Source organism: Loxodonta africana, chromosome 7 (genome assembly GCF_030014295.1).
Source record: "Loxodonta africana isolate mLoxAfr1 chromosome 7, mLoxAfr1.hap2, whole genome shotgun sequence".
NCBI lineage: Eukaryota > Metazoa > Chordata > Mammalia > Proboscidea > Elephantidae > Loxodonta > Loxodonta africana.
Window position 1 is genome coordinate 30,016,066 of NC_087348.1, and position 66,685 is coordinate 30,082,750.

Below are 66,685 nucleotides of genomic sequence, written 5' to 3' on the forward strand. Positions count from 1 at the left end.
GCATTTTACTTCTAATAGTCCAAATTCTCAGATTATTTGCTCAGCATACAGACTAAATAAGAATGGTAAAGGATACAACCCTGAAGCACACCTTTCCTGACTTTAAACTATGCCCCTTGTTCTGTCCAAATGATTGCCTCTTGTTCTATGCACAGATTCCTCATGAGCACGGTTAATGCTTCCGGAATTCCTATTCTTTGCAAAGATATCCATAATTTGTTATGATCCACTCAGTAGAAGGCCTTTGCATACTCAATAAAACAGAGGTAAACATCTTTCTCGTATTCTCTGCTTTCAGTCAGGGTACGCCTGACATCAGTAGTGATATCTCTGGTTCCATGTCCACATCTGAATGCAGCTTGAATTTCTGGCAGTTTCCTGTCGAGGCACTACTGTAGCTGCTTTTGAACTATCTTCAGAAAGGTTTTACTTTTTTTTATTAATGATAATGTTTGATAATTTGCACATTTTTAGGATCACCTTTCTTTGGAATAGGCATAAAAATGGATCTCTTCCAGTTAGTTGTCCAGATAGCTGTTTTCCAAATTTCTTGTCATCGAAGAGTGAGCACGTCCAATGCGGCTTCTGTTTGTTGAAACATCTCAAATGGTATTCCATCATTTCCTGATGACTTGTTTTTTTACCAGTGACTTCAGTGCAGCTTGGACCTCTTCCTTCAGTACCATCAGTTCTTGATCGTATGCTACCTCCTGGAATGTTTGAAGATTGACCAGTGTTTTTGGTATAGTTACTCCACATATTCCTTCCAATTTCTTTTGATGCTTACTGGTTTGTTTAATATTTTCTCCATAGAATCCTTCATATTGCAACTGAAGTCTTGAATTTTTTTCTTCAGTTATTTCAATTTGAAAAAATGCAAGCATAGTCTTCTTTTTCGGTTTTCTAACTCCAGGTCTTGTACATGTCATAATAATACTTTAGTCTTCTGTAGACAGCCTTTGAGATCTTTTGTTCAGCTCTTTTACTTCATCATTTCCTCCACTTGCATTAGCTACTAGAAGGTCAAGGGCAAGTTTTCCAGTCTATTCAGACATCCATTTAGGTCTTTTCTTTCTCTCCTGTCTTTTCAATGACCTTTGGCTTTCTTCATGCATTATGTCCCTGATGCAATTCCATAAGTTGTTGGTCTTAGGTCACTAGTGTTCAACATGTCAAATCTATTCTTGAGATGTTCTCTAAACTGGGGTGGGATATGCTCAAGATCATACTTCAGCTCTCATGGACTTGTAACTTTCTTCAGCTTTAACTTGAACTTGCATAGGAGCAATTGATGGTCTATTCTGAAGTCTGTTCTGACCTTGCTCTGACTGATGATATTGGGCTTTCTCATCATCATATTCCACAGATGTAGTTGATTTGATTACTGTGTATTCCATCTTGGGAGGTCCACATGTATAATCACTGTTTTTGTTGTTGGAAAAAGGTATTTGCAATGAAGAGGTTGCTGGACTTGCAAAATTCTATCATGTGATCTCTGGCATTCTTTCTATCCCTGAGGCTGTGTTTGCCAAGTACCAAATCTTCTTCTTTGTTTTCAACTTTCTAATTCCAATTACCAATAATTTTCAATGCATCCTGATTGTATGTTCCATCAATTTCAGACTACTGGCTAATTCTTTCAGGAGTAGTTCGCTGAGTCCTTCATCCTAGTCTGGCTTAGTCAGGAAAATCAGTTGAAACCCATCCACCAAGGGTAACTCTGTTGGTATTTGAACACCAGTGGCATAGCTTCCAACATCACAACAACACACAAGACCCCACTGTTCAGCAAAGTGACATACACATGGGGGAATATCTGAATAGAACAGACAGTGTAGAAGAGTAGAAGCTGGTTGATGTGAGTGTCAGAACAGGAGATAGAAAGGAGTGGAGAGATACCACAAAAGACATGTCTAATTTCATTGGATGCACAGAATGAGAAGTTACAAGTCACTACTGCGTGTAAAGTAGCATGCAAAATATCACCAACATATGAAGCAGTCATGAGTGACACATAGACTGTGGGTGACATATTAACTGAATACAGAAGTGGGTTGTAGAGTCCGACATATTGATCATATGCCATTGCCACCAAGACAACCATTCTGCGGTTCCAAAAGGGACAACGAGCAGAATCTTTGTTGCACATCCAAGGAATGAAATGGCTTTATCCTCTGACAGAAAATTAACCAACAGTTTGGGGGCAAAAACTGAAGAATAGTAGGCATCCAAGAACAATATCACACTGAGAAATAGTGCATGGGGTTGGGGATCAGGAACCCATCATGACTAATAAAACCAGTCCCATATTTCCCACCAGGCAATTACAAAAAATAGTAAAAAGAGATAAACTTGTAGCTGAAAGTCATCTGTGATGACCAGGAATATAAACACAGTGACTTCAGTGATGTCGTTCAAATGAATCTTGTATGGATCCTGTCACGATGACAGCACTGACATTTTGGTTGATGTTTATAGGTTCTGAATACAATTGGATTCTCTCGTTGGTGCAAAGAATTAACATAGTTGCCGCTAACTGAAAATCCGGTGGTTCATTTCTACCCAGAGACAAGTCAAAAGAAAGAACTGACAAACTAAAAAATCAACCTTTGAAAACCCTATGGAGCACAATTCTACTCTGACACACCTGGAATCGCCTTGAATTGGAATCTACTAGGCAACCAGATGACAACTGGTAATTGCAATGCTCTCTTGAGCAGAGTACACCTGATTACATCTTCATGTTTGTTTCTTAGAAGGCCATAATAATATTCTAGGCAAAGGAGGGATTAAAAACCAAAAACCAAATCCATTACCTTCGGTCAATTCTGACCCCTAGTGAGCCTGTAGGACAGAGTAGAACTGCCTCATAGGGTTTCCATCTCTGGCACCGCATCTGCCTTTGGGCTACTCATGAAAATAATAGTGTCTTTGCTTAAATTATGTGGATACTCTTGGTGATATAATTTTCAGGCACCCTTTATGATCTGCTCTTGCTTGTAGAGCAAGAATGTGATCTAATGAATGAAAGAATATTTTATACCAAATCTGGTTCTGTTAGAGCAATGGTCTACTTCACTACAGGGAAACAGAATTGATAGAGGGGGAAAGCGTCTTCAAACAGACATTTCTGTTAGCTAATCTTTAAGGATATCAGAACTGTTAGTGTTTATGCCAGAGTCCATGAGTGATGCAAATGGTTAAGGCACTCAGCTGCTAATAGAAAGTTTAGAGGTTGGAGTCTACCCAGAGGTGCCTCAGAAGAAAGGCCCGGTGATCTGCTTCTGAAAAATCAGCCACTGAAATCTTATGGAACAGAGTACTCTTCTGACACATATGACATTGCCTTGAGACAGAGTAGACAAGATGACAAATGGTTGGTTGTTTTTATGGCCAATTGATTTAATTTAAAGACTCTATAGAGGCTAAGCCAAAACAACAATCACAAAAACAGAAAACATTGCCTTCTAGTCGATTCTGACTCATAGTGACCCTATAGGATTGAGTAGAACTGCTCCACAGAGTTTCCAAGGAGTTGTTGGTGGATTCAAACTGCTGACCCTTAACTGTCAAGCTTTTAACCACTGTGCCATCAGTGCTCCTTATAGAGGCTAAAACCAAAATATCAAACCCATTGTCATTGAGTTGATTCTGAATCATAAAGACCGTATAGAACTGAGTGGAACTGACCCATAGGGTTTCTAAGGGAGGCTGGTGTATTTGAACTTCCAAACTTTGGTTAACAGCTGAACTCTTAACCAGTGTGCCACCAGGGCTATCTGTAGAGGCTAGGAACACGGAAACATAGATTCTAATTTTTTTTTAACAAAACATATCCAACTGTAAGACTAAAAATATATCAGTTCCTCAACTCTCATACAGTCACAAAGCCAGAAAACTTAAAGTACCAGGTGTCCATCAGAACAGTACTACAAACACTAGGCTTCAGAAGAAAGAAAGCATGAGAGAAGCTACCACATATTATTAAGTGGATTCAAGGGGCCAGAAATTTTGTATGCATTACTGTACTGTCTTAGTAATCTACAGCTGCTATAACAGAAATACTACAAGTGGATGACTTTAACAAAAAGAAATTTATTTTCTCACAGTCTAGTAGGCTAGAAGTCCAAATTTAGGGCATCAGCTCCAGGGGAAAGCTTTCTCTCTCTGTCAGCTCTGGAGGGAGGTCCTTCTTGTCTATCTTCCCCTGGAGTAGAAACTTCTCTGCACAGGAAATGCCAGTCCAAAGAATGTATTCTGCTCCCAGTGCTTATTTCTTGATGGTATGAGCAGCTCAGCTTCCTGTGTTCCTTGCCCTCTCGGTCCTTGGGCCTCATACTTGCATCTCACCTGCAGGGGCAAGTGTTCCAAAGCTCAGTAACTCTACCAATATATACTTGGAGGCACCCCACTCCACCAAGAAGCCTCCCACGCACAGGCATTCAGCTCTCTCGGTCTGTTGCTGCCAGTTCACTCTTGCTGCCAGTCCTCTGCTGCTGTTTATCACCATCTGAGCCTTCTCTGCTGTGAACAGTTCTCTGGACTTCCTTCTGAGTCTTCTATTCATTCACGGTTTCAAAACTGGTTCCACATTTTATGTATCTGTTAGAGCAGCACCCCACTCTCAGGGTCCCAAATTCTGTCTTAGCTATCTAGTGCTGGTATTACAGAAATAACCCAAGGGAATGGCTTTAAGATAGAGAAATTTATTTTCTCACAGTCTGGTAGGCTAGAAAGAAGTTCAAATTCAGGACATGAGCTCCAAGAGAGGCTTTCTCTCTCTGTTGGCTGTGGAGGAAGGCCCTTCTTGTCAATCTTCCCCTGGGCTAGGAATTTCTCTGCACAGAAATCCCCATCCAAAGGATGCACTTTGCCCCTCGTGCTTCTTTCTTGATGGTGTAAGGTCCCCACTTCTCTGATTGCTTCACTTTTCTTTTATCTTTTATAAGATAAAAGGTGGTAAAGCCCACAATTCAGGGAAACTTCCTCTTCATTGAATCAGGGATGTGACCTTAGTAAGGGTATTACAATCCCAACCGTAATCCTCTTTAGCATAAAATTGCAATCACAAAATGGAGAACAACCACACAACACTGGGAATCATGGCCAAACCAATCTGTTACATATTTTTGGGTGACACAATTCAAGCCATGACATGTATATAATCTACACAGCAAGCTCAGAGCTAAATTATTTAGTGTTGTTTTATAGATAAGAGAAAGAACTGAAGCCTACCTAGACATAAAACTTGGCCAATGTCGCACAGATAGTTACTAGTCAAGCAAGGATTCACCCAGATTTCTCCAATTCCGCTTGACCATATTGCAATCCCGTGGTGCCATGTCATTATCTGGGATTATCGGCCATTAAAGTAATACAAAAAAAAAAAAAAATTCTCACTTATTTCAATTATTTTTTAACATCATCCACCTTAAATAGACATGAAATTGGAAAATGTATATGTATCAAAAATAGCTCCGAGAGAAAAATAAGTTTTAAAATAGTTTATATCCCAAAAAGAAAAAAAATTATCATCACAAATTAAGCATATAACCAAACGCTGGTTGAAGTTTCATTTTTTTCCATTTAATAATTTCCCAAATACTTTAATTTATTGCTCTTTTTAGGTGTCAGGAGTTAATTTCGACTCATAGTGACCCTAAGTACAGTAGAACAAAACACCGCCCAGTCCTGGGCCATCCTCATAATCATGTTTTAATTTTTAAATGTATCTACTTAATTTTACTACGCCTATTCTTTTTTTTTTTTATTCTAATTATCATCTGTAAGGAAAATCAAAGCAAATTTCTGATTTACACCTTTATTGACTTGTATATGTAAAGGATCCTTTCTGTTTTCTATGTGCTCAGGAAACGTTTAGTTTTTAGTACAAGTCTGAATTATCTAGGATCACCTAATTCAGGAAATTAATGGTTCAAACTTCTAAAATATTTTGTATGTGATGAAGTTTTTTTTCCTCCTACCTGTATAACTGAACTGCTCTCTCAAAGTATGCTATGATTGTTTAGATTCTTAAACCTGTCTTTTGAGCTCTTGTTGTAGTCCACAGGGAATGCACCAAGGAGAAAAATTGCAAATTCTCTTTTGGGACAGAAAAGAAACAACAAGTAGATAGGTAGATTATAGATAGATTAGATAGACAGACGGACAGATTAGATAGATAGAGAGACAGACAGGCAGGCAGGCAGGCAGGCAGGAAGGCAGGTAGGTAGGTAGGTAGATAGATGATAGATAGATAGGTAGATAGATAGATAGATAGATAGATAGATAGATAGATAGATAGATAGATAGATAGATAGATAGATAGATAGATAGATGATAGATAGATTGATAGACAGATAGATAGATAGATGGTAGGTAGGTAGATAGGTTGTTAGATAGTTGGATAATTTCCTGCAGTAACAAGAGAACAGCTCTGGAAAAATGAACTAGATTAAAAAGATTAAATGCATCACTTTGGCCTGTATGAAACTGATCTCTTAGTGGAAAAGATTAAGGTTTAGGATTGGAAAATAAATCTAATAATAGAGAACATATTCTTAGCTCTGATGTTAATTAGCTATGTGTCATTGGTTAATAAATTAAATCCCCTGATATTCAGCTTGCTCCTTCTGGAAATATAACCATCTTAATTCTCCCTCAATCCTGTGAACACGTATATTATTAAATAATGTGAAAGCAAAACATATGTCAGAATTTGTGATTGTTTAATAAAAATAACTCCATTTCTCATCTTAATTATAAGGTCTTAGATTTCTAAGTTCTTTGAGTTTTAGATGCAAGCACATTGGAAGTTTAATATAAGAGATAAGACATTAGTACACATAATTACACTGTAAACAGGTGGCTAAGAAGTTATAAGAATAGAGAATGTTTCATAGAGATAACTATTAATATTCTATGAGATAGAACATTAGAATATCAGAAGTCTGGCAGAATAAAGATCAAACTTTGATTTGCAGAGGGTCTTTCTTGTCTTTGTAATCTCATGTACTAATCTATAGATCAGAAACAATGCTGTGTGGAGTCCAATCATAGTAGAGTTAGGCATTCTGTAGCTCCCTGGATAGCAGTTTTTGTAGAAGCACTGTGCATAGGAAAAGCAAATCCATATCTAAGGGAAATGTCTAGCCCAATAAGAACAACATTGCCTTTTCCACGACAGAAGCTGTCCAATGTAATAAATTCACCATCAGGTAGCTAGCTGGCTGATCACTCAGGGGGATGGCATCATACTGGGTATTGAGTGTTGATCTCTGCTGCTTGCAGATTGTGCACTCAGCAGTAGCCATAGCCGGGTTGTCTTTGGTGAGTGGAAATTCATGTCGCTGAACTCATGTACAACCTCCATCACTTCAAACATGACCACTTTGTCCAAGAACCCACTGGGAGTGGCAGGGCAAAAAAAAAAAAAAAAAAAACACCAAACCCATTGCCATTGTGTCGATTCTGACACATAGCAACCCTATAGGACAGAGTAGAGCTGCCCCATAGAGTTACCAGGGAACACCTGGTGGATTCCAGCTGCCGACCTTTTGGTTAGCCGCTGTAGCACTTAACTACTACGCCACAAGGATTTCCAAAGAAGCTGAGTTTTATACACAGAACAGATCATCCTACTAACTTGACTGTAAAAATCTTCCTTTGCTAAGATCACTCACTGGTGAGTATTCACGTGGGACACAAATTGTTGTTGTTGTTGTTGTTAGTTGCCATTGAGTCAGTTCCAACTCATAGCGACCCTATGCACAACGGTGCAAAACACTGCCCAGTCCTACACCATCCTTACAATCGTTGTTATGCTTGAACTCATTGTTGCAGCCACGGTGCCAATCAACCTCCTTGAGGGTCTTCCTCTTTTCCACTGACCCTGTACTCAGCCAAGCAAGATGTCCTTCTCCAGGGACTGGCCCCTCCTGACAACATGTCCAAAGTATGGAAGACGCAGTCTCGCCATCCTTGCCCTTAAGGAGCATTCTGGCCGCACTTCATCCAAGACAGATTTGTTTGTTCTTTTGGCAATCCATGGTATAGTCAATATTCTTCACCAACACCACAATTCAAAAAAAAAAAAAAAAAATTTTTTTTTTTTAAGGCGTCAAATATTCTTTTGGTCTTCCTTATTCATTGTCCAGCTTTCACATGCATATGATGTGACTGAAAATATCATGGCTTGGGTCAGGCACACCTTAGTCTTCAAGGTGACATCTTTGTTCTTCAAAACTTTGAAGAGGTCCTTTGCAGCAGATTTGCCCAATGGAATGCATCTTTTGATTTCTTGACTGCTGCTTCCATGGCTGTTGATTGTGGATCCAAGCAAAATGAAATCCTTGACAACTTCAATCTTTTCCCCGTTTATCTTGATGTTACTCATTGGTCCAGTAGTGAGGATTTTTGTTTTCTTTATGTTGAGGTGCAGTACATACTGAAAGCTGTGATCTTTGATCTTCATTAGTAAGTGCTTCAAGTCCTCTCCACTTTCAGCAAGCAAGGTTGTGTCATCTGCATAACACAGGTTGTTAATGAGTCTTCCTCCAATCCTGATGTCCTGTTCTTCTTCATATAGTCCAGCTTCTCAGATTATTTGTCCAGCATACAGATTAAATAGGTATGGTGAAAGAATACAACCCTGACGCACACCTTTCCTGGCTTTAAACCAATCAGTATCCCCTTGTTCTGTCCGAAAAACTGCCTCTTGGTCTATGTAAAGGTTCCTCACGAGCACAATTAAGTGTTCTGGAGTTCCCATTCTTCACAATGTTATCTATAGTTTGTTATGATCCACACAGTCGAATGCCTTTGCATAGTCAAGAAAACACAGGTAAACATCCTTCTGGTATTCTCTGCTTCCAACCAGGATCCATCTGACATCTGCAATGATATCCCTGTTTCCATGTTCTCTTCTGAAACCGGCCTGAGTTTCAGGCAGTTCCCTGTTGATATACTGCTGCACCTGTTTTTGAATGATCTTCAGCCAAATTTTGCTTGCGTGTGATATTAATGATATTGTTCTATAATTTCCACATTTGGTTGGATCACCTTTCTTGGGAATAGGCATAAATGTGCATCTCTTTCAGTCAGTTGGTCAGGAAGCTGTCTTCCATATTTCTTGGCATAGACGATTGAGCACCTCTAGCATTGCATCTGTTTGTTCAAACATCTCAACTGGTATTCCATCAATTCCTGGGGCCTTGTTTTTCACCAATGCCTCCAGAGCAACTTGGACTTCTTCCTTCAGTACCTTTGGTTCCTGATCATATGCCACCTCTTGAAATAGTTGAATATCGACTACTTCTTTTTGGCATAATGACTCTGTGTTTTCCTTCCATCTTCTTTTGATACTTCCTGCGTCATTTAACATTTTCCACATGGAATCCTTCACTATTGCAACTCAAGGCTTGAGTTTTTTCTTTAGTTCTTTCAGCTTTAGAAACATCGAGCATGTTCTTCCCTTTTGGTTTTCCATCTCCAGTTCTTTGCACATGTCATTATAATATTTTACTTTGTCTTCTTGAGAGGCCCTTTGAAATCTTCTGTTCAGTTTTTTTTTTTCTTTTTTTGCTTCATCAATTCTTCCTTTTGCTTTAGCTGCTCGACCCTCAAGAGCAAGTTTCGGAGTCTCCTCTGACATCCATCTTGGTCTTTTCTTTCTTTTCTATCTTTTCAGTGACCTCTTGCTTTCTTCATGGATGATGTCCATGATGTCATTCCACAGCTCATCTGGTCTTTAGTCACTAGTGTTCAATGTGTCAAATCTATTCTTGAGATGGCCTCTAAATTCAGGTGGGATATACTCAAGGTCATATTTTGGCTCTCGTGGACTTGCTCTGATGTTCTTCAGTTTCAGCTTGAACTTGCATATGAGCAATTGATGGTCTGTTTCACAGTTGGCCCCTGGCCTTGTTCTGACAGATGATTTTGAGCTTTTCCATCGTCTCTTTCCACAAAAGTAGTGAATTTGATTTCTGTTTGTTCCGTATGGTGAGGTCCATGTGTGTAATTTCCGTTTATGTTGGTGAAAGAAGGTATTTGCAATGAAGAAGTTGTTGGTCTTGCAAAATTCTATCGTTCTATATCTGGCATTGTTTCTATCACCAAGGCCATACTTTTGAAGTATTGATCCTTCTTCTTTTTTTCCACCCACGGAAGACAGGTTTCTGCTAAGCTTCCAGACTAAGACAGACTAGGAAGAAGGACACTGCAGTTTACTTCCAAAAAGCATTAGCCAGTGAAATCCTTATGAATAGCAGCGGAACCTTGTCTGATACAGTGCTGGAAGATGAGCACCCCAGGTTGGAAGGCAGTCAAAAAGTGCCTAGGGAAGAGCTGCCTCCTCAAAGTAGAGTCAAACTTAGTGACGTGGATGGAGTAAAGCTTTCAGAACCTTCATTTGCTGATGTGGCATGACTCAAAAGGAGAAGAAATAGCTGCAAAACAGACATTAATAACCGGAACCTAGAATGTACAAAGTATGAGTCTAGGAAAATTGGAAATTGGAAAAAATGAAATGGAACTCATAAACATTGATATCCCAGGTATTAGTGAGCTGAAATGGACTGGTATTGGCCATTTTGAAACAGACAATCATATAGTCTACTATTGGGGGAATGACAACTTGAAGAGGAATGGTGTTGCATTCATCATCAAAAACAATGTTTCAAGATCTATCGTGAAGTACAATGCTGTCAGTGATAGGATAATATCCATACGCCCACAAGGAAGGCCAGTTAATCCAACTATTATTCAAATTTACGCACCAACCGCCAGGGCCAAAGTTGAAGAAAAAGATTTTTATCAGCTGCTGCAGTTTGAAATTGATCAAACATGCAATCTAGATGCATTGATAATTACTGGTATTTGGAATGAGAAAGTTGGAAACAAAGTTGGGACACAAATACCTTCACATTTTTTGCCCACTCAGAAAGGTCTATTCCCATATTTCTTCTCCAGACATCCCTTTCATCAATTTTCCAATTAGGTTCCTTCCAAGTACCCGACCAACCAAACCATTGGCCACAATTGCTACTTTGTCTATTTTTTTTTGAAGCAAAGTAAACTACCTGGTCCCTATATGTATGGTGGATTTTCTGTATTTATATTAAAAATCTATAGCCTTGACTTTAAAAACTAACTGTTAAATAAATTAATCTTTTCTTCAGAGCAGGTGTTACTTTTACATAGTAGATAGTGACAAGAAGACAGCATGAGAGAGGCTTCTGGGTTACTGAGTTCCATAGATCTAGAACAACATGGGTTGACACAGTGGCTGCAATATTGGGCTCAAGCATTGTAACAATTGTAAGGATGGCACAGTATTAGGCAGTGTTTCGTTCTATTGTGCATAGGGTCGCTATGAGTCGGAACCGACTGGATGGTACCTAACAACAACACAATAGATCTACAAGTCTTGGCTGCCAAAGGGATATTTTGCACTTTAGAAAGCATATGTTGTTGTAGCTGTCTTTTCTGAGGCTTATGTCTTCGAGAACACCCCCCTCTCTTCTTTGAAAAGTTCCTTTCCTGTCTTTCCTGCCTATTCAACTTAAATTCTCCTCTCAGTTTTTTTTTTTTTTTTCCCTCATGGTGAAGCCTTATCCTTTTTGAAGGAATTGTGTGATGCTTATTTCTGAGATCCTCAATGTCCCAGAGAACCACTTGACTGTCCAGAAATCATTTTGTGATTCTTTGCTGTGGGTTTGGGTGAGGATGGAGGAGTAGACATCCACCTGCAGTTGGGAGCCCGAACGCTTTTCCCATTTTCCCTGGTTGATATTGCTGAGATCCCCACTCTACTTTCAGAGTCCCGTTATGAAGTTTCCAGAGTTAATACCAACCCGAAACCAAACCTGTTGCTGTCAAGTCAGTTCCAGCTGGTCCTATTACTACTTTCCTTTTTGATTACCCTGTGGCTGCTGTTGTGGGTGCCTTAATACCTGAAATTTCTTAAGCCAGGGTTAACGGGATTCTTTTGTGGTTTAATTTTGTTAAAGAAAGTCTTCTTTTTTTTTTCTTTCACTTCCCTCTTTGCTCTTTGTATGCAATTTTTTAAGGAAGTGTTCTGGAGGAGATTCTGGGTTTCTTAATGAGAAATTTCTTTAATTACCTTCTGCTTAGTAAAAATTTCCGTTTAGTATTTTATTTATTTATCTATTTTTTGCTGTTGTTGATGACTCATTTTATGGCAAAGGATTTACTCAAATATAATCTCTATTGTCTGTGCATTCTTAAAAGTGAAAGGAATTCTCAGTGTCATGTTCCATCGTTTTATTCAGATTTTTGTTCCTGTGTCCTCTAATCATAGAAGCTCATACTACATCCTTTGAAAAATATATCTGGGTCCCACAATGCCTTACTTTATTCCTTGGCTTGGCTTTGCTTCTCTTCATAGTGTTTATAGTCTGTCCTTCTTTATTTGTTGTGTTTTTCTGCCACATAGAAATCTCTCAAAGAGAAGTTCAAATAAACACGTGAATGGTTATACAAGTTAGTTCACTACTCCAGACGTCAGCTTTCACTAGATTTCTTGCTTTCAACGTGGCTGCCCACCCAAATCATCTGGAGAATTGTAGACAATTAAAGACTCTATTGGCCATTGCGCATCTCTCAGTGCTAAATTTCTCTTTCGTCCTGCACATGGGTGCATGTGAGCATGTATGTGCCTATTCATTTAGTGTGCATTGTACTAGTGTTTAGGGTTTGTGTGTGAATGTTTGTGTGTGATTGTATTGGAAGGAATTGTTATTTCTTTAATGAGGCATTGCTTTAATTTTATTCTGCTTACTTTGTATCAGAGTCATTTAGTTCTTTTTTAGTATTTATTTTGTTTCCTCTTTCATTATAGAGTGTTTACTCAAGTGTCGTAATCTCTGTTGTCTGCGCTATTTCTATTTCGTCTGAGTAAACCATAGATAAGTTTTTGCTGTTTAGGAATCAAAAAACTGTTTGATTTATGAAGTATTCCAGATCATTAAATATTTAATGTCTCCTTCTCTATGTAACTATTACATTTTTGTACTTTCTTATCTCTTGAAATGTATGCTTTTTAATAAACTCAAAATCTATACCTTATTTATTTCAAAGGCTTTATAATTTGAACAGTGTAGAAGTATAATGAATACGGATGACCATAAACCCTTGTGCTAGATTCAACAATTGATATATTACTGTTTTGCCGATATAAATACACTTTATATTGTAACAAATCAGGAAATATAGTAAAATGTAATAAGGTAATACAGTAATATGTCAATTGTTGAATCTAGCACAAGGGTTTATGGTCATCCATATTCATTATACTGCTGGTATGAGGACACTGGGTCTCAGAGAAGCTAAGTGCTAACCCAGTGTCAGAGCTATAAGATTTTGTCTAATATCTTACAATTTTTTTATTATCTAATATTAAATTGTAATTTTCCCTATGACATCATTTTAAAGCAGAAGTCAAAAAACTATACTCATTCAACAAATGTCAAGATTTTGTATATTATTCAAAAACTGCTTTCTTCTTTATCATTGTGTAAATTATTATGTTGCTGTTTGAACCAGAAGTTAATTGGGGAGTATTCCCCTCTGGGCATCTCCTATGGGCTTCTTTAACAGCAGGGCAAGTGGATATAAAAGACCTAAATTAAATGTATTGATAGTGTACCTAACCCTGCATCTGCTATTCTATAGGTAAGGGAAAATATCAGATCATTTGCAGAATATTTAGGAGAAAGAATTTAAAATATCAAGGTAGAATATGCTGTGATATCTCCAGTATTAAAAAAACTTTAGTTCTTCCCTATTGCATTGGTGATTTTTATAGATCCATCAAAATCTAATATATGCAGATTTCTACTCAATAATTTAAAACCCATACTTCCTAGAAAAGAACAGAGAAAATAGAAACATTAAATACATGCTTGTAGGGGTAAGCAAGAGCCCCCAAAGTGGGTGTATGCTTTAGTTTTCCTGATGAAAGAAGATAGTCTAGTTCAAAGTAAGAACTATGGGAGAAAAGGTCAAAACTGAATATAGTAATAGAAAACAAGAATATTTGAACTGTTCAACTGCATGGGGCCTTATATTTGGATATAAAAAATGAGGGGAAGATAATTAAAGTTTATTTTGCTACTTGTTAAATCTAGAAATCACTTCAGTTTTTCATTTCATAATATTTCTCTGGTATTAATGACTTGAAAAATACCCAAACATTGCAAGAATGGTGTTCTGTTTTATTTATCATGGCGGAAGGGGCAGTTGCAGAATTAAGCGTAAGTGTAATAGGAGGCAGCATAGAAGGATGGAAAGAAAATACACTTTGAGATCACGGAGAGCTGGGATTGAGTCTTGGCTCTGATATTTATTGTTTTGAAGATTGCTGTAAAGATATTATAAAGTAATGTGCAGAAAAGTCCATTCATACAGCAAAAGCTCAACAAATGACACCAATAAATGATAGCTGTTATTATTTCTCTCCTTTGTATTATTAGTGTTTCAGTGTTGGGCCCAATATATCTACAGTTATCTTCTTTTCCTTAAAATGATTCTTACGGGCATGACTTTACATTAATTTCTTTAAGATTGATCCTATTAAATTATTTACTAATCATAACACTTTCTCTTTACGACTTTGATGCCTTTCCAGACGTGCTAATATTGACGTAGTCATACTCAGTATAACTTCTGTTTTGACACATAGCAGAAAATCTTGTGTTGAGAGACATTTAACTCAAGTGCTTAACATTTTTTTTTATAGAAAACCAAATTAACCACACTGTAATTGAACAAATGGCAATGCTGTAATGTTCGTGTGATTTTATTGTTATCCGTGGATCACACAACTCACAGAATTCCTTTACCCTCTAAAGAATAAACTTATTTCATACTAATGAAACTTTACTAATAAAAATTATACTGTTTCTGTGAAGTGGAAAGGCAGAAGAAAATGACTAAATCCACTTTTATAGCCCTTTTTAATCGTAATATGATTCATTTAGTTTGATCCTGATGAAATAATGCTTGAGTGCATATTGATAATCACAAAACAGGTACATTAAATGTACTTGTCTCTGGGGACACACATTTTTTTAATGCTTTGACTAAAATATTGTTACTCAAATTTGATTTTCAAGAAGAAATACATCTTATAAAAAAATTCAGTGATATTTTTCTGTTTCACTGATGACCAAAAATTGAAATATTTAAAAGAAATTGCTCTGCATATTTAATTACTGTGCCTGGTTCTATGTCTGCATGAAAGTGTCTGTTTGTGTTTTATGTGCACACACATCCAAATTGTGCCTGAACGGCTTCTTCATTAAACTTTTTTGCCAATTTAAAGAGGACTAAACTTTAGAGAGAAAATCTAACATCACATACAACTTCTAATCACAGAACTGAACGATGAGCATATATTTTCAGATTCCATACCCTATGCTAATTATCTTGTACCATTGTAAATTTAGGCACATTGTTGAAATGATGTCAAACGTTGTATTACAAAATCATCTTTTTCTTTAGACTCCTAATAATATTTTTAATAATATAATGAATTTTTTTCATTCATCATTCATCACAGTTTCCATTTCATTTCCATTGACTCTGTATTTATCTTATTTACATAATCACCTTTGTCTCAATATCTCTTCAGTTAATATCCACGTTCACCTCTCCCCTATCAACGACATTTTTCAAAATAAGAAATATATTTAGGAATTTCCCAGTTAAGTCAGTAAAACAGATTTTTTTTTTTTTAATTAAATGGTGTATTTAAAAGCAGTTTATAGTTCTGTAGTCACTCAAAAGTATAAGGTTAATTCAAGTAGTTCGTATAGGACTTCTAATCTGTTTTGTCTTAAATTATTGTGTCCAATAAAGAGAATTCAATCTAAAATATATTGTCTTCTCTGACAAATCATTTCAGTATTTTTTTCCTCTAACTTTACTCTTTACAAAATTCCTATGGAAATATGTTTGATAAATATTTACAATATTTTTAGGTAATTCTTCTTTTACCTTTCCCAGAATATTATAGGTATTTGGATTTTTTCTCCTTTAGTTGCTCTAATCTAAATGTTTCTTTTACTGAGAGATCCATATCAATTCACTAAAACTGGAGCTTGAATTGGATCATTAATTTAAGTAGTTACAGATTAATATTTGTAGCAGATCAAGTACGCATAAAGCTGACTCAAATTTCCTCATCAGCAAATTAGAGTAGTTTAAGATATAGTGTAGGGAGAATATGTTAAAAATAAATATTTTGTTAGAACAGTATTATAATACATATCCTTCAAACAGGCGGTAAACTATGAGCTAGTAATTTAAATATTCAATAACAGAGTTGGTAACTCTTTAACTTCTGAGTTGCTTATCTATGGGGCCATCCAGAAAATAGTTAATCTATTCTTTCTACAGTCCATCTCTTTCTTTATTTATAATCTTAAATCTTATATCTACATTCAAAGGAAATTTAATTTCTTTTTTTTACTTACTACTCTAATAGTAAGATAAAAGTTACTTAATTCTTATTTCACTGAGTCCACAAGCAACAAAACATAAACAAGTATAAAATCTTGAAAAAAAAATACCTTGGAAGAAAATACTTTGAAAGTATGAAAGTCATGTTTTTTTTTTAACATCTTCAATAATTTCTTACAGTTTCACCAGAAGTATTTGAGGGAGTAATAAAACATATAGATTGTCAAAAACACCAGTGGCCTAATATATAGCCCAAAAAGGACAATACAATATCATGAACCTAAGAAAGCTCTTTGAAGGAAACGTAAGATATCACGTAATTTTTGAATTCATTCATGGTGAGTCTTTCCTCAAAAAACAATTTGATAAATTCCATTCAGAAAAATCCAAAAATTGGTAATGGAACTGGAGAATACTCAGAGAGTAGCTTATTAGATGTTATAATACAGGCGGGTGCTACTTCCTAAGACCAACTCCAGTCAGCATATTCTAAGTTTTAAATTATTTTAAAGATTAAATTTCCTTAATTAATTATCTATTTTAATGTTCATCTGAATCTTGAAAGATAAAATTAATAGCCTTGTTCTGCAGGTTAGAAGATTGTAGCAAATAATTTTACATAATTGCTGAAAGAACTAGATCTCTGGTGTTAAATTCTAATGCTCTGCCCGTTAGTATATTATCTCAAGTCTTTGGATGTGAGAAAGAAATTTCTTTAAATAGATGACTGGTTTTATTAAATAAACCAATTAACTCAATTATTTTGGTAATGACATGTTATTAACCAATGAGTAAATGTCTTTATCTTCCATTTAGTTCTTCAGAGAGTGCTACTGACTATTCATTCACTGTCTAGTCATTGTCTTATGAGTTGCTGCTGGGACATCATGTATTTCTGAAAAATCAATATGAGGACATAGTTAACATTCTTTTAGTTACAATATTCTGCATCCCTCTCATAGAAATAAAAATTGTGATTTCATGCATATTTTCAAGTTTGTTCCATGAAGTGTCAACATGAAAAATGACACAGAAGTCACCACATTTGTACTGAAGGGCTTCACAGACAATCGTGAACTGCAGATCATCTTATTTTTTCTATTTCTAGCAATCTACCTCTTCACTCTGATTGGAAATTTAGGACTGGTTGTATTGGTCATTGGGGATTCCAGGCTCCACAACCCCATGTACTATTTTCTGAGTGTGTTATCATTCTTGGACGCTTGCTATTCATCATCTGTTACCCCAAATATGTTAGTAGATTTTATGTCAAAGAATAAAGCCATTTCATTCCTTGGATGTGCAACACAAATGTTTCTGGATATAACTTTTGGGACCACAGAATGCTTTCTTTTGGCAGCCATGGCTTATGATCGCTATGTAGCCATCTACAACCCACTCCTCTATTCAGTTAACATGTCACCCAGAGTCTATGTGCCGCTCATCATTGCTTCATATGTTTCTGGTATTTCACATGCTAGGTTACACACAGTAGCAACTTTTAGCCTCTCCTTCTGTGCATCCAATGAAATTAGACATGTCTTTTGTGATATTCCTCCACTTCTTGCTATCTCCTGTTCTGACACTCACATTAACCAGCTTCTACTCTTCTACGCCGTGGGTTCTATGGAGATATTCGCCATCCTGATTGTCCTAATCGCCTATGGTTTAATTTTGTTGGCCATTCTGAAGATGCATTCTGCTGAAGGAAGGCAAAAAGTGTTTTCCACTTGTGGCTCTCACCTAACTGGAGTGTCAGTTTACCGTGGAACAATCCTCTTCATGTACATGAGACCAAGTTCCAGCTATGCTTTGGATCATGACATGATAGTGTCTATATTCTACACTATTGTGATTCCCATGGTGAATCCCATTATCTACAGTTTGAGGAAGAAACATGTAAAAGAAGCAATAAAAAAAGTGTTTGGGAGAAATTGGTTTATCAATAAAGTATATTTTTAACACTAAAAATTAAATTAAAAAAAATCAAGAGCCATAGCCTGTGTCTCAATATAAAGATATGAAAAATTGAAAAATTCAGTTTTAGTTTATTAGTGTCTTTCCGTTCTTCTTGAATATTTTGAAATAAATAGTCAACCTGTAACCTCTGCTATGTTAACACGTACAGAAAAACCATGCCATAAATTTGCTTCTTACTTTGTTCATGCTGATATATGTACATATGTGCAGGTGTGTATGGGTATATATACATACATATGTATACACATACATACAATGGTTCTGTTATATATACATGTGCACATATATGTGTATACAATCAGTATTTTTTATATTATAAAAAGTACAATCTGTTCTTATACTTTATTTTATATTATATTTCATTTTTATATTATATTTTTATATTATTTTTTTCACCTTCTTTCTTTTTTTTTTTTAATTTTTATTAAGCTTCAAGTGAACATTTACGATTCCAATCAGTCTGTCACATGTAGGTTTGCATACATCTTACTCCCTTCTCCCACTTGCTCTCCCCCTATTGAGTCAGCCCTTACAGTCTCTCGTTTCGTGCCAATTTTGCCATCTTCCCTCTCTCTCTATCTTCCCATCCCCCCTCCAGTCAAGAGTTGCCAACACACTCTCCAGTGTCCACCTGATTTAATTAGCTCACTCTTCTTCAGCATCTCTCTCCCCCCCACTGACCAGTCCTTTTCATGCCTGATGATTTGTCTTCAGGGATGGTTCCTGTCCTGTGCCATCAGAAGTTCTGGGGAGCATTGTCTCTGGGATTCCTCTAGTCGCAGTCATACCATTAGGTATGGTCTCTTCATGAGAATTTGGGGTCTGTATCCCATTGTTCTCCTGCTCCCTCAGGAGTTGTCTGTTGTGCTCCCTGACAGGGGAGACATCGATTGTGGCTGGGCACCAACTAGTTCTTCTGGTCTCAGGATAATGTAAGTCTCTGGTTCATGTGGCCCTTTCTGTCTCTTGGGTTCTTAGTTGTCGTGTGACCTTGGTGTTCTTCCTTTGCCTTTGCTCCAGGTGGGTTGAGACCAATTGATGTATCTTAGATGGCCGCTTGCTGGCATTTAGGACCCCAGGCGCCACAATTCAAAGTGGGATGCAGAATGTTTTCATAATAGAATCATTTTGTCCATTGACTTAGAAGTCCCCTCAAACCAAGTTCCCCAGACCCCAGCCCCTGCTCCGTTGACCTTTGGAGCTTTCATTTTCTCCCGGAAACCTCTTTGCTTTTAATCCAGTCCAATTAGGATGACCTTCCTTGTATTGAGTGTTGTCTTTCCCTTCACCCAAAGCAGTTCTTATCTACTGATTGATCAATAAAAAGCCCTCTCCCTCCCTCCCTCCCTCCCCCCTTTGTAACCACATAAGTCTGTGTTCTTCTCCGTTTTTTCTATTTCTCAAGATCTTATAATAGTGGTCTTATACAATATTTGTCCTTTTGCAACTGACTCATTTCGCTCAGCATAATGCCTTCCAGATTCCTCCATGTTATGAAATGTTTCACAGATTCGTCACTGTTCTTTATCGATGCGTAGTATTCCATTGTGTGAATATACCACAATTTGTTTCCCCATTCATCCGTTGACGGACATCTTGGTTGCTTCCAGCTTTTTGCTACTGTGAACAGAGCTGCAATAAACATGGGTGTGCATATATCTGTTTGTGTGAAGGCTCTTGTATCTCTAGGGTATATTCCGAGGAGTGGGATTTCTGGGTTGTATGGTAGTTCTATTTCTAACTGTTTAAGATAACACCAGATGGATTTCCAAAGTGGTTGTACCATTTTACAATCCCACCAGCAGTGTATGAGAGTTCCAATCTCTCCGCAGCCTCTCCAACATTTATTATTTTGTTTTTTTTGGATTAATGCCAGTCTAGTTGGTGTGAGATGAAATCTCATTGTAGTTTTAATTTGCATTTCTCTAATGGCTAATGATCGAGAGCATTTTCTCATGTATCTGTTGGCTGCCTGAATATCTTCTTTAGTGAAGTGAGTGTTCATATCCTTTGCCCACTTCTTGATTGGGTTGTTTGTCTTTTTGTGGCTGAGTTTTGACAGAATCATATAGATTTTAGAGATCAGGTGCTGGTCGGAGATGTCATAGCTGAAAATTCTTTCCCAATCTATTGGTGGTCTTTTTACTCTTTTGGTGAAGTCTTGAGATGAGCATAGGTGTTTGATTTTTAGGAGCTCCCCTTTATCTGGTTTCTCTTCATCAATTTTGGTAATGTTTTGTATTCTGTTTATGCCCTGTATTAGGGCTCCTAGGGTTGATCCTATTTTTTCTTCCATGATCTTTATCGTTTTAGTCTTTATGTTTAGGTCTTTGATCCACTTGGAGTTAGTTTTTGTGCATGGTGTGAGGTATGGGTCCTGTTTCATTCTTTTGCAAATGGATATCCAGGTATGCCAGCACCATTTGTTAAAAAGACTATTATTTCCCCAATTGACTGACACTGGTCCTTTGTCAAATATCAGCTGCTCATACGTGGATGGATTTATATCTGGGTTCTCAATTCTGTTCCATTGGTCTATGTGCCTGTTGTTGTACCAGTACCAGGCTGTTTTGACTACTGTAGCTATATAATAGGTTCTGAAATCAGGTAGGGTGAGGCCTCCCACTCTCTTCTTCTTTTTCAGTAATGTTTTGCTTATCCGGGGGTTCTTTCCCTTCCATATGAAATTAGTGATTTGTTTCTCTATCCCCTTAAAGTATGACATTGGTATTTGGATTGGAAGTGCGTTGTATGTATAAATGGCTTTTGGTAGAATAGACATTTTTACTATGTTAAGTCTTCCTATCCATGAGCAGGGTATGTTTTTCCACTTAAGTATGTCCTTTTGAATTTCTTGTAGCAGGGTTTTATAGTTTTCTTTGTATAGGTCTTTTACATCCTTGGTAAGATTTATTCCTAAGTATTTTATCTTCTTGGGGGTACTGTGAATGGTTTTGCTTTGGTTATTTCCTCTTCGGTGTTCTTTTTGTTGATGTAGAGGAATGCAAGTGATTTTTGTATGTTTATTTTATACCCTGAGACTCTGCCAAACTCTTCTATTAGTTTCAGTAGTTTTTTGGAGGATTCCTTAGGGTTTTCCATGTACACGATCATGTCATCTGCAAATAGTGATAGCTTTACTTCCTCCTTACCAATCTGGATACCCTTTATTTCTTTGTCTAGCCTAATTGCCCTGGCTAGGACTTCCAGCACGATGTTGAATAAGAGCGGTGATAAAGGGCATCCTTGTCTGGTTCCCGTTCTCAAGGGAAATGCTTTCAGGTTCTCTCCATTTAGAGTGATATTGGCTGTTGGCTTTGCATAGATGCCCTTTATGATGTTGAGGAATTTTCCTTCAATTCCTATTTTGGTAAGAGTTTTTATCATAAATCGGTGTTGAACTTTGTCAAATGCATTTTCTGCATCAATTGATAAGATCATGTGGTTTTTGTCTTTTGTTTTATTTATGTGATGGATTACATTAATGGTTTTTCTGATATTAAACCAGCCTTGCATACCTGGTATAAATCCCACTTGATCAGGGTGAATTATTTTTTTGATGTGTCGTTGGATTCTATTGGCTAGAATTTTGTTGAGGATTTTTGCATCTATGTTCATGAGGGATATAGGTCTAAAATTTTCTTTTATTGTAATGTCTTTACCTGGTTTTGGTATCAGGGAGATGGTAGCTTCATAGAATGAGTTGGGTAGTATTCCATCTTTTTCTATGCTTTGAAATACCTTCAATAGTAATGGTGTTAAGTCTTCTATAAAGGTTTCGTAGAACTCTGCAGTGAAGCCATCCGGGCCAGGACTTTTTTTTGTTGGAAGTTTTTTGATTACCATTTCAATCTCTTTTTTTGTTATGGTTCTATTTAGTTGTTCTACTTCTGAATGTGTTAGTTTAGGTAGGTAGTATTGTTCCAAGAATTTATCCATTTCTTCTAGGTTTTCAAATTTGTTAGAGTACAATTTTACGTAGTAATCTGAAATGATTCTTTTAATTTCATTTGGTTCTGTTGTGATGTGGTCCTTCTCGTTTCTTATTCAGGTTATTTGTTTCCTTTCCTGTTTTTCTTTAGTCTAGCCAATGGTTTATCAATTTTGTTAATTTTTTCAAAGAACCAGCTTTTGGCTTTGTTAATTCTTTCAATTGTTTTTCTGTTCTCTAATTCATTTAGTTCAGCTCTAATTTTTATTATTTGTTTTCTTCTGGTGCCTGATGGGTTCTTTTGTTGCTCACTTTCTATTTGTTCAAGTTGTCAGGACAGTTCTCTGATTTTGGCTCTTTCTTCTTTTTGTATGTGTGCATTTATTGATATAAATTGGCCTCTGAGCACTGCTTTTGCTGTGTCCCAGAGGTTTTGATAAGAAGTATTTTCATTCTCGTTGCTTTCTAAGAGTTTCCTTATTCCCTCCTTGATGTCTTCTATAACCCAGTCTTTTTTCAGGAGGGTATTGTTCATTTTCCAAGTATTTGATTTCTTTTCCCAAGTTTTTCTGTTATTGATTTCTAGCTTCATTGCCTTGTGGTCTGAGAAGATGCTTTGTAATATTTTGATGTTTTGGATTCTGCAAAGATTTGTTTTATGACCTAATATGTGGTCTATTCTAGAGAATGTTCCATGTGCACTAGAAAAAAAAGTATATTTTGCAGCAGTTGGGTGGAGAGTTCTGTATAAGTCTATGAGGTCAAGTTGGTTGATTGTTGTAAGTAGGTCTTCCGTGTCTCTATTGAGCTTCTTACTGGATGTCCTGCGCTTCTCCGAAAGCGGTGTGTTGAAGTCTCCTACTATAAATGTGGAGGTGTCTATCTCACTTTTCAGTTCTGTTAAAGTTTGTTTTATGTATCTTGCAGCCCTGTCATTGGGTGCATAAATATTTAATATGGTTATATCTTCCTGGTCCATTGTCCCTTTTATCATTATGTAGTGTCCTTCTTTATCTTTTGTGGTGGATTTAACTTTAAAGTCTATTTTGTCAGAAATTAATATTGCTACTCCTGCTCTTTTTTGCTTACTGTTTGCTTGATATATTTTTTTCCATCCTTTGAGTTTTAGTTTGTTTGTGTCTCTAAGTCTAAGGTGTGTCTCTTGTAGGCAACATATAGATGGATCGTGTTTCTTTATCCAGTCCGTGACTCTCTGTCTCTTTATTTGTGCATTTAGTCCATTTACATTCAGCGTAATTATAGATAAATAAGTTTTTAGTGCTGTCATTTTGATGCCTTTTTATGTGTGTTGTTGGCCATTTCATTTTTCCACATGCTTTTTTTGTGCTGAGACGTTTTTCTTAGTAGCTTGTGAGATCCTCATTTTCATAATGTTTAACTTTGTGTTTGTTGAGTCGTTACGTTTTTCTTGGCTTTTTTCTTGAGTTATGGAATTGATATTCCTTTTTGTGGTTACCTTATTATTTACCCCTATTTTTCTAAGTAAAAACCTAACTTGTATCCTTCTATATCGCCTTGTATCACTCTCCATCTGGCAGTTCAATGCCTCCTATATTTAGTCCCTCTTTTTGATTATTGTGATCGTTTATCTATTGATTTCATTGATTTCCTGTTATGTGTATTATTTTGTTTATTTATTTATTTTTTAGAATTAATCTTAATTTGTTTGTTTTTGTGCTTTCCCTATTTGAGTTGCGTTGATATCAGGACATTCTGTTTTGTGACCTTGTATTGTGCGGGTACCTGAGATTATTGGTCATCAGGCCAAACAATCTCCTTTAGCATTTCTTGCAGTCTTGGTTTAGTTTTTGCAAATTCTCTAAACTTGTGTTTATCTGTAAATATCTTAATTTCTCCTTCATATTTCAGAGAGAGTTTTGCTGGATATATGATCCTTGGTTGGCAGTTTTTCTCGTTCAGTGCTCTGTATACGTCGTCCCATTCCCTTCTTGCCTGCATGGTTTCTGCTGAGTAGTCTGAACTTATTCTTATTGATTCTCCCTTGAAGGAAACCTTTCTTTTCTCCCTGGCTGCTTTTAAAATTTTCTGTTTGTCTTTGGTTTTGGCAAGTTTGATGATACTATGTCTTGGTGTTTTTCTTTTTGGATCAGTCTTAAATGGGGTTCGATGAGCATCTTGGATAGATACCCTTTCGTCTTTCATGATGTCAGGGAAGTTTTGTGTCAGGAGTTCTTCAACTATTTTCTCTGTGTTTTCTGTCCCCCCTCCCTGTTCTGGGACTCCAATCACTTGCAAGTTATCCTTCTTGATAGAGTCCCACATGATTCTTAGGGTTTCTTCATTTTTTTAAATTCTTTTATCTGATTTTTTTTCAGCTATGTTGGTGTTGTTTCCCTGGTCCTCCAGAAGTCCCAGTCTACATTCTAATTGCTCGAGTCTGCTCCTCTGACTTTCTATTGCATTGTCAAATTGTGTAATTTTATTGTTAATCTTTTGGATTTCTACATGTTGTCTCTCTATGGATTCTTGCAACTTATTAATTTTTCCACTATGTTCTTGAATAATCTTTTTGAGTTCTTCAACAGTTTTATCAGTGTGTTCCTTGGCTTTTTCTGCATTTATCCTAATTTCATTTGTGATGTCTTTAAGCATTCTGTAAATTAGTTTTTTATATTCTGTATCTGATTATTCCAGGATTGTATCTTCATTTGGGAAAGATTTTGATTCTTTTGTTTGGGGGGTTGGAGAAGCTGTCATGGTCTGTTTCTTTATGTGGTTTGATATGGACTGCTGTCTCCAAGCCATCACTGGGAAATTAGATTTTCCAGGTAATCAGCTAAAAAAAATGCAGTCAGATCCCTATCTGAATTCTCCCTCTGGCTCTGGGTATTAGGATGTTAATGGAGCCACCTGAGGAGGGTGGGGGAGGGATCAGAGAGCTAGGATTGTAGCACCACCGAATATAGAGCTGAACACCACGTTCACGCTCTGCCCCCGTCTGCCAAAATCCGGGCAGGACAGGTCCCCAGCTGGGACACTGCTTTCCCTGCTCCAAGACCAGTCACTTCCTCCCGGGGACTTCTCCCTCCAGTGCGCGGCACTGCTCGAGCGAACTGGGTAGGCGTTTCCCGCATGAACGGGTGGGCCTGCCCCCAGGGTCTATTCAGGCAAATATAATTGGACCCCCGGTCACGCCCCACCCGCGTGTGTGCCCAAATCCCAGCAGGACGACTCCCAGCTGGGACACTGCTTTCCGTGCTCTGAGACCAGTCACTTCCTCCCGAGGACTTCTCCTTCCGGTGCACCACACCTCTCGCGCGAACTGGGTGGGCGTCACCCGCATGACCAGGTGGGCCCGCCCCCTGGGTCAATTCAGGGTAATAAAATTGGACCCCGCGCTCACGCCCTGCCCGCGATCGCGCCGAAATCCCAGTGGGACAGCACCCCGGGTGGGACGCTGCTTTCCCCGCTCCGAGACCAGTCACTTCCTCCCGGGGACTTCTCACTCTGGTGCGCCGCGCCACACTCGCGGACTGGGTGTGCGTCTCTCCACACGAACGTGTGGGCCCCGCCCCGGGGTCGCTTTAGGGAAATATAGCTGACCCCCACCCCCGCTCGTGCCCTGTCCTCTTCCCGCCAAACTCCCGGCGGGACGGCTTCCCAGCTGGGATGCTGTTCTCCTCACTCCCAGATCAGTCACTGCCTCCCGGGTGCTTCTCCCTCCGGCCCGCGCCAACCAGCTAGACTTCTTCCCAGAATGGGTTCGGGGGGAAGGGCTGGGCCCCCCTTCTGTGCTGTCTGCCCCCCTGGGCTCTGCCCCAGATAGGGCTCCGAAGGTCACCTGTCTGGTACGCTGGCTCCTAGTTCTGAAAACGGTCGCTGTCTGCCCGTATTTGTTTGTTTTCCGTCTCTAAGTCTGTGCTTGTTGTTCAGAGTTCGTAGATTGTTATGTATGTGATCAATTCCCTTGTTTTTCCGAGTCTTTGTTGCAAGAGGGATCCGCGGTAGCATCCACCTAGTCCGCCATCTTGACCCCCGAGCTATATTTTTATATTATTTATCTCTTGCTTATATTTTGGGAAATGAAAAAATAATAAAGCAATTATTTAGTACAGTGTAGTTTCAGACATTAGAAAATTTGAGAATTAGTACTAATTATTTTTAAAATATGAATCTGGAGCAGATTAAACAGCACATTTTCCTTTTTCTAATGAATTGTATATATCCAGCAATATCAGTGAACAAGGTATAGCTAAATGAATCAACTTGGATAATTCTACAAACATTCATCTGAGTGAAAAAAAAATGCAGAATGAGACACAGTATTATAAAAGTAATTAAAGACATCATCAAAATTATAATATGTTTTGATAATGAATGAGTGAAAATATAGTTAACTTATACCACAAAGCATGTCAATGAAAAATTGTGGATTAGTGTTATCTCTGGTTAAGAAGACACTGGGTGCATAATGGTAAAAGGCTGGTGGTTTGAATTCACCCAGATGGCCCTCTGAAGATCTTCTGAATGACGACAAGCGTAGAAAACCACTTGGAGGGCATTTCTACTCTCACACACATAGGGGCCACCATTAGTCAGAATTGGCTGGATGGAGACTTGTATTAGATATTACCAAAAAACAAAAGGATAGTTGTGTCCTGCCCTAAAGCAGTGGAAATTTTAGAGAATGAGATGAAAGTTGTCATGGTTTCTTTGTCAAAGTTAAAACAACGTAAACATTGATTGCAACACTGGAAATAAAACTCCGATCTTTGATTTCAGATTTTAGGATGGATATTGCATTCATTCATTCATCCCATCAGTCAGTGAGTTGGTTACCAAACATTTTGTGGACATGTACTCTACCCTTTATACTATTTTAGAAGCTTGTAATAAAAAGGTGAGATATTTGGACATATCTCTTCCTCTTACAAAGGCTATAGGCTAGAAAACGTCATAAAGAGAATAAGAAGAGATTGTTATTGATATTTAATTTCAAGACTTGTACATTATTTGAAAAAGTATTGCAGGCTGATGTGAAAAAATACATTTCCACTCAAATCAGTTGAATAAAAAAGCTAGAAATGATACAAGGTGTGATCTGTAATTTGATAATTATAATAAAAAGATGATATTCAGTCTCTTCACAAGCTTCACATTTTCAATTTGGTGTATACCACCTGTTTTTTACAGTAAACACACCAGGGCTTATTCTTCATTCTACAAGGGAGGATTTGTGTTAAGCTTTATCCTAAGTATTCACATTAAAAATTTTCATTGGGCCAGAATCCTGTGCTTTCCAACTGTACGATTTTCTTAATCCAATTGCCAGGGCACTACCCAGATCATATAAAGGTACATTAAAAGAAAAAATATGAGTGAATCATTCGATGTATTTGTTATTTGGTGTGATCATTTAAGCAAGTCCCTAGGCTATCTCCACATTTTTAATCTTTGAGTGAAATTCCGAGTGGAGACTTGCCCAAGGAGCATTCTATTTGTCTTTCTTTCCCAGGGGAATCAGACTTTTACCTAGGAACCCTAGTTCTCATGTTCAGATTTTGGCGCCTAGAAACAAACATATTTTAGTGAGAAGGTCTGCAGGGATTTCAGACCTTTTTAAAACTCTCTAGCGTGCTTCCTGGAGTAAACTTAGGCTTGGATTTCAGCAGATCTCTCTGCACAGGTGAGCTAAACCAAATGTTTTACCTATTACTAGGGCTAGTTGTGAGAACTAAGTGTCTTGAAAGCTCTATCCAATCGCACTCAGAACTGAAATGATTGCTTCTCTGTCCTCTTTTCCAAGTGACTCCAATCCTTGCCCACTGATTGCTAAGTGGTAGTGACAGCCATGTAATGCCATAAATAACAGTCAAACATTCCACCTGATAAGTGAGACTCAGCATTTTTACAGAAGTTCGAAATAAAGATGTGAAAATTAATGATCAGCTCTGAGTGTCTAAAAGAATGAAGATTTAGCATATTGCTTTTGGTGTATGATAATTTGCTATTTTTGTAGAAGCAAGTATTTACCAGATAGCCTTAATCCAGGCAGAGTTACTGCTAAAAAAATATCAGCTATAATGATTTGTGATACTATCCTGTAGCATCTGGAACAAAAAAATTGAAAGATATTAAACCTCATCTTCTACCAATGAGATTAATGATAACTGGAGAATTTCATATTGTCTCCATGCAGATGTCAATGTTGAAAAATTTTCTTGAGCATTTTGAAATCTTAGTCTTATTATACCCTACGTTTGGCACATTCTTATCTTATTAGTTTGGTGTACAAGAATGGAAGTAATTATGTGCCCTAATTTCTTCCATTGTGAACAAAACCATGGAGATGCAATGATATGGGACAAAAGAAGCATAGATTGATTTTATTCATAATCTAAAGAAGTGAATATGATAGTAGATAACACAGCAATGACTTCTTGAAATTAAATATATATATATACATATGTATATGTATGCACACACAGATATGTGTGTATGTATATAACATCTTTATATTGTACACAATAGCATGTAGGAATTTTATTTAAATAGTAATGAAATATTGCCTATTAAAATATATCTTTCACATAAAAGTAGTTCAAATTAAGGAAATTAAAGAAGAAATAAGAAAATGATAGTACTATGAACATAAAAATATGGCAGAAAATGTAAAGGCATTATCTAAATATTGTAAGTTTGAGAATCCAAGCTCCAGAACAATATAGAATAATGAACCCTAATTCCAAGGATTATATGTTGCCTTAGTATGAAGAGAAATGCTTTCTGCTTTAGAACTGGCAGAACTGATGGATGTTTTAGGAGGCACTCTATATTACGTAAGTGACACAGTGGCTAAGTTCTTGGCTGCTAACAGTTTGAACCCACCAACCACTCTGCAGGAGAAAGATGTAGCAGTCTCCTTCCATAAAGGTCACAGCCTTGGGAACCCTGTGGGACATTTCCACTCTGTCCTATATGGTCTGTGGTTCAAAATCGACTCAACGGCAATGGTTTTGGTTTAATTTTTAGTTTTTACCAGATAGGAAAGTACTTCAGTGCCCCTGAAATTTAAAAGTCTACATTTCTGAGAAACAGCTACAATAGTACTTAGCCAGAGATTTTTCCCCTTCTTGATTTTCGCATTGCCCAGGGTGATAAACCTTAGGATAAAAAGATTCCCTGGTGCCAACAATTAGTCTATTTGTCCTGGTGGCCACAGAGATCTCATACTAAGAAGTAATTTTTATACTTAATGCAACACACCTCCAAATAAAAATTGCTGTAGAGTCAATTCTGACTGGTAGAGACCATATAGGACAGAGTAGAGCTGCCCCATAGGTTTCCAAGAAGTGAGTGGAAACCGTGGTGGCTAGTGGTTAAGAGCTAAGGCTGCTTACCAAAAGGCTGGCAATTTAAATCCACCAGGCACTCCTTGGAAACCCTATGGGACAGTTCTACTCTGTCCTTCAGGGTCACTATGAATCGGAAACTACTCAAGGGCCTGTTTTTTGTTGTTGCTGTTGTTGTTTTTTCATTATGTGAGTAGATCTATAAAATATATGTATTCAAAAATGATTTAAAATCAAGATTATTAGGTAGAAAATTAAAATAACTCTTTTCAGGGATAAATGTTAAATCAGACAAGGTGCAGGGGAAAAAAAAACAGGAGAAATAGGGGGTTATTCTACAGAATTTTTTTTTCTGACATGTACTCTTTGAACAACCCTCCTTGTTCATCAATTGTATTTCAATAGAGAAGAGAATTAACAATAAGGATATATACAAACCCTCTCCCTCCTCAAAGCTAATTGCACTAATGCACAGTAGATAATCAGTAATTGGTATTCTTGTTGCTGATATTCTCATTCTTGTTAAAGCAAGGATGTATTTATAAACTATATTTCAGAGTGAGCAATGTACTGAATAGCATTATGTATAGCAACCTGACAGGAAATATTTTGATCAAATTGAATGTTGCTCTGAGGATTTCCAGGGTAAACTTTCCTTGTTATAAAACTTGACATTCTTTTTGGTTTCATAGCAGGAGACAAGAGATATGGGATAGTTGGTGCAACAAAATCAGATCAGCTTATCAGATACATATTTGACATACTTTTAAATGAAAAAAAAAAAAAAAAACCTTGGAAGAGTTGTATGTGGAAGAGCATGTTTTGTTTTGTGAAAGATATAGCTGAGTATCAGGTGGCCCAAAACCAAAAAAACGAACCCATTGCGGTTGAGTCGATCCCGACTCCTAGGGACCCTAAAGGACAGTGGAACTACCTCATAGAGTTTCCGAGGTTGTAAATCTTTAGGGAAGCAGGCTGCCACGTCTATCTTCCACAGAGCAGCTGGTGGCTTTGAACGCCCAATATTTCAGTTAGCGGTGGAGAACTTCACCACTGTGCCACCAGGAGCACTTATTTTGCATATAGAAAATTATAATTCTATTGTTATTTCTTTTTCAACTATAAGACTCTTCAGTCAGGTAGAATGTGACACTGATCTTAAAATTAAAAAAAAGAGAAAAAATATTAACATCATTCAAAATAAGCTAATAAGAATAGTAGTAATTACAGGTAACACCTATTTTGAAATCATTCAGTGCCAAGCTTTGTGCTTACTAACCCATATATGTGCATTATGCTAGTAATTTGCACTACACAAAATATGAATATTTGAGCAAAAGCAAAGAGCTAGTGTTTGGTGGAATAAAACAACAATATCAACAAGGGCAAACCAAATTAAAAAAAAAGAATAAACCCTATGTTTAGTCCATGCCTTTATCCAGTCAATATCCTGTGTGGCCTGTGAGTAACGCCACTTCACTGAGCCTCAGGTATCTCATCAGGTATGAAAACATTCACATGCACCCCCTAAAGCTCCAATGCAGAATAAGAGATAATTATTTCAAAACATTTTACTTAGTTCCAGGCACATAATGAGAGGCCCCGGGTGGCACAAAAGGTTAAGCACTTGGATCCTAGCAGAAGTGATGGCGGCTCAAACCCACCCAAGGGAGACAGGCTGGGTGACTGGCTTCAGAAAGGTCACGGTCTCGTTAGCCCCGTGAAATAGTTCTGCTCTGACACGTGCGGTCACCATGAGTCAGAATCTGCTAGATGTCAACCAACAACAGCAAAGGGAAGCACATAGTGAACACGACATAAAAGTTAGCATTCTATCCCACTCATTTCTCTGCAGAAGTAGAGTAAAATGATTGAATTTTAAAAATCAAAACCACAAGTAATAAAACTTAACTATAAAAACAATGACAAAACAGGCTTCAAACAGTTTAAGGAAAAGGAGGCAAAACTGGAAAAGGAAGGGAAGCCTGCTAAAAAGTGATAATAGAAAGTAATCTAGAAAACAAATCCAGTGACAGTTTTGGTGTATTTGGCAGAAAAAAGAAAATGTGATTAAGAAGAAGGATGCAGTCTTCCGGCACCTACAGAAGGATCAGTATTAGTTGCAGGTCTATCTGTGCGTAGCGGAAGCAGAGGGATGTGGTAAAAATTGTTAAGGAAAAAGCCACAGTTCTGGATGTATTTCCCACAGAGATACTGAAATTTGTAAAATATCCAAGGAGATGAAGCAGCATGGGCTGGAGAGGAGGCCTGTGGCAGTTAAGCTGAAAGATAACTAGAGATCACTCTGGCTCATCAACTCCAACTCTGTAAAGGCAGTTCTTTTTCATCACTTAAAAAAACAGTGGTAAAGAAAATACGTACATCTCATCCAATATCAATGTAAAATACTCATGCATATGTATTATGATATATATATATCTCCAAAGCAAGTCCAGTGCCGTCGAGTCAATGCTGACTCAGAGCAACCCTATAGGACAGAGTAGAACTGCCCCATAGAGTTTCCAAGGAGCGCCTGGTGAATTTGAACTGCTGACCCTTTGGTTACCAGTCTTAGCACTTAACCACTGTGCCACCAGGGTTTCTATATATATATAAAATCATATTCTGTTGTTAGGTGCCATTGATTTGGTTTGGAATCATAGCAACCCTATGTACAACATATATATAAATATGTATATGAAATTTGTTACATATAATTCAATACTTATCCTATGGACAATATAGAAAAACCTCGTTGTGTAGTGGTTAAGAGGTATGGTTGCTAACCAAAATTTTGGCAGTTCAAATTCACCAGGCACTCCTTGGAAACCTTATGAGTCAGTTCTACTCTGTCCTATAGGGTCTTATGAGTTGGAATCAACTTGAGATCAATGGGTTTGTTTTTCTTGGTTTGTTTCATTGTATATACTATATATATATATATATATATATATATATATACATACATACAATTCAATATCTGAACTATATGCAACAGTAAAGTAAATTGTTTACAAAAACAATCTTAAGAACCAACTTCAGTTGTTTTCTGATGAGGTTATTTTTTTTTTTTTTTAAACTTCTGAAAATGTGGGAGAGACAAGATCTGAAACTCCTAAGTGTGAACAAAAGTAATCAGATTTTGAATGAAACTGTAACAAAGAATAACCCTCTAACAGCCAAATTAATTTTACCTTTTATTAATTTTTTTCCACTTTCCCTATTTAAAGGCAGAACAACACAGTAAATGGCTCCAGGGAATCTCACATGGGTGACTGAGTTCATTCTCATGGGAATCACAGACCTTCCTGAGCTCCAGGTCCCCCTTTTCTTTGTCTTCCTGGTGATCTATGGGCTGACTGTGGTAGGGAACCTGGGCACCATCATCCTCACCAGTGTTGACTCCAGACTTCAAACCCCCATGTACTTTTTCCTTCGACACTTGGCTATCACTAATCTTGGCAATTCTACCACCATTGCCCCTAAAATGTTGCTCAACTTCTTAGTTAAGAAGAAAACCATCTCATACTACTGTTGTGCAGCTCAACTAGGCGGATTCATAGTTTTCATGGTGGCTGAAATTTTCATACTGTCTGCAATGGCCTATGACCGTTATGTGGCCATTTGCAATCCCCTGCTCTACATGGTGGTGGTATCTCGGCAGATCTGCCTTCTGCTAGCATCCCTCATATACCTCTACAGCCTGACCACAGCACTGACTGTCTCTTCGTGTGTGTTCTCTGTGTCATACTGTTCTTCCAATGTAATCAACCATTTTTACTGTGATAACGTCCCTTTGCTAGCATTGTCCTGTTCTGATACTTACATTCCAGAAACAGCAGTGTTTACATTTTCGGGTATTGATCTGCTTTTCTCCATGATCATTGTCCTCATATCCTACTTCAACATCGCCCTCGCCATTTTGAGGATACAGTCCTCAGAAGGGAGACAAAAAGCTTTTTCCACCTGTGCTTCTCACTTGATGGCGGTCGCTGTGTTCTATGGGACCCTCCTTTTCATGTATTTGCAACCAAGGACCAACCACTCATTGGATACTGATAAAACGGCCTCAGTCTTTTACACCCTAGTGACACCAATGCTGAATCCCGTCATTTACAGCCTAAGGAACAAGGACGTGAAGGATGCACTGAAGAGATTCCTGAATAACCCATGCAAATCACTCAAACTAATGTAAATATATAACTACAACTGTCTTCTTTTAAGAGCCTTATTTCGCTCCTGACAAAACTGCTGTTAAGTGAAGAAGTATTCTAAAAGGTTAAAGAAAAAAAAAAAAAACACTATTAATTTCAATGGGAAAACTACTGATGCATTTTTTCCCAATTCAAAACATCAGTCTCCCTAGAAGGATAAAGGTTTCAATTACACAATGAAAACAAACTTACATATGTAATAAACAACAACTTCAAAATAAACAAATACATAGTATAAATAAATTACAACTTGTTAAAAGGTTTGTGTCTTATACCCTCTAAATATGGCATCTGTTGTTGTTTGGTGCCATCAAATCGATTCCTACTCATAGCGACATTATGTGCAACAGAAGGAAACACTGCCTGGTCCTGAGTCCTCCTCACGATCAGTTGTTATGCTTGACCCCGTTGTTGCAGCCACTGTGTCAATCCATCTCCTTGAGGGTCTTCAACCTAGGTGCCATATCTCTTTGCAAATGAGAAGGCATAACTGCTAACAAAAGGTATCTAGGTGGTACAAATTGTTTTCACTAACGTAAATTTTGGAGAATCAGACTCACCCAGCAGTACCAGGAAAGAAAAGGCCTTGTGATTCTCTTCCTTTAAGATTACAGCCAACAAAACACTTTGGAGAGTTTCTACCTTGTAACACTTGGGGTCTTCATGAATTGAAATTGACTTGCCGGCAACTAACAACAACAATGTAGCCTGTAAACAAGGAAGAGAAAGCCTGATAATGGCTGATGGAGGTATATGAGAGTCATTGCTTGAAAGAGGCTAGAAAGTCAGATCATTCTACTTGATACACTCACTTTTGCCCAAGGACTAAACATTTCATTATAATTTTATATTTTTTAATACCATATCCTCCATTAATAACCTTTTGCACCTTTTTCTCCATCTATCACATTTGTGAACCCATTCTTGTCTTACACTTAAAATAACCTTATAACACATGAAAGTAAACATGTAGGGGTAAATAAAAACTAAGCCCAAGAGTGCTTTGAAACACGACCTGTGCCGTAGCAGACTGAAATAAATATAAAAGCATTCTGCATTTTTCCTCCTCTCTCATAGACATGTGCACAAAGCAAAAAAATTATGTTGAGCTAGTCGTGATCTATAATTAAATTATTTCCAAATGATATTTCATACTAAAATCTGTTGTATACTTTATTATCTTTAATATGAAACTGTCAACATTAAACATCACTTCTCACATTTTTATTTAGTGAGGTGAAAGTGCTATTAAACCAAAAATGTCATCTCTTAAGTGTGGTAACAATTATCAAAAAACTTACTACAAAAAAGAAAAAAAAAGTTACTAGTCATGTGAGTTATTGCTGTGTACGTACAATGCTACTAACATGCAATGGAGTGAGGGAGAGTAGGTGTGGCATGTGATGTAAGGACAGTCTCTGGACATAAAATAAGCTTATGACAATTTCAAGAAGGTCAGACATGAGGCACAACCAGGAACTCTGAGACTCACATACATGAGTCCATTTCTCACTTTGGTCATAAAAAACAGAATAGCTGAAGGCAGGCAAGACAAAATATGTGGTGGACATTTCTGACCTCAAAAGACAAAATCAGCTGTAATTTAATCCCATTAGTCTATAAACTTTTCATGTTAATTGCTAATGCGTTTCTTTGCTTTTACTTTATTCAGAGTATGTTTGGCTTCAGCAGCTTACAATTACAGAACTGTGTTTCCCATTAGAAAACTATTTTCTTTGGGTATGGCTCCGTGTATAGAATTAGAGCAAAAGGCTAAACTCACATTACAACATTTCCAATGCTGTTTAAAATAAATGAATGAATAAATAAATAAACCTGTTGTCTGAGAGTGATTCCTACATATTGTAACCCCTTGTGTATCAGAGTGGAACTTTCCCAGCAGGTTTTCAATGACCTTTCAGAAGTAGATTTCCAAGTCTTTCTTCTAAGACACCTCTGGGTGGATTCAAACCACCAAATTTTCAGTTAGCAGTCAAGTACTTAACAAATATACAACATCCAGGGACTCTATCTAATGCAATACACTGAAATACATACACAGTTTGGTTGATTGCTAAACATTTTGCTAGATGAATAGAGATGAAAAACGGGAAGTTCACTGTTTTCTACCTTATAATTTGGTTCACACATATGTATTTCCTAAAAATAATTTCACTGTTTTTACATTACTTTCTTATTGCTATAACAAATTACCTCAAATTTAATGACTAAAACCAACACAAATGTATTATCTCACAGTTTTGACAGTAAGAAGTCCATATTGAGTCTAATTGCACTAAAAGCAAGGTGTTAGCTAATTGTATTCTTTCTTGGATGCCCTAGAGGAGAATGTTTCCTGCCTTTTTCACCTTGTAGAGGCAGCAAATATTCCTTGGATAGTGACCCCTTCCAATTATCAATCCTATCACTCTCACTTCTGCTTCCATTACCTTCTCGGGTTCTCCTGTATACCTTTTCTCTTCTAAGAACTCTTTTGATTACATTGGGCCCACCTGGACAATCCTGGAACACATTATGTCAGTAAAGTCCCTTTCGTCATGTAATATATTCACAGTTTCTGGGAATTAGGATTTGGACATCTTTGAAGGGTTCGTGAAACTGTGTTCTACATCACATTGGAATATTTTGTGAAATTAGACAATGTAAAATCTTGCACCTGTCTCATGTACAAGAGCTCAATAAAATAATCCCACTAAAATGTACACAATATATATCTGTTTTACATTGTTTAGATACAAAATTTGTTCTATACAAACTATACATTGAGGCTTCCTTGGATTAAGAATGAACAACAACAAAACATTTGGCTCGAAGATTGCAGAAAGTGTGTACCCAGATAAACATGCACTCACATATCATTTCTTACACTTCTATTGAGAAATTCTGAATCAGACAAATTAACCAATCAGGCATATTGGTCAAGCATATATTTTTAATGAAGTAATTTATGAAAAACAATTTATCTCTCAACTCCAGTCTTCTACAGTCAAAGTTTACCCCATGGGGGCATTAGCACCTCCAAACTTCCAGGTTATGCCTATCCGGGTGCCAAGGTGGTCCCCTGGCATCTTGTGCCTGAACAGGTATAGTAAAACCACTGAGGGGATCAGGCAAGATGCGGTGCATGGAAGTTTTGAAGCAAGTCACCACCTGGGCAAAAGTGTGAAAGGTAGGAAAGGCTTCATACAGCTGCCACAGGAGCCCACAGCCGGTACTGCAGGAGAGGTTAGAGTTCTCATCCAACTCCATAAGGTAGGGCTGTCTGGTCAAACAGCATGGCAAGTGTGTAACTTCTGAGTGGAGCACATATTGAATCCCTCCAAGAGCCTGAGATTAAAAAATAAGCTATTGATTTTGTTTTAACACTAAGTGCTTGATCAAACAAAAAATGTTTTTTATATGATACGGAATAAACGTCTATTTTGACCTCATCTGTAGTTCCAATTATACTATCAGTTAATATGTTACCCAGACTCTATGACCCACCCATCATTGCTTTCTATGTTGGTGGTATTTTGCTCTGCTACTTTACACACAGTAGGGACTTTTAACCTGTCTTGTGAAATCAATGAAATTAGATGTACTTTGTGTAATATCCCTCTACTCTTTGCTAAGTTGTGTTCTGACACTCACATCGACCACCTTCTACTCTTCTATTTTGTGGGTTCTATAGAGATTATTCACCACCCTGATCGTCCTGATATCCTATGGTTTCATTTTGTTGGCCATTCTGAAAATTCCTTCAGCCAATGGGAGGTGAAAAGTGTTTTCCATATGTGGCTCTCACCTAACTGGAGTGTCAGTTTACCATGAACGATCCTCTTCATGTATGTGAGACCAAGTTCCAGCTATATTTTTGTCATGGCATGATAGTGTCAGTATTTGGCACTGTTGTGACAGCCATGCTGAATACCATTACCTGCAGTTTGAGGAAAAAAGATGTAAAAGAAACAATAAAAAATATGTTTAGTGTGAAATATACAATAAAGCATGTTTTTAGCAATAACAATTTAAAAAATCAAAAGTCAAGATCTATGTCTCAATATGAAAAAGATATACAAAAACTAATTTTTATTTTTAGTTTCTTAGTGTCTTTCTATTCTTTTTAAACATTTGAAATAAAGATAAGTCTTAATGTATGCTATTTTAAAACATGTGCAGAAAAGCTATGCCATGAATTTGCTTCTTACTATGTTCATACTACCTCATGAAATGGTAGAATATCGACTAATTCTTTTTGTATAATGACTCTGTGTATTCCTTACATCTTCTTTTGATGTTTCCTGCATCGTTTAATATTTTCCCCATAGAATCCTTTACTATAGCAACTCGAGGGTTGTATTTTTTCTTCAGTTCTTTCAGCTTGAGAAACACTGAGTATGTTCTTCCTTTTTGGTTTTCTGTCTCCAGCTCTTTGAACATGTCATTATCATACTTTAATTTGTCTTCTCGAGCCTCCCTCTGAAATCTTCTGTTCAGTTCTTTTACTTCATCATTTCTTCCTTTTCTTTAGCTGCTTGACATTCGAGAGTAAGTTTCAGAGTCTCCCCTGACATCCACCTTGCTCTTTTCTTTCTTTTCAATGACCTCTTGCTGTTTTCATGTATGATGTCTTTGATGTCATTCCACAACTTGCCTGGTCTTCGGTCACTAGTGTTCAACGCATCAAATCTTTTCTTGGAATGGTCTCTAAATTCAGGTGGTACTGAAGGAAGAAGTCCAAGCTGCTCTGAAGGCACTGGCGAAAAACAAGGCTCCAGGAATTGACGGAATATCAATTGAGATGTTTCAACAAATGGATGCAGAGCCGAAGGTGCTCACTAGCCTATGCCAAGATATATGGAAGACAGCTTCCTGACCAACTGACTAGAAGAGATCCATATTTATGCCTATTCCCAAGAAAGGTGATCGAACCAAATGGGAAAAATATAGAACAATGTCATTAACATCACACACAACCAAAATTTTGCTGAAGATCATTCAAAAACAGTTGCAGTAACATATCAAAACGGAACTGCCAGAAATTCAGGCTGGCTTCAGAAGAGGAACCAGGGATATCATTGCTGATGTCAGATGGATCTTGACTGAAAGCAGAGAATACTAGAAGGATGTTTACCTGGGTTTTACTGGCTATCCAAAGGCATTTGACCGTGTGGATCATAACAAATTATGGATAACACTGCAAAAACCAGAACACTGAATTGTGCTCATGAGGAACCTTTGTATAGATCAAGTGGCAATTGTTTCAACAAAACAAGAGGATACTGATTGGTTTAAAGTCAGGAAAGGTGTGCATCAGGATTGTAGCCTTTCACCATACCTATTCTATCTGTATGCTGAGCACATAATCAGAGCAGTCAGACTATATGAGAAGAATGGAGCATCAGGATTGAGGGAAGACTCATTAACAACCTGCATTAAGCAGATGACACAAACTTCCTTGCTGAAAGGGAAAAGAACTTGAAGCACTTACTAATGAAGATCAAAGATCACAGCCTTCAGTATGGATTGCACCTCAACATAAAATAAAAATCCTCACAACTGGACCAATGAGCAACATCATGATAAAAGGAGATCAGATTGAAGTTGTCAAGGATTACATTTTACTTGGATCCACAATCAACAGCCATGGAAGAAGCAGTCAAGAAATCAAAAGATGCATTGCGTTGGGTAAATCTCCTGCAAAGGACCTCTTTAAAGTGTTGAAAAGCAAAGAAGTCACCTTGAAGACCAAGGTGCACCTGACCCAAGCCATGATATTTTCAGTGGCATCATATGCATGTGAAAGCTGAACGAAGAATAAGGAAGACTGAGGAAGAATTGATGCCTTTGAACTGTAGTGTTAGTGAAGAATATTGAATATACCATGGACTGCCAAAAGAACAAACAAATCTGTATTGGAAGAAGTACAACTAGAATGTTCCTCAGAAGCAAGGATGGCGAGACTGCATCTTACATACTTTGGACATGTTGTCAGGAGGGCTCAGTCCCTGGAGAAGGACATCATGCTTGGCAAAGTACAGGGTCAGTGGAAAAGAGGAAGACCCTCAACGAGGTGGACTGACATAGTGGCTGCAATAATGAGTTCAAGCAAACAACTATTGCAAGGATAGTGCAGGACCGGGCAGTGTTTTGTTCTGTTGTGCATAGGGTCGCTATGACTCCATGGCTCCTAACAACAACAACAACATGTTCATACCGAGATATGTATGTGTGTATTTATGCATGTATATGTATATACATACACATATACATAATGGCTCTAATATACACATATATACACATGAAGACATATAGGTATATGTTCTTTACATAGAATATTGTGTATTTATGTTCTCCTGCTTATACATATATACTTGGAAATGAAAAAATAGTAAAACATTTATTTAGTGTGGTGTAAATTAAAAAAAAATTTAGAAGTAAAGTTTCAATAAATTTTAAAAAATGATTCAGTAGTTGTTTGAGCAGGACTTGTTTTCGTTTTCTAATGATTTTTTTTTTACATGCAGCAAAATCAGTGGACAACATATAGCTAAAGAAATCAACATAGATAAATCCACAAACACATATTTGAGTGAGTAAAAATATTGCAAAATAGGACACTCAGTACTATGTAAAGTAATTAAAGATATCTTCAGATTTATGTTTTGATGGGTGCATAAATATATAGTTAATAACAACAAGAATATCATTAAAAGTTGTGGATAAGGGTTACCTCTGGGTAAGGAGACTCTGAGCTGGTGGTTTGAATCCAAGCAGAGGCACCTCGAAAGATCTACTGAAACTTTATAGCTGGATGGAAACTGGTATTAGGTATTACGAATACCAAAATCAAGAAGGAAGAGGTGTACCCTGCACTATAGTAGTCAATATCTTAGAGAATGAGCCACAACTTGTCATGGTTTCTTTGTCAAAGTTAAAATAATATTACAGATTGATTACAGCATGGGATACAAAATCCTGATGTTTAATTTCACATTTCAGGATGGGTATTTCATTCATTCACTCATTCCATCAGTCAGTGAGTTGGTTAGCAAGTGTCTTTTGGATATCTACTCTATTCTGGGTATTATTTTAGAAGCTGGTAATAAATAGGAAAACTAATCAGACATATCCTTTCCTCTTATAAAGGTTATAGGCTAGAAAATGCCCCAAGAAAGTAGGAAAGAATTGGTGATGACATTAAATTGCAATATTTATTCAGTATTTGAAAGAAGATTGTATGCTGATTTGAAAAAATACATTTTTTTACTCAAATTAATTAAATATAAAAACTGGAAATGATACCAGATATGATTTATACTTCAATAATTTTAATAAAAAGTTTATATTTAGCCTCTTTACAAGCTTCACATTTTGAATTTGGTGTATATCATCTGGTTATAAAGCAAATATACCAGAGTTTGATATTGGAAGGGAGGTTTTGTGTTATCCCCAATATTCACATTAAATTTATCCTTTGGGGTAGAATTCTGTATTTTCCAACTGCTGGATTTTCTTCATCCATAATCCAGGAGCACTAGCCAGAGTATTAAAGGGTATATTAAAAATAATAATAATACAGAAATGCTGCATGTGTTTCTTATTCAATGTACTCATTTAAACAAGTCCCTAGGCTATCTCCTCATTTTCATTGTTTGGGTGAAATTTTGAGTGGAGCTTTCCTTAATGAGCTTTCAATTTGTCTTTCTTTCCCTGAGGAATCAGACCTTTATCCGGGAATTCTAGTCCTCATGTTCAGGGACTGGAGCCTAGAAATAATCAGATGTTAGTGTTAGGGTCTTCAGGAACCTCAGGTCTTTGTAAAACTCTCCAGCATGCTTCGAGGAGTCAACTTAGGAGTGGATCTCAGCAGATCTCTCTGAACAGGTCAGTTAAACCAAATGTTTCCCTATTACTAGGCCTAGATGTGAGGACTAAGTATCTTAAAAGCTCTATCAATTCAAATCAAACTCAGAACTGAAATGGTTTCTTCTATCTCTTTTCCAAGTGGAAACCCTGGTGGCATAGTGGTTAAGTGCTATAGCAATTAACCGAGAGGTCGGCAGTTCAAATCCACCAGATGCTCCTTGGAAACTCTATGGGGCAGTTCTACTCTGTCCTCTAGGGTCACTATGAGTTGGAATTGCCTCAATGACAGTGGGTTTGGTTTGGTTTTTGGTCTTTTCCAAGTGACTGCAATCCTTGCCCACTGGTAGCTAAGTGAAGTGATGGCTGTGTACTGACTGAAGTGTCTTTAATGACTTAAGTAAATGTCTTAATAAATTAATAACAGTCTTAATGACTACTGAAAAATGAGACTGAACATTGAAAAGAAGATGTGAAAAAAATAACCAAATCAATGGTCAGTGTTGATTATCTAAGAGAATTGAGAGAATTTAGCATATTGCTTTTTACATATGATGAAATTGATATTTTTAGAGAAGCAAATATTTACCAGATAGTCTTAACCCAGGTAGAATTACTGCTAAAAGTATCAGCTGTAATGAGTTGTGACAGGGTCGTGTAGCATTTGGAGCACAAAAATGTAAAGATACTAAACCTTATCATCTTCTAATGAGATTAACAATAAATTGAGAATTTCACATTTTCTCTATGCAGATGTCAATGTTGAAGAATTTCTTGAGCATTTTTGAAATTCTAGTTACTGATACCCTATGTTAGCCATGGTCTTACACTTCTATTATTAGCAGTTAGGGATACAAAGAATGGAAGTAATTATGTGCCCTTATTTTTTCCATTGTGAATGAAAGCCAGGGAAATATGATGATATGGTATAGAAAAAATCATAAACTTGATTCTTATTCGCAATCTAAAGCAGTGAATATGATGCCAATTAATAACACAATGATAACTTTTTGAAATTAAATATATATGTAAAATCTAATATTGAAACTATGTTTAACAGTGAATAAATAAATAGTTTAGGCAAACAATTCAAAGAAACAACCTCAGTCCTCAGTTGTTCTCTGGTGACTTTGTATTTCTGAAATTTGTGAAAAAACAGGGAGAAAACTAAGATCTGGAACTCTTAAGTGTTTTTGAATGAAAGTAAAATGACTTTAAATAAAACTTTGACAAGGAATAACCTTCTAAGAGTGAAATGTATTTTGCCATCCATTAATCTCTTTCCATTTTTCCCATTTAAAGACAAAAGCAACACAATACATGGCTCCAGGAAATCTCACATGGGTGACTGAGTTCATTCTCATGGGATTCTCAGACCATCCTGAGCTCCAGGTCCCCCTTTTCTTTGTCTTCCTGGTGATCTATGGGTTGACCGTGGTAGGGAACCTGTGCATCTTCACCCTCACCAGTGTGGACTCTCGACTTCAAACCCCCATGTACTTTTTCCTCTGACACTTGGCTATTATCAATCTCAACAATTCTACTGTCATTGCCCCCAAAATGCTGGTCAACTTCTTGTTTAGGAAGAAAACTATCTCTTACTACTGTTGTGCAGCTCAACTTGGTGGATTTGTAGTTTTCATTGCAGCAGAGATTTTCATACTGGCCACAATGGCCTATGACCACTATGTGGCCATATACAACCCCCTTCTCTACATGGTGGTGGTATCTCGGCAAATCTGCCTTCTGCTAGTATCTCTCATATACCTCTACAGTCTGACCACAGCACTGGCTGTCTCTTCCTGTGTGTTCTCTGTATCATACTGTTCTTCCAATGTAATCAACCATTTTTACTGTGATCATGTCCCTTTGCTAGCCTTGTCCTGTTCTGACACTTACATTCCAGAAATAGCAGCATTTACCTTTTCAGGGGTCAATTTGTTTTTCTCCATGATCGTTGTTCTAATATCCTACTTTAACATTATCCTTGCCATTTTGAAAATACAGTCCTCAAAGGGGAGACAAAAAGCTTTACCCACGTGTGCTTCTTACATGATAGTGGTCACTGTGTTCTATGGGACTCTTCATGTATTTGCAACCCAGGACCAACCACTCCTTAGTTACTGATAAAATGGCCTCAGTCGTTTACACCCTAGTGATACCAATGCTGAATCCTCTCATTTGCAGCCTAAGGAACAAGGATGTGAAGAACGCACTGAAGAGATTCCTTAATAACCCATGAAAATCACTCAAACTAATATAAATACATAACTACAACTGTCTTCTTTTAAAGTCTTAATTTGCTCCTGAAAAATCTGCTGTTAAGTGAAGAGACATTAAATACTTAAAAAAAAAAAAAAACCCAAAAATGTATTAATTTCAAAGGGGAAAATATTGATGCATTTTTATCCCAATTCAAAATACCCACTGTTCCTAGATAGAAAAATGTTTCAATAATGCAAAGAAAAAAAAAAAAATAGTGGTCACTTCGGCAACACATACACTAAAACTGGAAAGATAGAGAGAACATTAGCATGGCCCCTGGGCAAGGACGACACTCAAATTTGTGAAGTGCTCCATATTTTTTTGATTTGTAAACTTTCACTTAAAGCACAATAAAATTTTTTTAAAAACTTACATTTGTAATAAACAATTTGAAAGTAAAAAAAATATGTATTATAAATAGAATACAAGTTATTAAAAGATTTGTTTTTTATTCTGTCTAAATAAGATATCTAGGTGGTGCAAAATGTTTGCCCTAACCTAAAGCTTTGTAGATTGAACCCCCTGTGGTACCAAGGAGGAAAATGCCTACTGATTTTTTTTCCTTTAAGATTACAGCCATTAAAACCACATGAAAAAGTTCTAGTATGTACACATGGGGTTGTTGAGAGTTAGAATTGACTTGACATCAATAAACGACAACATCATAGTCTCTAAACAAGGAAGAGAAAGCCTGATAAAGGGTGGTGGAGATATATAAGAACCATTGCTTGCAAGATGATAGAAAGCCTGATCATTCTCCTTGGTACACCCACCTTTTGTCCAAGGGCTAGACATTTTGTTATAAGTTTACTTTTTTTTTTAATTCCATATTCTCCATTCATAAACTTTGGCACCATTTTCTCCATCTATCACATATTTTGTTCCTCCATTGTTGTCTTGCACTTAAAATAAATTTATAACCCAGAGAAGTAAACAGGCATTAAGCCGAGGGTGCTTTGAAAGACCACATGTGCCACAGTGGACTGAAATAAATATAAAAGCATTCTACCATTTTCATTCTCTGTCCCAACACCCGTACACAAAGCAAAAATTTATGTTCAGCTAATCATGACTTAAAATTAAAAGTTTTCCATAGGATGCTCTTACACTGAAAACTATTGTGTAGAGTTTATTATCTTTGTAATAAACCGTAACATTAAACACAACTTCCTAGCACATTTTATTTAGTGTGTTTGTGGATGATAATATTATTAGATCAAAAATGTCATCTCTTAAAAGGTAACAATTCTCGGGAAACCTATAGCAAAAAAAAATTAAAACTCATAGGAGCCATATCTATATATGTACAATGCTAAGATGTGGCGGAGTGAGGCATAGTGGGTAAGACATATGAGGTAAAGACAGGGTCTGGGAATAAAGCTATGACATTTTCAGGAAGGTCAGACATAATTCAAAACCAGGAATTGTGAGGCTTACATAAGAAAATCTTGTAACTTTAGCCATACATATTCATAATTTGCATTCCTTCTGCATCTTTAAAAAAACATTATAAGACATGTTTAAAGAGTTCTGCCTTCATCATCAGATATAAAACTTGGATTAAGCTGCAGTAGAAAATTCTGAATATTACAGTAATTTATGGAAAATTGAAGCATGTACTGAACAAATACTGTAACTCAATCCAGGTTTTTGAGTGTAGGCAATAAAAAAATTACAATGAAAGCTGAGAAATCGCACATCAAAGGTTTCCTCAATAGGGAAATCAAATGTATCCTGGATCATTAACAAACACCCGATGGTATTGCTCCCTGTTCTCAAATACTTTAGGATTAATGAAAATTTGTGTTCAAGCTCCATGGGGAGTATCTCAAGGGGAGAGACATGCCTAAATTCTTCTTACAATTGCAGTAAGGTTAGGAAGAAGCACTTGGGGAAGCAAGAACTTATTTCTCACTTTAGGTGAGTAGATGGCACTGATCTGCTTGTTTATCAATGAGCTCCAGTCATTATTCTTGACCCTTGGTTTTAATATAAATTATACTCATGAGTACAGTCAGCAAAGTCAGACTCAAGATACTATACCGTATATACTAACAATGTCTTAACTACGTTATCATGTGTTTTTACCACCATTATTGTGTTCTTTGAGGAAAGCAAAAAACTTCATTTCTATTTGTTATGATTTCCATATGGATTCTGGAATTTTCTGTGTATGTGTGTTAGTTGCCATCAAATTGGTCCCCACTCATAGAGACCCTATGTAGAACAGAAAGAAACACTGCCCGGTCCTGTACCATCTGCACAATCCTTGCTGTGCTTAAGCCCATCATTGCAGTCACTGTGTCAGTGCATCTCCTTGAGCTTCTTCCTCTCTTTCGTTGACCCTCTACTTTACCAAACATGATGTCCTTCTCCAGGGACTGATCTGGTCTGATAATGTGTCCAAAGTATGTGAAATAAAGTCTAGCCATCTTGCTTCCAAACAGTGAATATTCTGAGGGAGGATAAGCATTGTTTGAAAACTTCGCCTAGAATGTTATCTAGACCAAGACACCGTTGGTCAGGTTGAGGATAATGATGCTGAGTGAGTGTTTATGTCTCAAATAGTAATAGTTTTATGATAGAGATTCCTGTTATTCAACAATGCAATAGTATCATCACATCCTGTTTTCATGCATTTACACAATTTCCTTTGTGATGAGAATATTTCATTTGTGGTTGCATCCAAAAATGTTACACAAGAGACTGAGATTGCCAGGATTTAAACGCCCCCATAAGCAGATCCTGGGCTGAAGACTAGATTATGTGTTTATTTGGCAGGGGATTCCAGGAATTGCAAATGAGGAAATGGAGAATAAGAGACAGGGAAGGGAGAAAATCTAATGGTGTAAAGAGCAGATTGCTGTTGTAAGCAACTATGTCAATCGCTTGAGATATTTTGAGATGTTCTGCAAAACCTTTCTTGGAATTGTCCTAAGACAGGAAAGCCGGGGATCTGGGATATTTATTCACTGACTCTTGTAACTTATTAGTTGAGAATTGCTCATCGACATATGAAATGCTGGGAACTTCCACATATGGTCTGAGCAAGCTCCCAAGGCACTGACAAAAGCCCCACAGGCAAAGGAGTAAAACATTTGAAGTGGAAAACTGCCAGCAAGCCAGAAAATATCTACAAGGGCTAGAGTCAGAGGTAGCCAAGGTGATGGGGGTGAGGAAGTACACATTTTTCTCTGTGGTGACATGTGCCATTGAAAGTTGATGGCAAAGCCAAAATAAAATATTAGACATCTTGACTTAATATACTCATCTTGCTGCAGTAATAGCATGCCTGGCACCTACTGTCTACCTTTGTATTACAGTTCCAGGTTCTTATTCATAAAGCAGTGAGGCTAAGGCTTAGAAGCATCGCCAAATATATTTTTAATTAAGGCTGAGTTTTAAATCAGCACAATTAAAAGTCCAGAGATTGTCAATCCTTGGAAGAACTATACATCAGATATATGCATTCAACTTTCAGTATTGTTGATCTTCCAACACCTCATGTATCCAGGCTTGGGGATTTCTTTTCTCCTCTCATTCACTGAGGGAAGTTTTCATCCTGATTTGTTCTCATCTCAAAGCTGAATTGGGAAAACTATTTTTGAAGGATGGAAACAGGAGGGTAAGAGACCTTCTCATGGCTCACATTAGTGCCAGTTATAATGCACAGGTATAATGCAAAGCATGAATCTACTCAGTCCATAAGGTTTTTTCCATGTATTTGATTCTCTGACACGATGGGATAAAATTATATTCAAGAAGTACAGTTAAAAAAAAAAAAAAAACTCAAGGATCATAACAAGCCACATAATAGAGGTTTGGGGATTGACATTGAAGATCAAATTGGTGAGTACCTTTTCTTAAGTTACGAAAAATTGATATTTGCTAAGTAGGATTCTTCAAGGGCTCATTCTGTCTGATTTCAAAGTTTTAATGAGAAAAGGTTTACGTTGATTTTATTTCATTCATGGTTATCCCTCTATTTCAGAGCTAGTATTTCCCTATTGAGATGGTGCAGCATATTTTACACAGTAAAGTGTGGGAACATAAACAAGGGCTCATGTCCCTGTTAATTGTGTTGGATGAAAGTAATATAAGTATTTGTCCCTTTTGCTTTATTGTCTTAAATAATTAGTATGTGTACATGTCTCTGTTATATTAACTCACCCAAAGACAGCAGGACCTGATGTATTTTTAGGGTCACTCAAAATTCTCCCTCCCTTCCTTTCTTTCTCTCTTTCTTTCCTTCCCTTCCTCCTTTGGATGAGAACAGAATGCTCTCAATTTCACAGACACATTTACCTTAGTTGAGACTAGTTTCTATATTTTATAGAAAACTTAGTTGAAATTGGAGGTTCCATTTGCTTAAGATGATTTCCTTGGGCTTCAGGTCCATTCCCCAATTCCCAATACTGCCCTGGAATTTGTGCTGCCATGAGATCAGGATCAGCCCTGCTGCTCAGTTTTTCCATTTCTTCCAATCATAACCAGGGAGGAAAAATGAGGACATCAACTCAGAAAGAGAGCCATAGACCTGTGTGTATGACAGAGCTCCATGTTACAACAGGACAGTGACGGGAGCTGGAAAATATGATTATCCCTATAAAAGAGGAAGAAAAGTGATAGCTAATTCATACCATATAAAATCAATCCTAGATTGTTTCTTTTACCACATGGAAGATTCCAAAACTCCAGAAACTTGTAAAATTTCTATAGAATGGATGTTGAGGTGAAGAGGCTTCCCGAACTGTATAAATTTTGGGGATTATTTCTATTTTTAGATATAACTTTTTGTAGCTTAAAGCATTAGGCTTTGCCATTTTCCTTGCTAGGTTGCTGCTAGGTAATTTTTTTTTTTTTTTTTTTTTTTACTTTTTCTGCATGTTTTGTTACTTTTATGTAGATCTTTAAATAGAGAGGATTTTATAAGGTCGGGGTATTCTGCCCATTAACCTAGGATTTTTATTCTGATTTTCTGGAATCTTTTGTATAGGGAAATCCAGAGGTCTAGTTACTGAAGAACTTGTTTTGTTTAATAAATGAGAGTACTTAAGTTAAATATGCTTAGCTCTATTAATTTTTTGTTGTTAATTTTTGGGCATCTGTTTTAAAAATGTTCATCTCAAGATCTAAAAGATATTGACTCTATGCTCTTTAGAGTTTGAATATTTTGTTTTGACAATAAGTGCCTTGAAAAACTAAAATTGATTTATTTATCTGTGGAAAAAAATCCATTTTAACCTTTCTTTAGAAATAATTATATTATCCAGCTCCATTTATTGAATAGAATTGTTTCACCTCACTGCCTTAGCACGCCACTTCTGGTATGCAGCACAGCTCCGTAAGTGTATTGGTTTCTTTCTGGGTTCTCTATCCTGTTCCTGTTACATTGATACACTTGCTTTGTCTTATGTCATTGCCACATTGTACCCATAACTGTAGCTCTGTAAGTCTTGATATCTGACAACACAGGTCATCCTCAAGGGTGTCTTGCTTTTCCTTTACCATTTGCATTTTCTATACATATTTTAGAGACAAGCCCAGGCCCGTTGCGGTCAAGTCTATTTCAACCTGTAGCGACCCTATAGGACACAATAGAACTGCCCCATAGTTTCCAAGGAGCGCCTGGTGAATACAACCTGATGACCTTTTTGGTTAGGAGCCGGAGCATTTAACCACTATGCCACCAGGGTTTCCACACATTTCAGAGGTAGTGTCAAATTCCACAAAATCCCCTGGTAAGACTTTGATTGTATTGACATTGGAAAAATAGATCAATTTGGGCAGAATTGACATGATTATGACATTGAGTTGTGTAATTTAGGAACGAGAATTTCCATCAGCTTATTTAAGATGTCTATAATTTCTCTTGGTAAAGTTTTAATTTATCTCATTTTTAGAGTTGGATTATTTGGGCATTTTTCAAAATCATTCTACCAAGTTGTGGAATTTTCCTTCTATTTCAAATTTGTGAAGTTTTTGTCCATTCTTTTTTTTTTTTTTTAAAGGAATGTTGGTTATTATGCAGTGTTTTTTGTCTATTCAAATGCCAAAAATATTTTGTTTTTATTTTAATTAGTTAATACAGTCAGTTATATTTATGAATTTTCCAGAATTAAACCATCCAGATCAACCTGGGATCATTCAGTTTGGTCATAAGCCAAAACCCAGACTCCTTGCCATTAAGTCAATTCAAACTCATAGTGACCCTATAGGAGAGAGTCAAACTGCCCCGTAAGGTTTCCCAGGCTGTAAATCTACACAGGAGCAGACGGCCATGTCTGTCTCACACAGAGCAGCTGGTGAGTTCCACCAATCTTCCATTAGTGTTCAAACACTTTAACCACTGTCCCACCAGGGCTCTTCAATTTGGTCATAGGAAGTTACATTCTTCCACACTGTAAAGTCTGTAATATTGTATAAGATTTTTGCACCTACATAATTGAAATTGTAGGCCTTTAAATATTTTTAATTATATATTTAAATTTATTCATTGTTATAATGACCTTTTAACATGAGTTTCAAGGTAGTATTTGTTGTTTGTAATCTGCCTAGTTTCTAAGAAATTTGGAAGGATCTCTTCCTTAACAATACAGAAGTATCTGTCTTTAAAACAATCTGAAATAGAAGTTGGGAAAATAAAGGTCAAGGAAACACAATCCTCAAACTAAAATTTATTAATTCAAAATATTTGATGTATAGTTAATAGAAGAGGATATAAAGATATAAACCTAGTATCCAAAATTAAATTATAACAAACTACTCCTTTCAGCATTATCTGGTAAAAATAAATTATTCATCTCATCCATGTGCATTTAAATGAGTAAACCTTGGGCATTTTAGATGAGGCAGGCAATATTCAGTTCCCCTGCTTCCTTGCTGCTTTCTTTACTTCGCACCAGGAAACTACATACAGTACTATGTCCCAATCCCTGAAGCTTTTCAGATAACAGTGCCAGCTTTAGAACCTTGTTTTCACTTTGTGGTATATTTATAGCAGTTTACTAGATAATTTTAGCTGTTGTGTTAACAAATACATTTTATGAAGGTACATTCGTGTTAGAAAATTCTAACTAGAAATGTTAATATTTAGATCAAAGCATATGTGAGAATGTCTGCTAATCTTTCTTTTTCAGACTGAATACATTACTCATGCAGCACTGCCTTGATATTCAACATAGTGAAAACCAGAAAGGTGGTACTCATTTCCTGAAGTGTGGGATCCGCTGCTCTAGAGGAAAGGAAAAAAAGTGGTTTAAGTGCATTAGAGTAGGTAGGCATGCTGGAAACTCCTGCAAGCTAGCAAACTTCTTATCTATCATTATAGACATAAGGAAAAAAAGTTTAAAACATATAGATGCTTAGAGGAGTAAGAATACTTCTCTTTTTTAAAAAGAACAAGTTAGCTTCTCACTAAAGTGTGAGCACACATGTTGTTTTGTGACATTGGTTACCAACCCAAGATATGTCAACACTCTCTCTTCTAGGCCTTGTGTTCCCTATCACCAGCTTTCCTGTCTTCTTCTGCCTTATAGTACTTGCCTCTGGGCTAGTGTGCCCCTTTAGTCTCCTTTTGTGTTATGAGTCTGTGTAATCTTTTCGTAAAGAGTGAACTTCAGGAGTGACTTCATCACTGAAGCTAAAATGGTGTCCGGAGGCCATACCCTAAGGTGTTTCTCCAATCTCTGCAAGGCCAGTAAGCCTGTTCTTTTTTTGTGAGTTAGAATTTTGTTCTACGTTTTTCTCCAGCTCTGTCTGGGACCCTTTGTGATCCCTGTCAGGGCAGTCTGTGGTGGTAGCTGGGCACCACCTAGTTGTACCGGGCTGAGTCTGGTGGAAGTTGTGGTAGTTGTGGTTCATTAGTCCTTTGGACTAATCTTCCCCTTGTGTCTTTAGTTTTCTTCCTTCTCCCTTGCTCCCGATGGGGTGGACCAGCATAGGACCTTAGATGGCCGCTCACAAGATTTTAAGATCCCCAGACGCTACTCACCAAAGGAGAGTGTAGAAAATTTTCATTATAAACTGTGTCATGACACTTGAGCTAGATGTTCCCCGAGACCACGGTCCCCACAGCCCTCAGCCCAGTAATTGGATCCCTCAGGGAGTTTGAATGTGCCTGTGGAACTTCCATGACCTTGCCTTATACAAGTTGTGCTGGCTTCCCCAGTATTCTGTACTGTCTTACCCTTCACCAAAGTTACCACTTAGCTATTTTCTATCTCGTGTTTTTCCATCCCCACCACTTGTAACCATCAAGGATTGTTTCTTTTTGGGTGTAAAGCTTTTCATGAGTTTTTATAGTAGTGGTCTCATACAATATTTGTCCTTTTGTAATTGACTTATTTCACTCAGCATAATGCCCTCCAGATTCATGCATGTTGTGAGATGCTTTGTGGATTCATCATTGTTTCTTATGATTGCATAGTGCTCCATTGTGTGTATGTACCATACTTTATTCATTCATCTGTTGATGGGCATCTAGGCTGTTTCTATCTTTTTGCTATTGTGAACAATGTTGCAATGAACATGGGTGTGCACATGTCTATTCATATGACTGCTTTTATTTCTCTAGATACATTCCTACGAGTGGGATTGCTGGATCATGTGGTATGTCTGTTTCTTTCTATCTTTGTAAGGAAGCATCACACCATTTTCCAAAATGGTTGTACCATTTTGCATTCCCACTAGCAGTGCATAAGAGTTACATTCTCTCCTCAGCGTCTCTAATATTTGTTATCTTCTGTTTTTTTGATTCTTGCCAGTAATGTCAGGGCGAGATGGTATTTCATTGTGGTTTCAATTTGCACTTCTCTAATGTCTGATCTCGAGCATTTCCTCAGGTGTCTGTTAGCTGCTTGAATGTCTTCTTGAGTGAAGTGTCTATTCAATTCCTTTGCCCATTTTTTAATTAGATGATTTGTCTTTTTGTTGTAGAGGGTTGGATTTTCCTGTAGTTTTTAGAGATTAGATCTTTGTCGAATTTGCAATAATCAAAAATATTTTCCCAGACTGTGGGAAATTCTACTCGGTCATGGTGTATTATTTTTTTGATATGATGCTGAATTCTATTGGCTAGAATTTTGCTGAGAATTTTTGCATCCATATTTCTGTGAGATGTTGGTTTGCAATTTGCTTTTTTTGTGGTGTCTTTGCTTGGTTATCCTGGTTTCATAAAATGAATTTGGAAACATCCCTTCCTTTTCTATGTTCTGAAATAGTAGTACTGGTGTAAGCTCATCTCTGAATGTTTGGTAGAATTCTCCAGTGAAGCCATCTGGGCCAGAGCTTTTTGGTTCGGAGTTTTTTTTTTTTTTTCTTTTTTCTTTTTTTACATTTTCAATCTCTTGTTATGGGTCTGTTCAGATTTTCAACATCATTTTGCGTTAGTTTGGGTAGGTATTATGTTTCTAGAAATTTGTCCGTTTACTCTAGGGTTTCAAATTTGTTAGAGTATAGTTTTTCATAATATGCTGTTATAATCCTTTTTATTTCATTTGGGTCTGTTGTATTGTCCCCATTTCATTTCTTATTTGGGTTATTTGAGTCCTCTCCTGTTTTTCCCTTTTTCCAATTTGGTCAGTGGTTTGTCGTTTTTTTGACCCTTTCAAAGAACCAAGTTTTGGTTTTGCTGATTCTTTCTATTCTTTTTTTGGCTGTAAGCCAATATTTTGATTTTGTCCCTTTCTTCTTTTTTTTGATGTTTCCATCTATTCCTGTACATTGACCTCTGAGCACTGCCTTTGCTGTGTCCCAAAAGTTTTGGTAGGATGTGTTTTCATTGTCATTTGATTCTATAAATTTTAGTTCCCATCTTTGCTTTCTGCTATAACCCAGTGGTTTTTAAGCAGGTTGTTATTCAGTTTCCATGTAATTGATTTTTTTTTCCTTCCTCTCACTGTTTTTAATTTCTACTTTGATGGTATTGTGATCAGAGAAGATACTCTGTATTATCTCATTTTTTTGGAATTTGTTGAGTGTTACATTGTGCCCTAAGATGTGGCCTATTCTGAAGAACGTTCCATGTGTCTTTGAAAGGAATGTGTATTTTGCAGCTGTTGGACGGAGTGTTCTATATATGTCTACATGGTCAAGTTGGTTGATTGTGTCCTTTAGATCTCCTGCCTTTGCTGAGTTTTTTCCTAGATGCCCTGTGCTTTTCTGAGAGTGGTGTGTTGAAATGTATAACTATCATTGTGGAACTGTCAATTTCTCTTTTCAGCTCTGTTAGAGTTTGTTTTATGTATTTTGAAGCCCTGTTGTTGGGTGCATAGATATATGTTATGGTTATGTCTTCACGATGGATTGTTCCTTTAATCATTACATAGTGCCATTCTTTTTTTATGGCGGATTTGTTTTAAAGCCTGTTTTATCTGAGATTAGTATTGCCAATCCAGTTTTTTTTTTTATTTTTAATTTTCCTGGGGGGGGGGGGTAACTGTTTGCTTAGTGTGTTTTTTTCAGTCCTTTGATTTTTAATAAATTTATGTCTTTGTTTCTAAGATAGGTCTCTTTCAGACAGCATATTGTTCTTTTTTTTTTTTTTTTTCCCTAATCCAGGCTTGCACTCTCTGTCTCTCTATGGGTGCATTTAGGCCATATATATTTGAGGGCACTGGGGGTTGTGTATGTTCCTTGTAAGTATTGATAGATGTGAGTTTATTGCTGTCATTTTGTAGCTTTTTTTTGGTGGTGCTGATATTTTCTTTGTTCCTCTTTCTCTCCTGTGCTGAATTCCCTTTGTGTGTGTGTGTGTGTGTGTGTTTTTATTTCTTTTGTTTTTGTAGATTTTGTGTTTACTGAAGCTTTATGTTTTTCTTCTTTTTTTTGATGAATAGGTTTGTTAATTTTCTTTGTGGTTACCTTGAAGTTTACCCTTATCTTCCTAAGTTTCAACCAGTCTTTAATAACTTGGTATTGCCTTGCCTTCTTCTCCATTAAAAAGTTCTATATCTATACCATTTATTCCCTCTTTCATTGCTCTGAAGTTTTTGTCATTGTCTGTTGTTCCCTGTTATAAATCTTTAAGGTTTGATAAATCCTCAAGTGTTCATTTCCTAGGTTGGTATCTAGGTCTTGAGTCCTAAATTCATGCTGTCTTCTGATGTTGTTTGTCCTCAAACTGACGGACTCCCTTTATTCATTCTTGTAATTTGATTTTTTTTTTTTACATATTCCCTTAATTCCTGTTTATCTGGAGATGTCTTAATTTCACCATCATATCTGAACAAGAGTTTGGCAGAATGTGTTATTTTTGTTAGCACTTTTTTTTCTTTCAAGGATTTATGTATATCATCCAGCTTCCTTCTTCACTGCATAGTTTCTGCCTGGTAATCAGAGCTTAATCATATTGTCTCCATACTGTGACTTTTCAGTTATCTCGAGCTGCTCTCAGGATTCTTTCTTTGTCTTTCGTTTTAGTGAGTATGATTATGATATGCCTTGGTGATTTTCTTTTTGGCTCTATCCTTATGGGGTTTGTTGAGCTTCCTGAATGGTCAGCTTTTCATCTTTCATGATATTAGGGAAGTTTCTGTCAGCAATTCTTCAATGATCTTCTCTGGGTTTTTTGTTTTCTTGACCTGTTGTGGAACTCTGATCACTCACAAATTTTTGCTTTTTACTGAATCTCACATCATTCTTGCAGTTTCTTCATTTTTCTTTGTACTTTTTTCTGATTTTCTTCAAACACAGTGGTATCCAGATATTTGTCTTCAATTTCACTTATCGCATCTTCCATTGTTTCAAATCTCTTCCTCAGACCATCTATGACACTGTCCATTTCTGAAATCTTGTTTTGTATCTTTTAAATTTCTAATTGCTGTTTTTGTATAATTTCTAGTTGTGAATTTATTTTGGCATTTTGGTCCTGTATTATTTTTCTAAATTCTTCCATTGTTTTGCCTGTCTTTTCCATGATTTTGTCTATTTTTTTTTTTACTTGTTTTTCTCTGCTTTTGCCTTCAACTCTCAGATAGCTCTGAATATGAGAGATTTGAAGTCCCTTTGATGTAGTTCCAGTGCCTTTTCTTCTGCTGAAAGGTAATCTGGTGTTTTATTTTGGTCACCTACTGGAACAATTCTGTCCGTTTTATTTTTCTTAAATGTGTTTTGATATTTTCTGTTGTCTTCAGGGCTTTCAGTATTTTCTTTCTTCATTAATTGTAGATTTGTTTGTTTTGATCTGCTTTTTGTTTTATTTAGTTATATCTGAGCACATAGGCTGTCCTTCTTTGTTGTTTGCTTATCTGTGGGCACAAAATTTCTTACCATGTTGTCCAATGGGCATGGCTAGTTGCTCAGCTGTGGTGCAGCTATGGTACTCTGCCTTCTGCTGGGAGCTCCATGAAGCTGTTCTCCTGCACTCCCTGTCCACTGACTCCAAAATGTGTCCAAGGTAGAGAATCTGTGCTGCTTTAGCTGAAAGCAGATCTCCATTTTATATCTCTCCTTGTTGTTATCTGGCAGTTTCTTCTTACATCTGGTGCTTTGTTGAGTTCTTTGACTCTTCATTCGATGCATAAGGCTCCAAATTGATGTTTGTCTCTGTTTTACTTAGTTTTTTTTGTGTTTTTGATGTTAAGGGATGATGTGGTACTTCTGTCTATAGCATCATGTTGGCTCTGCCTCCAAGGATATACTTTTTAAAATCAAATACTTTTTGGATAAGAATGTTATTTAGAAATATTGTTGATCACAAGGAAAAGAAAATCAAATTCTACTAAATGAATTAATAATGGTTTTCTCTGGGTATTGGGGCTGAAGATGCTGGAGCAAGGAGCAGAGGCCTATACATTTTTATTATAATTCCTTCAAAACTTTGATGTTTTTACTAATTATATGTATTTTAAAACTAAAAAATTAAATAGATTATTAGCTTTTCCAATCTAGTCGAAATGTATCTTATGTTCTATTGCTAACAGAACTGTACACCTTGCACTGATAACCAGTATATAACACAAAAATAAAATTATTTTAACATGTCGACACTCCTTGCAAGCCCTATGGGATAGTTCTACTCTATCTGGTAGGGCCACTATGAGGTGGAATCAACTCGACAGCAACAGTTTTCTTTATGCTATAATGGTTTCTAAATTTGGTTCTAGGTTCAATGACAAAGATGGATTTTGTTTGAATTACTTCATCTGAAAAAATCAATTTATCTCACACATAATGGCTTTGTATACTGAAGTTTTACCTGGTGATAACTTCTGAAACTTAATAACTATTCTGATGGTTCTTCCTACAATACACTTCCTTAATGGCATGGATGGATAAGGAAAACCTAACAGTCATAAAGGAATTCATACTAATGGGGATCACAGACCGCCCTGAGCTCCAGGTTCCATTCTTTGGGTTGTTCCTCATCATCTACATGATCTCAGTGGTGGGCAACTTGGGCATGATCATCCTCACCAAGATGGACTCCAGCCTAAAAACACCCATGTACTTTTTTCTAAGACATCTGGCTTTTACTGATCTTGGATATTCAACTTCTGTGGGACCCAAAATGTTGGTAAATTTTGAAGAGAATCAAAATACAATCCCCTATAATTGGTTTTTTATACAGCTAGCTTTCTTCATAATGTTCATCGTTAGTGAACTTTTCATTCTATCTGCAATGGCCTATGACCGCTATGTGGCCATCTGTAACCCTCTGCTGTACAAAGTTATCATGTCTCAAACAGTATGCTGGGGTCTGGTGATAGTTCCCTATCCCTACAGTGCCTTTCTCTCTCTCCTGACCACAATAAAGATTTTTATTTCTTCCTTCTGTGGTTATAATGTCATTAGTCATTTCTACTGTGACAGTCTTCCATTAGTAACATTGCTGTGTTCAAGCGCACTTGATGTTGAACTGATAGTACTGATCGGTTCAGCATTTACTTTAGTTTCATCCTTTCTGGTAGTTCTTGTGTCCTACATGTCGATCCTGGCAACTATTCTTAGGATGAACTCTGCAGCGGGGAGGTACAAGGCCTTCTCCACGTGTGGATCTCACCTGATAGTAGTATTTGTGTTATATGGGACTCTGTTCTTTATGTATGTGCAACCCAAATCCAGCCATTCCTTTGATACCGATAAGATGGCCTCTGTATTTTACACTGTGGTAATACCTATGCTGAATCCCTTAATATATAGTTTGAGGAACAAAGAGGTAAAAGGTGCCTTGCAGAGAATATTGAAAAATTTATCCGACATTCCTATTTAAAGTTGAATGTAGAGTGCAGATTCAACAAATTAAGTTATAGACAATTATAGCTTCTAAGCTTTTAGAAATAAAATGTGTAAAAGGCATGGGAAACTAGAAAATTTCCCCTGTTTTCAATCAAAATATATGCTTCATCGATGTTGAAGTACTGATTTTCCTTCTGGTATCAATGTTGGTTTGGGCTCAAGACAGCACATGTGCCTGAATTTGACATCATTGTTGTCAAACTGCCAAATATGTATGTTACCATTAAAGAGAAGCCTTTTGTATGCATCTCTTAGTAACCAATCTTTTTTTTAATTTAAATATTAAATAAAAAAATATTTTCTTTTTGTCTTACATATCATTTAAACCACAGTGTTTGTACCATGCTTATATACAGCGATGAGAAATATTTATAAAAAAATGTCTTTCTTCACACTTCAAACCTGTCTCCCTTTATAGTGGGTGATACTTGAGATTTCTGTTGAAATAAAAGGTATATGTTTGACAAATCAGAAATAGCAGTGTAAATGTTTTCAAGTGACATGACTGTGTACATAAAAAACCCAAAATAATGTATCAACTGAAGAGAAAGAAATAACTTTTCAAGGTTGATGGAGATGAGATTAATATATTAGGAAAAAAACAATTGTTTTGCTATGTACTAGTAACATGTGGAAAAAAATTTAAAAGTACTATATGCAATAGCACAAAAATAAAAAAAAAATGCAAAAGAAATTATCTAATGTAAGATTTAGAAGACACGAAGGCTACAAACTACAAAAAGTTACTTTGTTTTTAAAGACGACATAAAGTTAGAGAAATACTATGTCCATGGGTGGAAAGAAATAAATGGCATGAAGATGTCAAGTCTTCTTAAATTACCCCATAAAATTAATGCAATTACAATACAGATTCCAATATATGTGTATGTTTATATATATATATATATACACACACACACACACACACACATACATATATATCTACATGTGCAAAGACCTGGAGTTAGAAAACCAAAAAGGAAGAACATCCTTGGCCTTTCTCAAGCTGAAAGAAATGAAGAAAAAATTCAAGCTTTGAGTTGCAATATTGAAGAATTCTCTGGGGAAAATATTAAACAACAGGAAACATCCAAAGAAGATCGAAGCAACACACACTCACTGTATCAAAAATAATTGGTAGATGTTCAAATATTTCAGGAGGTAGCATTTGATCAGGTACCGATGGTACTGAAGGAAGAAGTCCAAGCTGCACTGAAGGGACTGGCGAAAAACAAGGTTCCAGGACTGACAAGACACCAATTGAGATGTCTCAACAAACAGATGTAGTGTTAGAATTGCTCATTCATGTATGTCAAGAAATTTGGAAGACAACTACCTGGTCAATTGACTGGAAGAGATCCATATTTATGCCTATTCTCAAGAAAGGTGATCCAACCAAATGTGGAAATTATAAAACAATATTATTAAGATCACACACAAGTAAAATTTTGCTGAAGATCATTCAAAAATGACTGTGGCAGTTATCAACAGGGAACTGCCTGAAATTGAAGCTGGATACAGAAGAGGACATGGAACCAGGTATATCGTTGCTGATGTGAGATATATCCTGGCTGAAAGCAGAGAATACCAAAGTGATGTTCACCTGTGTTTCATTGACTCTGCAAAAGCATTCTACTGTGTGGATCATAACAAATTATGGATAATATTGTGAAGAATAGGAATTCTAGAACACTTAATTGTGCTCATGAGAAACCTGTGAATACACCAAGAGGTAGTCATTTGTACGGAAGAAGGGGATGATATTGCATGGTTTAAAGTCAAGAAAGATGTGTATCAGGGTTGTATCTTTTCACCATACTTATTAAATCTGCATGTTGAGCAAATAATCTAAGAAGATGGACTATATGAAGAAGAACGGGGCATCAAGATCGGAGGAAGGCTCATTAACAACATAGGCTACGCAGATGACACAGCCTTGGTTGTTGTAAGTGAAGAGGACTTGAAGCACTTAGTGATGAAGATAAAAGACTACAGCTTTCAGTATAGATTACGTGTCAACATAAAGAAAACAAAAATCCTCACAGCTAGACCAATAAGCAACACCATGATAAGCAGAGAAGTTTGACATTTTCAAGAATTTCATTTTACTTGGATCCACAACCAATGCCGCAGTTAAGAAATCAAAGATGCATTGAATTGGGCAAATTTGTTTCAAGAGTTCTCTTTAAAATGTTGGGAAGCAAAGCTGTCACCTTGAAGACTAAGTTGAACCTTACCGAAGCCTCAATTTTTCAATTGTCTCATATGCATGTGAATTTTGGATGATGAATAAGGAATACCAAAGAAGAATTGATGCCTTCGAATGGTGGTGTTGGTGAAGAACATTGGATGTACCGTGGGCTGCCAAAAGAATGAACACATCTGCCTTGGAAGAAGTTACAAACCAGAATGTTCCTCAAAGCAAGGAAGGAAAGAGTGCTTCTCACATACTTTGAACATGCTATCAGGAGGGATCAGTCCCTGGAGAAGTACCTCACACTTGGTAAAGAAGAGGGTCAGGAAAAGAGAGGAAGACCCTCAAGGAAATGGAATGACACAGTGGCTGCAACAATGAGCTCACGCATAACGATTGTGAGGATGAAGCAGGACCAGGCAGTGTTTCCTTCTGTTGTACATAAGGCCGCTATGAGTCAGAACTGACTTGATGGTACATAACAACAACAGCAATAAAAATTGGCAAAACTTATCAATGCTGTTCCCCCACATGTCTGTCGGTTTGTTGTATTGTGGCGGCTTGCATGTTGCTGTGATACAGGAAGTTTTGCCACTGGTATATCAAACACCAGCAACGTCATCCACGGCGAACTAGCTTCAGTGGGGCTTCCAGACTAAGACAGACTAGAAAGAAGGACCTTGCAGTGTACTTCTGAGAAAATTAGCCACATAGGGTTTTACCTTATGAATAGCAGTGGAACATTGACTGATATAGTGCCAGAAGATGAGCTGCTCAGTTTGGAAGGCACACAAAACATGACTGGGGAAGAGCTGCCTCCTCAAAGTTGAGTCGACCTTAATGATGTGGATGGAGTTAAGTTTTGGGGGTCCTTCATTTGCTGATGTGGCAGGACTGAAAATAAGTAGAAATAGTTGCAAATATTCATTAATCATCAGAGTGTGGAATGTACAAAGTATAAATCTAGGAAAATTGGAAGTCGTCAAAATGAAATGGAACACATGAACATTGATATCTGAGGCATTAGAGAGCTAAAATGAACTGGTACTGGCCATTTTGAATTAAACAATCAGATAGTCTTTTACATCAGGAATGAAACATTGAAGAGGCATGTTGTCCCATTCATTGTCAAAAAGAATATTTCAAGATGAATCCTTAAGTACAGTGCTGTTAGTGATAGGATAATATCCGTTGCCTACAAGGACAACCAATTAAAACTACTATTACTCAGATTTACCTTCTGTCGTACATAGGGTCACTATGAGCCAGAACTGACTTGATGGCACCTAACAGCAACAACATGTCAGCATGGTGGTTATATTTCTGGGATCTTGCTAATGATTTTTGTTGCTGTTGTTAAATGTGGATTCTGGTTAAAAAGATGTATTAAGTTTTTAAAAATATATTTATAGTGAGTGCATCTTTACATGTATGTTATATTTCAATAATAAATACCACCCTACTAAAAACAAAAACAAACCAATTCTCATCAAGTCAGTTCCGACTCAGGGGGATCTCATGCGTTTCAAAGAAGACACTCATTTCACAGGGTTTTCAATGGCTGTTGCCTTTCAGAAGCAGATCACCAGGCCTTACTTCTGAAGTGTCTCTGGATAGGTTTGAACCACCAGCCTATCAGTTAATAGCCCGGTGCTTAATGGTTTGCCCCACCCAGGGACTCCCTCAAAACACCATGAAAATGGAGAAAACAGCTACACATATAGATCTATACTTTTTCCTTGTGAAATTTTTACAATTATGCAGTGGGTAGAATTTATACATGTTTCTTTTCTATTGTGTCCTCACAGGTAGAATATTTTGATTTTAGATTCCTAGATGGCAGCAGAGTAGGCTTAACCCAGAGAAGTTGTGAAAAGTTACCTAAAATAATCCCCCTCCTATGGGAATATAAAGGTATTTTGTATAATTAGCAGATATCCTATTGGCTTTGTTTGAAACTTTCAAATGCTTTAGGCATAATTAACAAATTGCCTTCCTTCTCCTCAGGGATAGTCTCAAAGGAAGAAAGAAGCCCATAAATTCTCCTTTTGGGTTATGTTAGGGATGCAAGTGAAGCACACACAGATTCTTCATTAGTGGTGAGTAGGTGACATATTTTCCTGCGACTACCCCTCAGAGTTCCAGTGTTTTTTTATGACCCCAACTGCCGTTTAACTTAATACCCACACTAGAGGACTTAATCACAGGAATTAACGATCTTCTTTGATAATCACAATTTCTGAGGTAGTTCAATATTGCAGCCACCCTTATAGTCCCTGAGGAAAATTAGACATAATTCCATTACTTTAATGGTTAGTTGATATTCTTTAGATAGTAAAACAAATGCAGTTAATGCTGTGAGGAAACGTCCCATTCAAATCCTTAAGGTTTTTATGATCTTTTTGGCATAGTGGTTAAAGGGATCGACTGCTAACGGAAAGGATGGAGGGTCGAAACCACTAGAGGATCCATGAGAGAAAGATGTGGCAGTCTGCTTCTGTAGAGTTTTACAGCCTTGGAAACCCTATGGGATCACTGTTAGTCAGAGTCAACTCGATGGCAGTGAGTTTTTCTATCATTTAGGCCCTCAACTAAATGTCAAATATGATATTGTCATTGGTAGGTAAACAAATCTGTTTCAGAATTTGTCAGCTCAATTCATAATAGATTCCCATAGTGTTTTCGGGTTTCATGTAACTTAAAAAAAAAAAAAAAAAGTAATATTTTCTATGATCCTAACATTTGCTCATTTCATATATTTCCTGAATTTACCAATATCACTAAGGGATCAAAGTCATGTGCAATATACAAATTTTTATTTGGAGGCATGGCCAAAGCAAAATATTAAAGTATCTGTTTTACTACATCATGCCTCCCTCACATCATGTTTAATCAGTAGGAGGGCTGCCCCACCCCCTATCCTCCAAAAGCTGGATGGAGTCGTTGAAATGTCATTAAATTACTCTTCGAATGAGTAAATACACACCTAATGCAGATCAGAAATAAGATTAAACTCTGTACAACTACAGGTTTAAGAAAATAAGATACCTTGCAAAATTAAAAAGCAGCAAAATATGTTATGCTTTAAATCAAGGTGTCTTTTTCTCTCATTTATTTGCAGTTCTTGGTCTTAGTTCTCTTATTTCCTCCTCAAAAATTACTTGCATATTTAAGTGGGTATACTTAAATGCATATTTTTCTTGATATCTCATTGCAGAAATACATTTGTTGTCACCTAACTTAGTGTTAAAAAAAAAAAATTTTTTTTTTTTAACTTAGTGTTGGGAGTCTTCGGGTGGTGCAGAGAAATTAGTCATTGAAAATCCTATGTGTTGTTGTTGTTGTTAGCAACATTATGTACAACAGAATGAAACACTGCCTGGGCCTGCACAGTCCTGACAATCGTTGTTATACTTGACCACATCGTTGCAGCACTGTGTCAATCCATCTCCTTGAGGGTCTTCCTCTTTTCCTCTGACCCTGGGACTTTACCAAGAATGATGTCCTTCTCCAGGGACTGATCCCTGCTGACAACATGTCCAAAGTATGTAAGACGCAGCCTCACATGCATCTAAGGAGCATTCTGGTTGTACTTCTTCCAAGACGGATTTTTTCATTCTTTTGCCAGTCCGTGGTATATTCAATATTCTTCCCTGATACCACAATTCGAAGGCGTCAATTCTTCCTCAGTCTTCCTTTTTCATTGTCCTGCTTTTGCATGCATATGATGCAATTGAAAATACCATGGCGTGGGTCAGACACACTTTAGTCTTCAGGTGACATCCTTGCTTTTCAAAGCTTTAAAGAGGCCTTTTGCAGCAGATTTGCCCAATGCATTGCATCTTTGATTTCTTGACTGCTGCTTCTATGGCTGTTGATTGTGGATCCAAGTAAAACGAAATCATTAATAACTTCAGTTTTTTCTCCTATGTAGCACAGCTGTGTTATGACACACTTGGGGTCTCCATGAATGCTAGTCTACGCGACAGCAGCTGGTTGGTCATCAAACACTCCGTAAATGGAGAAGTGGTTGTTCAGTGGTGGAATGTTGGACTTTCACGCAAGTGATCTGGTTTCAATTCCTACCCAATGGACCTCATGCACAGCTACCAACCAACTGTCCCTCTGTAGAGGCTGTGACCGGACCTGGCGACAACAACAGTAATGACTGATGATGTTGAAAATTTTTTCACTTCCTGTTGGTCATTTATAGAGCTTCATGGAGAAATACTTGTTCAAATTCTTCGTTCTTTTTTTTTTTTTTTTAATTCGGCTGCTTGTCTGTTGTTGAGCTGTAATAGTCCTTTGTACATTCTGGACATTAGACTCTAGTCATATATATGATTTGCAAATACTTTCTTCCAATCTGTGGTAATTTATTTATTATTTTTTTTACTGTCTCGATAGTGTCCCATCATGCAAAAAAGCTTTTAATTTGGATGGAGTTCAATTTACTGTTTTTTTCTTTTGTTGCTTGGTCTTCTGGCTTTAAATCTAAGAAACTATTGACAAATCCAAGGTCACAAACATTTACCTATAAGTTTTCTTTTAAGATTTTTATGGTTTGGGCTTTTATATTGAGGCCTTTGGTACATTTTGAGTTAAATGTGGTATATGAAGTGAGGTAAAGGCACAGTTTTATTCTTTTGTACTCAGGTGTCCACTTGTCTCAGCATCATTTCTTGAAGAGACTAATTTTTACCCATTAAACGGTTTTGGTGTCCTTGTCAAAGATCCATTGACTGTAGAAGTATGGATTTGTTTCTAGAATCTAATTCTAATCCATTAATCTATATGTCTATCGTATGACAGGACCATAATGTTTGAGGACTGTAGATGCATGGTGAGTTTTGAAGGATAGTTTTGCCCGATACACTATTCTTGGTTACATTTTTTTTTTTTTGATCAGCATTTTCAATATGTCTTCTCACTCTCTCCTGACCTCCATGCTCTCTGATGAGAAATTATCTGTTAAACTTATTGAGGATCTCTTGTTTGTGACAAGTCACTTCTCTCAATTCTTTCTTCTTTCAAGAGTCTTTCTTTGTCTTTCAGCAGCATGATTACAATATGCCTTGGAGTGTATATCTTTTCCTTTATTCCGAGTTTCTAGAATATGTATATTCATGTCTTTCATCAAAATTGTGACTTTTTGAACCATTACAATCATGAGTCTCATAATATCCCTTCAGGCAACATCTGATCATCCATATGACCATGGTCGCACAAGGTTATAATAGGGTTCAGAACTCCTGATTGGAGAACAGAATGGAGAGGATATAACCAGATGTAGTGAATACAATAGCTTCCCACATGCAACCCATGTGTTTCATGTCTCTTGTATCCAAAGTGATTGCACTGTCAGGTGTATAATTGTACAGTATGTATATAACCTATAGTACATATGTCTTAATAATCACAATAAACACCCATTTTACTGGCTTATGTACTGTACTATGCAGTACTTTCTACTGTCCCCAGTTTCAAATGTCTGACTTACATATAACCTGTAGTTACAAATCAATCCCCTTAAAGCCTATTATATTAAAAATTCTAGAAAAATACAATGGTTCATAATAACAGAAGGGTGCTTCTTTGTGAGGCACATCAGAGCATTATTATTATTACTACTGTATTATTATGCTAAAATAGTATCTATGGAAGCATTTCTTTAATGTTTTTCTATATAGAAAGGTACACTATATACTATACACTATCTACTCTATACTAAGATGGAAATTTGGCTGATATTAGATATGAACCATTTCTAACTATTCCGACTTACAAATTTGACTTAAAGGGAGACTTAGCAAATGAACTTGTTCATAATTCAGTGACTGAGTGTATATAATATGGTGTGATTGCCTGTATATGATATGGCATGGTGCAAAGTCCAAGTCACATGACATTCTATTACACAGAATGTGTCCTGGACATTAGCAATTCATGACTGTATTTATTCTAATAATCTATCTGCCGCTTTCTCTCTCTCCTTCCTTCTAGAACTTCTATTTGCTTATGTTAGTACATTTAGGCTTTGTTCATTTTATTTAATTATTTTCTGCCTGTTAGACTAGATGATTTCAATTGACCTGTTTTCTTGTTCACTGATTCCTTCTCCTTCCTGCTCAAATCTGCTGTTGAAAGCTTTTAGTTTTTATTCCAATTATTGTAC

General features: G+C 36.8%; 3 protein-coding genes, 1 non-coding gene and 1 pseudogene across 4 annotated transcripts; all 5 read left to right on the forward strand.

The window, feature by feature from the left end:
* Positions 1-17,487: 17,487 nt before the first annotated feature.
* On the forward strand, positions 17,488-19,132 carry LOC100667937 (olfactory receptor 5T2-like). Its single transcript, XM_023542139.2, has one exon. The coding sequence runs from the start codon at positions 17,503-17,505 to the stop codon at positions 18,445-18,447; it is 945 nt and encodes a 314-aa protein (XP_023397907.2). The 5' UTR covers positions 17,488-17,502; the 3' UTR covers positions 18,448-19,132.
* A 13,845-nt stretch (positions 19,133-32,977) lies between these two features.
* On the forward strand, positions 32,978-33,925 carry LOC100673354 (olfactory receptor 8J2-like). Its single transcript, XM_064289122.1, has one exon. It carries the CDS (start codon positions 32,978-32,980, stop codon positions 33,923-33,925), a length of 948 nt encoding a protein of 315 aa, XP_064145192.1.
* A 9,208-nt stretch (positions 33,926-43,133) lies between these two features.
* Positions 43,134-44,055, forward strand: LOC111749288 (olfactory receptor 8J2-like; annotated as a pseudogene).
* Positions 44,056-44,292: 237 nt separating this feature from the next.
* Positions 44,293-44,399, forward strand: LOC111748896 (U6 spliceosomal RNA). Its single transcript, XR_002784369.2, has one exon. It is a non-coding gene; the product is annotated as a U6 spliceosomal RNA (small nuclear RNA).
* A 12,949-nt stretch (positions 44,400-57,348) lies between these two features.
* LOC100654752 (olfactory receptor 8K3-like) lies at positions 57,349-58,290 on the forward strand. Its single transcript, XM_064289124.1, has one exon. It carries the CDS (start codon positions 57,349-57,351, stop codon positions 58,288-58,290), a length of 942 nt encoding a protein of 313 aa, XP_064145194.1.
* The last annotated feature ends 8,395 nt before the right edge of the window (positions 58,291-66,685 follow it).

What these genes read in the sequence shown, in the direction of transcription:
- LOC100654752 (XM_064289124.1), top strand. Translation starts at nt 57,349, where the DNA reads ATGGATAAGGAAAACCTAACAGTCATAAAGGAATTCATACTAATGGGG.
- LOC100673354 (XM_064289122.1), top strand. Translation starts at nt 32,978, where the DNA reads ATGGCTCCAGGGAATCTCACATGGGTGACTGAGTTCATTCTCATGGGA.
- LOC100667937 (XM_023542139.2), top strand. Translation starts at nt 17,503, where the DNA reads ATGAAAAATGACACAGAAGTCACCACATTTGTACTGAAGGGCTTCACA.